The sequence below is a fragment of the Phyllostomus hastatus genome, unplaced genomic scaffold, assembly GCF_019186645.2.
Source record: "Phyllostomus hastatus isolate PE091 unplaced genomic scaffold, TTU_PhHast_1.1 phas_scaffold_78, whole genome shotgun sequence".
NCBI lineage: Eukaryota > Metazoa > Chordata > Mammalia > Chiroptera > Phyllostomidae > Phyllostomus > Phyllostomus hastatus.
In genome coordinates, this window is record NW_025334041.1 from 34,308,752 (window position 1) to 34,380,840 (window position 72,089).

The 72,089-nt window shown below is 39.9% G+C and overlaps 1 protein-coding gene and 1 pseudogene across 1 annotated transcript; both read left to right on the plus strand.

Annotated features, from left to right (window-relative positions):
* The first annotated feature begins 25,579 nt into the window (after window positions 1–25,579).
* On the plus strand, window positions 25,580–44,689 carry STEAP4 (STEAP4 metalloreductase). Its single transcript, XM_045827147.1, has 5 exons — window positions 25,580–25,729; window positions 39,569–40,026; window positions 40,694–41,221; window positions 42,465–42,629; window positions 44,158–44,689. Exons 2-5 carry the CDS (start codon window positions 39,571–39,573, stop codon window positions 44,419–44,421), a joined length of 1,413 nt encoding a protein of 470 aa, XP_045683103.1. The 5' UTR covers window positions 25,580–25,729; window positions 39,569–39,570; the 3' UTR covers window positions 44,422–44,689.
* A 17,220-nt stretch (window positions 44,690–61,909) lies between these two features.
* LOC123811206 lies at window positions 61,910–62,557 on the plus strand (annotated as a pseudogene).
* Window positions 62,558–72,089: the final 9,532 nt, after the last annotated feature.

Here is a 72,089-nt window from a genome sequence, read left to right on the forward strand (position 1 = left end):
AAACAAAGGGATCCAGAAACTGCTGGTCTCAGTAATGTGAAACTGCAAAACAAGGACCACACGTAGCTGCTGCAGAGGCCCCCAGGAGCATCCCTGCTTCCCAAGGCCTTGGTGGAAATCTCCCTTGGAGAGATACACCAACAACTTTCCAATCAGGTTTGCTACAGCAATCTGGGGTAGATTCTGTCACTGGAAATTAAAAAATAAAAATAAAAATAAATAACCTCACTACCCCAAGTCTTTTGTAAAGTTTTATACAAAGCCTCAGAAATTTTAACTATGCCTTTGGTAAGGAGAGAACATAAAAGCAAAAGAACATTGCGGGGGAGGTTCTGCTGTCTCAATGGCATAGGATAAGACTGTAAGAGCAAAAATTAGAAAAAATTTACAACAGCAACAAAAGGTTAACAGGTCACATGACTTCTTTCTCAAAAGCCTCAACTAGCTTCCTGCCACAGTTCAAATAAAATCTATTCTTTACATTGGCTAGACCCTACATTACCTACCATACCTGATCCCTGAGTGTCTCTGACCCTCAGTTCTTCTCTCCCCTTCACTTCTTCCCTCGGGCACACTGGCTTCCTTGTTCTTGTCAAGCACACTCCCAGTTTCACTCACAGCTTCCCCTCCCAGGACATCTGTACGTCCTACAGGAACCTACATGGGTTAGATTCTCTCCCGCAGGTCTCTGCTGAAAGGCTCTCTCCTCAGAAAGACCTTCTCCCTGACCTCCTATCTAGAAAAGTAGCCCTCCTCCCCCTCTTTCTCTCTTTGCCCTCATAGTCCACTTAATTTTTCTTCACTTGTCACTTGTCACTACCTAACATCATGTTAGGGAACTGCTGCATATTTAATTACATGTCACCCCTGCTAGATTGGAACCTCCATGACAGTCATTATTTTGAATATATTTTTTCCATGTGGAGTCCACACCATTTAGAATTGGCTGATACATAGAAATTTCTCCATTTATATTTATTAGCTGTATAATAAATAAATGATTAAAATCTAAGCACTGAGATATTTCCATTGGGCAGCAGAGTGTCAAGAGTGCACTGTTAGGGCCATGAATGACTTAGCTTCAGTCCTTTGTGTCCCTTGGGTTATACAAAGGCAGCAGACGTATCTCCCAGGAGGGGAGTGAAGGCGGAGGCCAGAGAGGGAGCAAGTTTTTCCTCTGATACCACTTCAGCACAAAGGGATATGAGTTGGTGAGGAGTGCCATGAGCCTCTAGGGAGGTGGAGAGCTTCTGTGGGGAGCCAGGTGGTGCAGCGGCTGCAGCCAGAGCAAGGCAGCAAAGAGTGCTGACGAGGGCAATCCACCGGGGCTGGGGTGCAGGAGGGAGACACAGACTCAGGAAGATGTCAGACGGGTTAATGCTTTGAAATGGAAAATTACGAAGCTCCTTCCACAGGTGTTTTCCTTCCTGTTAAATAGCCTTTCTAGTAACTTGGTATGCATTAACTAGGCACATTTTATTCGAGTTTTGAAATCTAACCAAAAATATATATTTTCACCTTTGTCTTATTCCATTGTCTCACTCCACCTACAAAATGGTTTCCCTTAGGTCCAAAGGGAAAACCAAGTTCTTATGTATTAAATTTTATGTCTTAAAAATTGAATTTTGTTTGAGAGTTTTCTAACCTTCTTTAAACCCCATTGGTTTTCAGTAGAATGGGCCAAAGCAGTAAAACAACGATCATTCAGATTTACACAGCAATGGCAAATCAGACTGAAATATGATTTCTACACAAATACGGCGAGTTACAGCATGCTCTGAGGCACTCCTGCAATGTCGTGGCAGGTGTTTTTTCTGCCCTGCTGATCAAACCAACTGGCCCTGGGCGGAGGACCAGGTTTCAAAGGCTTAGATGAGACAGTGTTCCCAAGAGATGGATTCGCATCACTGCTAAATATCAGTTCTTCTTTATAAAGTACAGTATGTGCAGATAAATACATGATATATGCGTCCTTACGGTACCTTCATTGATAGATATTCTTTTTTTACTTTGCAGTTACAGATCACACTAGTTGACAATTTAATATAAAATTTATGTTGCCAAGAGCAACAAAAATATTAAAATGTGCCCCAAGGGTGTAAAAACAGAGATGATCTCTTTAAGATTTTTCAAAAGCCTCAAAATTGTCTTACTCTTTGATCTAGTCATTTTATTTCTAGGTACTTAGACTAAGACAATAATAATAGATGTGCAGGAAATTTCAGTTGAAATGCTTTTGGCATGTGTGTGACTATAAACAAAAAACTGGAAGTCACATAAATGTCCAACAATAGGGACTGAGTAAAGCAAGCTATGAACCGAACATCCAGGCAGAGAGAGATGCTGAAGCCATCAACATCATGTTAAAATAAGGAACTACAATACAGTTTTAAGTTTAAAATGTATTCCATCTTTATATACTATAATACAAATTTCATTAAAAATAAATGTAAATCTTTACTTAAACAAAAATTGCTGGAAGGAAATACACCAAATATTATTAGTGACTGCTCCTAAGTATTTGAATTACACATAAATTTTATTTATTGCCTTTATATTTTCTCCAAAAATCACCTATAATGAATGTATATTGCCTTTTAATTAAAAAGCTATATATTTTCAACTATATGAGAAAGAAAATGCACTCTATGTGTGATAGAAGATCGGGTAAAGGTAGCTGTATTCATTGGGTGACAGAATAATTTGGGTGATACTTCTTAGAAATATAGTCCTATCTTGCCACCTTGAAGTGATAATAAATAACAACCACTCTTACAATGAAGCAGTGTCAGAGCGCTACAATGGGAAGCCAAAGTAATATTAATAGCCCCAAAGTCATATGTCAAGCAAATGCAAAAGTTCCCCAGAGAGAGGTGCTCATATAATAAACAATCAAGAATATAAGATTGGACTTCTGGTAAATAGTGCTCTCGGTAAGTTTGCACGAACAGAATTAAGTTTTAAAGGCATTTAAGACATCAATCACTATACTAATTTTTGATGTGTGATGATAAGTAACACAGGGTTATGTTCCTAGATTTGTATAACCATCATATAAAGAGTTTGTAAAAGGAAAAACACATAGTTATAAACACAATAACACAATAGTTATAAACATAACTATTCTTCAAATGTAACTTCCCTTCTTTAATTTCTCCCTATCCCAGCCTTGCATGCTCCCCAATACACACACACACACACACACCATTGCCATGATGACAAAAACAATTGGTATTTTTTTTGCAGCTTTACCTGATAAATTGTCTGTTTTTGGTTATCCATTTACAATAGAACCTAAGCTTTCTATTTATTTTTGCTGAATAGGGAAAATCCAAAGGAAATTGAGTTTCTTTGATTCATAAATCCACTAAGTTTTTTAACTTCTCTTATTTATTCAAATCACATTGATAGTAAATTGATCAAAGAAGAAAGGAGTCAAAGTTTCATAGAAAAAAAGTTTCATAGAAATAGTCACCTGCTTTATTGCAAAGAGGAGTGGGACCAAATCTACACTTTCATACCTGCCTAGGACAAATCTTCCTCCACCTAATGGTTTATGAGGGGTTCGTACTGTCAGGCTGGGGGAAGAACTGCGACCAGGCATCACACTCCAATTCGGAGAAATCAGGAAGTGTGTCGAGGCTAAGGACACTGTGGAAGAGTTCAAATGGGCACAGTCTGTTTGTGCTCTATTTCTCCGTCAGTGCCACTTAACAATTCACAGTCCCTGCTGAGAATTCCTCCCAAGGAAAAAGACTTCAGTGTGTGTAAAACTTTAATGGAGTGTTGTGGTTTGGGTTCCCCCAGAAGTAGATCCTGAGGCAAGGAGCTGAGTGAGGTCCAGGAAACTCTGAGTGCAAGCGGGAGAGAGTTAGGGGAAGGGAAGGCAGCTGACCGAAAGTTGTTAAGCGAGTGTGTTGGTTAGTTTGTGTCACATAAAAACCACTCCGACACCTACTGACTTTAAAAAATGAGCAGGTACAGTTTCTCACACCTCTGTGAGTCATCCAGATGATTCTTCTTGTCTGGGCCAGCTCAGCTGACCTCTACTTTGAGCTGGCAGCTTTTCTAGGGCTAGACGGGCTTCAAAGGTCAGACACAAATGGCTAATGGTTGGTCTCAGCTGGAACAGCTCATCTCAAAGTCACCTCTCATCTTCCAACAGACTAGCCTGAGGTTCCAAAATGGCACAAGAAAACAAGCTCCAACAGACGAGCACTTTTCAGTCTTCTGATTGGTTCATGCTTGCTAAACCCAATGGCCAGAACAAGTTTGCATGATCACTTAGATTCAAGATTGGGAAAAGAATCTCCACTTTATAAAAATTATTTTTTATCCTCACCTGAGGATATGCTTACTGATTTTAGAAAGGAAGGAAGGAAGAGAAAAGAGAGAGAGAGAGACATGAATGTGAGAGAAACATCAGTCAGTTGCCTCCTACACTCACCCCGACCTGGGATCCAACTGATAACCTAGGTGTGTGCCCTGACTGGGGAATCAAACCTGCACCTTTCAGTGTACCGGATGACGCACCAATGAAATCAGCCACCACACAGGGTTAGACTCCACTTTTAACAGGGGCTCTACAGTGTCATGTGACAGGGAGGGGGACAATTCGTGGTTATTTTACCACCACCAGGAACCATACTAGAAGATTGGAATTTAATACAACAGGGAATCTCTAAATTAGTCTACACTTCAGAATTACTTCATCACACACTAGGTGTAAGGAAACTAGGATCTTTACACACCAGTCTCCATGAGTCACTCGAGGGCCACTCCAGGGTGACTAATACCCTAGCAACTGCAGCTGGCTGCACCGGAGCAGGTGCTGTGGTTCAAGAGCAGACCTCAAGCACACTGCTCCAGACACAGGCTGGCGGGGGTCTTCTGGTCCACCCAGAAACAGTAAGCCCTTAGGGTAACAATAAGGCATTGTCTGTGAACAATACAAACAGTACATATTTAGTTGTTCAAAGTGATTCCAACCACCCACGCTGGACAGCTTCATGCAGTTTGTTTCTACTTCCAACTCTATTTTTTTATATAGATCCATGGAACAGTAAAATGACTGAAAAGTTGAGTTCCATGGCCCTTGCCTATTTTCTGGGTGCAATAATGGCATTGTCACTCTTTGGGCTCCATTAAGCAGCCACCTGCTGATCAGAAATGTCTAACTGAGAACTCAACACCAACTTCTGCAATAAAGACCACTGAGTGCCCACAGGTGCCATTCCTGTTCATGCAGGCAGGAATATACTGTCAACTTGCCTAGTTTTAGACAGTGTAACGCCACACCTCGTGCACCACCCCAATGAATAAGGGTCAAATATCACTGGCAAATATTTTCTGAAGTGGTTTATCAGAGAAGAGTAGTGATTACATTATTTCAATCACTTTGAACAGGTATTATCAGAAAATTAAATCCACAATGTCATGTTAGAAATATAGCGTCTTTGTTTACAAACTACTTCTGCTTAATACAGTGAGAGGCAGTATAGTATAGTGAGCAAGGTCATACACTCTGAAGTCAGATGCTTGGGTCAGAATCCTGACCACGTAAAAGCTATGTAGCTTGAACAATTCCCTAAAGTTCGCTACAGTACCTTCATTCCTTAATCTGTAAAGTAAGGATGGCAATGTTTCCCATCACAGAGAATTATAGCAAGAATCAATACATAGAATACTCTTAGAACAATCTTGGGCAACATGATGAATATTAGCTATTTTTAGTAGAAAATTGCCATTTTCACATATTGACTAGTGCTCAGAAAACAGAGCAATCTGGAAAAAATTTACAGATATGATTTAATTGCATCCAGATGTTAGTGCAATTTGAACAAATTAGACTCTGTAAAATTGGAAGTGAGCAATTGTGACTTCAGTATATTCAAACTTTTTTCTCAGTGACTTATTGGTAAGAAATAAATTTTTCATTGCACACAGGCACCCATCTACAATACCACATCCACACCTACACATGCATACACAAACAAATATATTCACATACACACACTGAAAAGAATGTTTCATGATGCAGCACTCATTATGATATTCTCTACTCTCTTTTATTTTAGTTTATTAAAATGTTGGTAGCAATCTACTATTGAGTTCACCATCATTAGAGGGTTATGGCTTAAGGTTTGAAAAATATACTACATAACCAAGACTTTCATTGAGATAATTACCATAAGTCCTTACTTAACATTGTTGATAGCAACTTGAACTGAAGCGATGTATAACAAAACCAATTTTACCATAGGCTATTGGTATAAACAAGAATTGAGTTCCAATGGCATCTCATTAACATTGTAATGAAATGGCTTTGAACAAAACAGCATTACTGGAGGACCTGGTACACATGAGAAAAATATGAACCCTTTCCATTTCTGGCCACCTTTCAGCCCATTCCTGCCCTGTAGTGTCAGCATTACAGGGCTACAGTGTCAGCCCTATAGTGTACTCCCTCAGTACAAAGAGAAACAGAGACTCCTGTATCTTCTCGAAGATTCCCAATTAAATCAGACTACCTTGATCTCTAGTCCTGGCATCAGCTACTCATTGTTTTCAGCAGTTCTCTGAACATGTAGGGTGTGGGGAATGAAAACTTCTTCATGGGGAAAAAAAAGACCTTTCTATGACCTAAAGTTTTTCCCTTTGTGGACATGGGAGACATGAGGTTGACATAAGAAGGAGTCATCAAACCTCCAGAGATCTGTGAAGAGCCTCTTTCCAACCCCAGAATAGAAATTATAACCCCTGCCCTTTCATCCAATTTATAGCCAAAACAGCCTACAGCACAGCATCTAAGTTAACCTTTGATAATCAAACACAGAACAAGGTTACAGGGATGGACACTATGTAGGGACCAGGCCAGATGGAGTATGTTTTAGATAAGTGGTGCTGTTCTCCTACCACAAAATGACTTGAAATACAGCCCACTTGCTTTTTCACCTTTTCCTAGTCATGCCAACTGTACATTGCTAAATTCTACCTTTAGCATGATCACATTTCTTATCAAGTAAATCTATGCCTTGACTTTCTCCCTTGTAGGTTAAATTAGAGACATGAAAATTCACCTCAAAAAAGAGACTGGAGAGTTCTAGAGATGAAGCATGGTGATTGTGATTGCACAACAATGTGAGTCGACTTAATGCCACTAATCTGTACACTTAAACATGGCTAAGGTGGTGGCCCTGGCTGGGTATCTCAGCTGATCGGAGCATTGTCCCAATACACCAAGGTTATGGGTTCCATCCCTGGCAGGGCACATCCACACATCAACCAAAGACTACCTATATAAGTGGAACAATGAAAATCTCTCTCTATTTCTCTCTCTCTCTCACACACATAAATTTTACGTTGTGTGCATTTTACCATAAATAAAAAATATTTTTAAAGATTATTAAATAGAAGTTCTTTCAAATTCATGTTGCACATTAGACCCTCCTCCCACCTTACCCCTTACCCCTTCATCACCAAAAAAGGAGAAAAAAAGAAAAACAAACATTACATGTTAGTTTGTTAGCAAAGCAAAATTTAGTTGTTTATCTTTGAATCTAAATTTATCCATCATCACTTGCTAATTTTTATGGTTGTGGGAATAACCAGAGGAAACAGAAATGCCCCCCTTAATCTCTTATTTACTCAAAAGTTTCCACGCATCCAACCTCCTCACTGAAAAAGTTCTCCATCACAAACACATATCCATAAATAGAGTGATATTTTTATTGATGGCAGAACTGACATATTAACTTAACCTTTGTGTCAGAAACCAACTGACACTCAAATGGAGCATTCCAGGGCAATGAAAATATATCCAAAAAATTATATAAATAGGCTATTTCAGAAAACATGAAAATGGAGGATGTATTCAAAGTTTCTGCTTGGCTACACCTTGAAAACTAAAACAGAACAAGGACATTTTATTTAGGTGACTTTATGAAATGAAGCCTTGAAGAAAACCAAGGGAGCAGTTCATTTAACACGTGCTTCTCATTGACCTTGTGAGGCATCCATCCAGCATCTTTAAAATAAAAGAATGCTGTGAACAAGTATACTCTCTGACTGCTGAATTTGGATGGCCTTATAAGTCACTCAAGCTGCACCTTTGTAGTTAATGTATCATCAGAACCTATTTCTAGTCATTTGTGAATAGCTTTGCTGTAGTTTCCAATTACCATAGTACATATGCTTCTCTCATGCTCATCCTGTTTCCCAAACACATTCTACTTACTAAGAACAAAATTACTTCGTGTAAGACTCATTTTAAAAGCCTTTTAACTTTTGGCTTTTTCCCCACAGTTCTTGAATACTGCTCGGGCATAATTCTAGACTCTTGAAACCCACCTCACTCAAACGTCACAGCTTCACACCACTCTCGTACCGAGCACCACCCCTCCAGATTCCCCATAACAATTGATTATATAGGAAAGGCAGTAGAAGTGAAGGGATAAGTAAACACATAAAATTTAAGGCTGACTACACAAGTACCTGTTTTATACTGAATAGGGCTGCTTAAGCTAAAAGCATTAAATAAAATATATTTTGTGGCACTGTTCTAATCTAGAACTAAAAGAAAGTCCTAGACAAAAGCAATCAATCAAAGTTCCCAATAAAGAACTCTGTATTTCCATTCTGTTCTGTAGCGCACAACCACTGTACTATAAGGAGCTGAAGGGAAGGTGTCAAATGTACCTAGAATTTCAAGGACAAACAGTACACACAGCCCTGACTAGATCATATTTCAAACAATCACTAAATCAAATCAACAGCAAGATATAAAGAAATAAACTTGCCAGAAGAGATTTTGAAATTAATGGAGGATCAGAAGATGAAAATTGATATGTACACACCTTGAAGTAGAAACCTCTTTAAAAATAAGGAAATCTCAGCTTCAGAGCTTAGAAGTCCTAAATCTGTAAATAAGGAAGTGTGGTTCACCCAAAATGGTAGTGGCACTTTATTTGCATTAGACAAAACTATTAAATGGCAAGAAAAAGTGAAAGGTAGCAAATGCATTTCAGACATTGCCAATTAACATTGCTTTCATCTTCAGGTACTCTTTCTGAAAACTTTAGGCTCTCATCCAGGAAACCTTTCCAAATGACCCATACATACGTATATCAAACTCTTATTATCAGCAGTCTACTCTGCTTAATCTAGTGACTTCCAAGAACTGTTGCTTTCTCAACTCCCAATCCTGACTCTGATCACTACTAACACCTACTATTCAATTTCAGAAGAAAGGTAACAGGACTAGAAAAGTAAAAAGAGGAAGAAAAAGAGGCAGAAAACATGTGGGGAATAAAGAAGAAAAAAACAAGTAAAATTATTATTTCAATAGGGCAAAATACCTCATTCCATTATTGTCCTTTTCCCTAATGGTAACTGTGAGTTAAAAACTTTTTTGGTCATAACAGTTCATATTCACTAAGAACCTGCCATGAGCTAGGCATTGCACTAAGCACCCTTACACATATTATCTCATTTAATACTAACAACACCTCAGTGAGGTAGGTACTACTAATATTGCATTTTACACACAAAGAAGCTAAGACACAGAGAACCTGAGCAACCTGACACAGGTCACACACTGGTTCTAGTAAGAACCAGACCTGGAATTCAACCCAAGCAATTAGTTCAGGAGGCCATATTTTTACCTAGAATGTTCTCTTGCTTTTCTGTGCAAAATGAGAGATTGTCTAATTGCATTCAGCTGTGGGTTCATTATAGTACTGTGCTCTGGGGGAGGTTAGATCCTAGCAGTCATTCCTTCAATAAACACTTATTACGGCCCTGGCCAGGTAGCTCAGTTGGTTAGAGCATCATCCTGATACACCAAGGTTGTGGGTTTGATCTCCAGTCAGGGCACATACAGAAAGTAAACAATGAATGCATAAATAAGTGGAACAACAAATGAATCTCTCTCTCTCTCTCTCTCAAATGAATCAATCAATAAAACATTTATTATGAACATACTCTAGCTTTAGCTACTTGAAATAAACACCAAGTGAATTAATCATAGTTCAAGCCTTAGATAAACTCAGTCTAGTGGAGGATATATCATTACAGCACAGTGAAAACAGTGCTTATAGGACTCTGTCCAAATTGCTGTTGGGGACATGAGAATGAAGTGACTACTTAGAGATTGTCAGGAAAATGTGACAAAAAAGGTGATAAATAATCTAAGCTTTTTAAAAAACAAGGAGAAGTTTTCAGAAAATAGGGAAGGTAGAAAAAGTAGGTATTCGTGTTTTGGACTACATAGTTCTTTACAACCTCCAGAGTATAATTTAAGATTATTGTTTCATTTCACTCCCCCAGTGGTCCTGTGACTTGCCCCAGGCCACATGGCTGGTGAGTAGACAAACCAACTTTTCTCCATCACCCCATTATTAAGTCCCACTTCTGACTGAACCTACTTTGCGAACTCCTCTCAATCCATGAGTTTTTAACCTCATTTCTTTCTCGGAAGTCACCCTGCCTGTGTCCCAGCAGGGGTACCCAGCCATGAGCAGCCATGCTGAACCACTGACATCGCCACTCAGGCCCTAGTTAATATACACTGAATCAGGCCAGAAAATCAGGTTTTCTAAAGACAGACTTTGGCATTTGACACTAAAATAGCGAGAACTTATTTCTCCATGTCCTGAGAAATAAAGTATGGAAATTTAAGATCTGTGAGGGGCCACCTTCCACTCTGAGAACAAATGTTACAGAAGAGTCTGCAGAGAGAGAGAGATGAGTAGAAGCACGGAGAGAACCAAGGCACAGACATAAAGGGAGTTGTAGCTTTGTCATCCTCATCCCAGTCCAGTGAGACCTAGCTATATTCCCGTTTTCTTTCTTGGTTCCCATTACTTAAAGCTAAGGTCTTAAATAGTGATATTGCAGAACCTGTGTAAGACCAGTTAATATCCCACTCACTAGGATACAATGGCCAAAGGAGAAGAAGGGGAAAGGAGAGAGAAAAGGGTGGCAGGAATGAAGGGAGGGGAGGAAGGAGGACAGGAGAGAGGGGCAATTATTTTCCATATGTGTTATCTATAGTCACAGCCTCTCAAACCCCTACTCTGCTCCACTGTAGGAAAAGTAGATGCATGGCCTGGGTCCCCACAAATATGCACATGCTCAGCACAGAAACCATGGATTTGCAGGGGGCAGAATTTTAGCACTAATCTTAACAGTGTTTTGAGAAAATGAACCAGGTGAATGGGTTTGAGAGTCGGGGATGGGGCTGGGGGATAGATAAGAGAGATCAGCTGGAAATTTGGAATGAGTCTTAACAAAGAAAAGATTGGTACAAGTAGAAAGAGAAAATCTGTACACAAAATGCTGAGAAACAAGACTGGATGACACTTAGCAACCGATTGGCTATGTGGGACAGGGGGGGCAAGGAGGAGTCAAAGATAACCGTCCCAGATCTGGGGCCTGGGTATGACAAGAGTGCTAAGACCAGTGCCTCCAATCTGCAATGGGGAGACACCCTGGTTTAAGGGGTCGGAACTCACATGTACAGGAGCTATCTGCCTGGCAAGGGAGGAAATATCTGCCAGTCAAGGTGGAAAGACAGGGGATTATTCAATGGGGCGACTTTGACACAACTCACTTAGGCAGGCCTTCCGAGAGAGAGAAAAGGTAGTATGAGAGGCTTGGGGCCAGTCCACGCTTAGGAGTGAAGAGATGGGGTGGGGTGGGGGAGAAGTATGAACAGCCTAAAAAGCAGGGGACGTCGGGATAGCACAATGGCAGTGACAGAAGAGGAAGAACGTTTTATTTATTTATAAGATTTTTTATTTATTTATTTTTTAGAGAGGGAAGGGAGGGAGAGAGAGAGAGAGAGAGAGAAACATCAATGTGCGGTTGCTGGGGGTTATGGCCTGCAACCCAGGCATGTACCCTGGCTGGGAATCAAACCTGGGACACTTTGGTTCCCAGCCCGCGCTCCATCCACTGAGCTACGCCAGCCAGGGCTAGGAAGAACGTTTTAAGGAGGGCACAGTCAACAGGTTTAAGCAACTTGGTCAGAAGAATTGAGGATTTGACAATAGCCAGCAAAATTAGCATTAAGAAAGTCACTGAGCGCTTTCAGTAGTGTGGAGAGAATACCAAATCGCAAAGGCCTTAGGAGTAAACGAGGACCCTTTCAAGTGTATTTGGGGATAAAGAGAAGCAGGGAAAAAAGGCCTGATCATCACGATCAACAGCCACTTCTTTCTTTTTCCTTTTCTTTTCTTTTGCTTTTGTTTGCTTAGTTGGTTGGTTTTGGAGTTTTGTTTTGTTTTGTTTTTTGAATGTTGAATACCTGATTATAGGTAGAAGGGAAAAGATGAGTGAACCCAGAGATTGAAAATGCACAAGGGTATGAAACTGGTACAAATAAGATCATGGAAGGGACACAAAGCACCAGGGTTCCTGGAGAGGGAAATCTGACTTGCAGAGGAAGACAGTGGAGGGGGCACGATGTCTCCTATCCTCTCGGATGAGGGTGCTAGCATAGGCTCGGTCTACAGCACAGGCTTAGCAGATAGCCATGACTTAAGAAGTGTTTGTTGAATGAATAAGCCAATCTGCTACTCAAATATACATGTGTGAATATATGCATAGGTATTTTTGTTGTTAAAACTTTTTCAAAGTTAGCTCCAAAAAGAGAGATCATTCTATAGCCATTAGGCCTACGAAAGCCAAAAAGTAACAATATGCTCCACTTGAACATCAGAGGAGAGGAATATAATTACACATCATTTCTAAGTTAATTCAACCACACCTATACACTCAGAAGCCATACCATCAGCAGAATACTGTGCCATAATAAAAGTCAAAGTAACATAAAAAAAGAGCATTTTCACTTCCATAGCAGGAACTGCATGACACACTTTCCAGATGACCTCCCTCCAATGTCACTATTTTCCCATAAAGTGACTGTGCCTTCCAGCAATAACATTCCGAGAGTTGCATGGTTTCCGTTTCCATTGACAAATCAAATAGGATAGGCCGGTGTATGAGCAAGGCAGAGGAAAAACTCTCACACATTTTGGACACAAAATTTAGAGCTGCAGAAGATTGATGATTATAACCTACTGCCCCCTTCAGCAGAAATCCTAATAAAACTTGCTCAGCATGGTAGCAAAAAAGGCTATGACACAAAATGTAAATAAAATGTAAAGTAATTAAAGGAAACAAGAGCTTGGATCATTTTGAAAAATTGCAATATTACTTATTGCCATTTGTTTATGTCCTTGTAAAAAATGTGCTAAATAACCCAGTTTTCAAACAAAGTGAATGATTTGGGGGCCTCAGACTCTAGCTGTCATTCTTTCTGAGAGCGAGTGCGAGGGTTCTGACAATTTGCTGTGCCATAGATCTCTCTGGAAGTCTGCTGAAGCCTGTGGTGCCCCTCCGAATAAAATTTACAGACGCATTAAATAAAACAGGTTTGCAACAGCAACTGAAATTGAATTACAGTGAAAATATGTGAAAAACACCTCTCAAACTACTAAAAGAAAATGTTGTGATATGACAATATGCAGGTTCTTTATTAATACATTATAACAACACTGGTAATAGAGCTAATTACTATAATTCCACACTGTAATTAGCAGGAATATCATTTTAAAATATGTAATGTGTAAGGCAATATAGAAACACCAGCGACTTGCCCTGTGGCGGAATCCTGGGGGCACACTGAGACAGTGCAGCACTCCTTGGCTCCGTGGCTTGGAGCCAACATCTGTAACTGAAAAAAAAATTCTAAGTATTAGTTTAAGCTTAATGAACATAAGAAATTTTTGCTGTGAACCTGAATTCACAGATTTCAGGTTAAGAACCTCTGGTTGTCCCTTTCAGAAATAGCACACCCACTGCAATTATTAATTAAATAATCACAAGCTTTTACCTTCTAGAACTATTAAGGCTGGTGAGTAATTGGAGAGCACAAAATACAGCTGTGACCACAGCTGGCAAGGGAAAGTCTGAAGTCCGTGGACGTGGAGACGGCCTGATGCACTCTGAGAAACAAGGCCCAAAAGATCCACTTTGCCCCCAAAGTAGCTCCCAGAAGGGCCCTGAGGGAGGGCGAGTGGTGTGGAGTTTCTCAGCTACCTGGCCCAACATGATTCGCTCTCTGTGTCCTGAAAACCATAATGTGCAAAGACGATCTTAAGTGTGTATGTCATGTTGCCAAGTATGTATCCCTCTGCAATACTTTGATTAAAATTCTACCAGAAGAAAGGAAGACTTTTGTTTCACCAAAATTCTAAGTTGGGCATCGTTCATTAAAATAGTAATAAAAATATGATAATTGGAATTTTATAATAATACAAGTGAAAGACTTTAAAAAAGCGAAACCACAGAAGTACAGATTTATTTCTGTTTAGTTGGTGGGGGAGGCTGTTGCTGGTTTGGGGTTGTCTTTATTGTAGAGGCAGCAATAGCGCTTAACCCAAGTATTGTAGCCAAAGTAGGCATTGATGATGTAGGAGACAGGACACAACCATAAAGAAAGCAATAATAAGTAACAGGATCTTCATGGTATTGCTCAAGCCCGAATATATTACTTGCCCACCTAAAACCAAGTGTATTAGTTTCCTAGAGCTACTGTAACAAATTACCACAAAACTGGTAGCTTAAAACAACAGACATTTATTCACTCACAGATCTGGAAGCCAAAGTTCCAAATCAAGATGGTGGCAGGGCTGGTCCCCCCCGCCCCCCCCCCCGCTGATGCTCTAAGGGTGACTCTGTTCCATGCTTCTCTCCTAGCGTCTGGTGGCTGACAGCATCCCTGGGCATCCCCTGGCGTGGCACTGTGTAACTGCAGTGTCTGCTTCTGTCCTCTGGGCTTCTCCTGGGCTTCTCCCTGCACCTCTGTGTCTCAACTCTCTTTTTTCTTCCCCTTGTAAGAACCCTTGGTTGGACTGAGAGCCCACCCTAAATCCAAGATGACTTCGTCTCAAGATTCTTTCTTTTGGGAGGGGGCATTTTATTTTTTTAATTTAATTTAATTTAAATTCTTTTATTGTTGTTCAATTACAGTTGTCTGTATTTTCTCCCCACCCCCTCCAAACCCACCTCCCTCCCTTGCTTCCACCCTCCCCCTTGGTTTTGTCCATATGTCCTTTATAGTAGTTCCTGAAAACCCTTCTCTCCACTGTCCCCTCCACACTGCCCTCTGGCTATTGTTAGATTGTTCTTAATTTCAATGACTCTGGTTATATTTTGTTTGCTTTTTTCTTTTGTTGATTATGTTCTAGTTAAAGGTGAGATCATGTGGTATTTGTCCCTCACTGCCTGGCTTATTTCATTTAGCATAATGTTCTCCAGTTCCATCCATGCTGTCACAAAGGGGAGGGGCTCCTTCTTTCTTTCTGCTGCATAGAATTCTATTGTGTAAATGCAACATAGTTTTTTGATCCATTCATTTGCTGATGAGCACTTAGGTTGCTTCCAGCACTTGGCTATTATAAATTGTGCTGCTATGAACATTGGGGTACATAGGTTCTTTTGGATTGGTGTTTCAGGGTTCTTAGGGTATAATCCCAGCAGCGGCCATTTATCTTTCAAAGACCCTATTTCCAAATACTTTCACATTCACAGATACTGCGGATGAAGATGGGATATATCTTCATGTGTATGTGAGAGCGGGGACACAATTCAACCTACTACACCCAAGAATCCTAAAATTCCACATACTCTAGGAGTATGGAGGCTTTGGTAAAAGATGATCGGAGGCAATGCAAAGCAGAAAGCATTTTTTTCTTACAGACATTATTAATAGATCCTTCTGTGTTTTTAAAAACTGCACACCATAAATTCCTAGCATTTGCAAATCTATGCAATAAACATAGGGAATACATGAAGCTATAGAATTGAAATAAAGTTGGCACAACATGTGTAGTTGACACAGAAAGTTAAGATATTTTAAAGACTTAACTCTGAGGAATTACAGGCACAAACCAGGAACTCCCAGCAATCTTCTCTGAAATAAGATGTGTCCAGGCCAGCCCTGGAGGGTGTGGGCCATCCTAGGATGTAAAACACAGTGAAAACACACGTCCCCTTAGTCACTGCCATCCAGGGGTATTGGTATTCCCAGTTCTGTAGTGAAACAGGCTTAGTATCATCCAACCCATGCTAAAGCGATGATTGAATTAAGAGATGCTGTCTCTATTTGTTTGTAAGTTACTTCTTTATGGGTTTTAAATCATGTTAGTTCAACTCATGGTATGTAGCCAACTCTTCTAAGTTAATGCTCTTATGTTCACACAAAATCCTGAAATACTGGGTTAAAAGTGCTCTGAATGTACTCAAAGACAAATGGTACCTGACCTGGGTTGACCAACGGATGCCTGTGGTCATTTTGATCAGAGAGGGGAGACCGCCTGATGCCCAAACATAGATATTCTTGTTTGGATCCGACACCCTTTACATATCCTAAGATTTTGAAAGCTAGGTCCCCAGGTATGGTAATGTGGTCTTATCCACATACCTAACTTGATTAAGATTTTCCATGTCTTCAAAATAGAAAGCATATTTCCATGTAAACATTAGAAGTGTGGATGTAAAGGTATAAATATTTTATCAGCCTATTTATCCATTTTATTTAATGACATTAGTTAGCTCTTTGCACATGTATAATCCTTCTTAGACTTACTAAACAGGTTAATCCTGCCTTATAGAAAGGACCCTGTCTTCTTCTTTGGTATACCTCACAGTACCTAGCACAGCTCCTGGTATATAATGAGTCCATGACCAGTGGCAGCTAAAAGACTTCCTAATATATTATACTAAATGGTTGTTCCTTCTTGTGGAAAGTATTACCAACACACATGATGATATGAAAGATTCACATTGAATAGACACTGCTCATATGTTTCCCACTGAAGCAACAGTGAAATCCAAGTTTAGAGAGCACCTAATTATACAGGTATACTCTGTGCAATTTGTAAAATGGGGGATACAACTGTACCGGCATCAGAGGGTTGATGTGAGCGTTAAATAAGTCAGTATTTGGAAAGTGTTCAGAAGAGTATCTGACACATAAAACATTCTAGGTAAGCATTTTTATTAGTGGCCCTGTTGGTATTGTTATTCTTAACTGGACTTCTGGAAATAGGTTTGAAGGAGTAAATAATACATCTCTTATTCTGCATTGCTGGTGAATGATGTCTCCCAAATGATGAAAGTCACTGCCTTTACATAGTTGACCAGTCAATGCATCAGTCACTATTTATTGAGCACCTACTGTGTGCCATATACTGTTCTCTAATAGCACAGTAACACCAAACTGAAGAAAAGACAGCCCCTGCCCTTGAGAAGCTTATACTCCAGTGGGAAAAGGAATGCATCAGCACATCAATTTTTTTAAAAGATACTTTCAGGTAATACATACCATAGAGAAAATAAATTACATAACATGACATACAGTGATTGCCTGAAAAGTGGGAGAGATCGTTTGAGCTAAGGTCCTTCCAGGCTAGAAGAAAAGTTAAGGTGAAACCAGAATAAGGAGACAGCCACTTGCAGATCTAAGTAAAGACTTTTCCAAGTAGAAGCAGAGCAACTACAATATGCAAACATCTTCCCATGGGAACAAATGTTCAAGGTTGGTGTGTTAAGTCATTACTTGAATGCTGCCAGATATCTCCTGGTGGAGAGGGATAACTAGTGACTGGAGAAAGAAAGGGGATAATTGCAGGGCTGAAGCCTCTCTGGGGTAGAATACGCTGGGATCCAGAGTATATCTGGAGGGAATGGCCTTAGATGGGGGCGAAGAGATGTGGCAGAACATGAGCATAAATATGGTGGTAGGAGATTAGATAGTAGTGAGATGATAACAAGTGAATGAGGAGAAAGGAAGAAGAGCAAGCTTTAAGGAGTTAGGACTGAACGTGCTTGGCAGGTACAGTAGGATGGCACTTAGTGTGGGGGCCTTTGGCACGTGTGGTCATGGCCTTGAAGTGATTCCAGCCAGAACAATCATTTGATCTTTCTCCAGCAACATTCAGCTGCTTGAATGGAGGTGCAAAGTGGGCAGTTAGCTGAGTGAAAAACAGGTTGAGATTTTGCCAAGCAAGGAGAATGGACAAAGGCATGGCCAAGCAAATCAAGAAGCATTTGCAAGAAAATGGCCATAGTATACAGGAAATCTCAGCTGGGTAGGAAGGGAAGTGAAAAGATGGAGAAAGGAAGAGCAAGTGATGAATATAAAAGATCGATGACAAGGGCAGGGACTGGAGGTTTCGATGAAGCTAGAAGCTAGCAAGAGGGAGATAAACAGGGTAAGTGAGCTGGGTGGCAAGAGTTAATGATATGAAGTGAAACGTCTGAAATGAAAGTGTAGCAGTTGTTAGTCATGAAGAGGTAGATGCGGTGACCATGTGAGTGGTATCTAAGGAAGAAGGAAGTCAGATCAGGATCAAAAACTGACTTTAAATTTTTTAATATAATCATTTTGTATAAAAATACCATTAAAATGGTTTTTATACCATTTCTTGTATTATTTAAGTAGACAAAACAAAATTTTTTCTAGTCATAACAGGGTTATCAATACAAAGATGAATTATTATGACACGGATGATACTTCCCTGAGCATTTTCTGATTGTTGTGCCCCTGCACCAGACCATCCCAGACACTTGTATTTGGAACCAGTGGGTCTGCTACATAGAGTTTTCCTGTCTCTTCCTATGTTCCTTTCAGGTATCATAGCCTGAAAATAGACTTCTTAGAATTAACTAAAGCATCCCTGAGTGAGGGCCTTAAAGGCCTGCCTACAATCTAAGTCCATGAACTTGACTGAATGAGTTTGGGTTTCTCAGGTGTCCTTTAAGAGGCTTCCCTCCCTCTGGTCAAATGAAGCTTCATTCTTTGAAGAGGGGTGGGAGGCACCAGGACCGATAGAACCCACCAAAATAAATAAATACATAAATAAATAAGCTTTTATTTCTAGTCATTGAATTTTGGTGAGATTTGACAAACTTCTCTATTTAAATTTCTAGTTCTCAATTAAAATGTTTCCCTTGTTTATGAATTATTTTCATGGGGAGTAGCCATTAATTTATGACTGGCCCTGGATATCAGTTCAAAGTTAAGCTATTCTGGTCTAGGGTTTTAAGTAATTCACATTTGAATGGCATCAAAAATTATTACCTACCTCTCCTCTGCCTCCAAATATTCTTTCATTGGGTCTTTCTCATCTATCAAACTTATCATGTAATCAATCACTATTTTACAAAAGGCAAAAACAAAAACACCCCACAAATTAAGAATATTCCCAAATAGCACTAGCCCAACCAAATAAGATATCTAAAAGGACCTGGTAGCGTAAGCCATTTATTTTGTTTTGCTTGTCTTCCTTTTTTTACGATAAAAATTTTTCCTTACACCAATTGAAAGCACATATTCACATCCCTCTTCCCTATAATTCTTATATAAAGACTCAGATGGCCACGGTCCGCTACGTGAAGAGCGAACGAAGTCTCTACTCCCTCTGACGTAACGGATGCTGGACATCCTTCCACGGACTGTTCACAGCGGCTGCTCTGGGACTTAGTAAGCATTTCTTAGCACAGAGACACTTGGGGAAAAACAAGGCCCAGGAACTCTATTACATTTTCACAAAATGCTATCGTAGACAGAGGAGATATGGAGCTGAAAAAGAAGTAATTAAATGAAAAGGTCATAGATGAAAAGAGCACCTGAAAAAAAGCAGCTCCCTGGGAAGAGCAAGAGATAAAGTAGCTGGACGCATTTGGCCTTTTCTGAACAATTTTATCACAAAAATGTTTGGCAATCAGCACAGGTGGTTCCTCGAGCACCCCACTTCAGCTGGTGGAGCGCAGGTGTAATCCCATCAATATATTTTTTACATGAATGGTTTCGAAGACTTAAATTTTTACGAACCTCTTTTATGGTTTCTCTCAGACCATCACATTCCCTTCAAACCACTCACTCATTCATTCAACAATATTTGTTGAAATATTTCAAACAATATGTGGGGAATAAAACAATATTTTATAACTGCTAACAATAATACTTTGAAGTTTTCTTGCTGGAATGAAATGTGTTTTAGGAAAGTTGCTGATTTAGGTGAAGGGGAAAGGGGAGCGACAAGCAAACAGTCACAGTATTTTCAAAAAGTTTAACAATTCAGTGAAGAATAGACATCATTTGAAGTTTTCTTAAGTTTCATCTGTTTTAAAATGATATTTCAATTGTAAGGGAAAAGGTTGAAAAACAGGAAATAAATACAAGCCAGTTCATTATGCCTTTTTGAGACACTATTATATGCCAGCCACCATTCTAGGTGTTACATATACAGCAGATCACAAATTATACAAAAATTCTTTGTCCTTGTGGCTTTTGCAATCCAGGGGGAAAGACAAACCACAAACATAAGGAATAATTCAATTACGGTGTGTTGGGCAGTCATGAGGACTGAGGAACTCAAGCAGAGAAAGAGGGAGCAAGTGAAGGGAGCTGGGTGTGCGCATGTGTGATTTTAAACAGTTCTGCCTTCACCGCTCTGTTCTGAATGCTCTCCCAGTTATATTGGTACATAACAAAAGCAAGATGCAGAAGGGTGGGACTAGTAGACTGCCACTTGTATTTGGGGGTGGGGGAAGGGAGGCTTAAGTTCTTTTTTATATTAAATTTATTGGGGTGACATGGCTTAATAAAATTATGTAGGTTTCAAGTGTACAGTTCTATGATACATCATCTGTATGCTGCACTGTGTTCATCACCTGAAGTCAAATCTATTTCCATCATCATACTCATACATTTGACACCCTGCACTACCTCCCACTTGTATTTGTGAAGAACAAGTACATTTGCTTTTACACACATAGCCTGTCTATGTAAGGAGCCCAGTAAATCATCAGCACGGTTGCCTCCAGTAAGGAGAATTCAGTGTCTGGGGAAAAATACTTCTTAATGGATCCCCTTCATATCTTGAATTTTCCACCTGTGCATCAATTTTTCAGATATTTTAATTCTTTAACATGAAGTTTTTACTTTAAAGAATTATTTCATTGTTCCTATCATTTTCTGTTCCTCTTAGGACCTACTTTATACTCACCTCATTCCTAATTCTGTTGAAAGGTGAACAGGTCAAAGAATGAAGCTACATTCACTCTAATTTTTTGGCCCCTCCTTTGTATGTGGAAATCCCACCAAATCTCCCATACTGGCACTCGGCACAGGTTGGCAGGATGCTGGAACTGTTTACCACTAATACTTCCAGTAGTAACAGTAACCACCACCCATGGGTGAATCAATTTAACTTAAATGTTTCTCCATCTCTTCAAACTATTTTGAACATCATGTTCTTTGATAACATCATAACACCTCCTTTGAGGTCACCGGGTGTCTCTTGGGTGATGTCCAGTTTTCTAGCAGTGATCAGTCAGTCCATAGCCTGCCGTTACCCCAGGAGCTTCCAAAATTAACAAAGACTTTGAGATTCAGAGAGTTAGAGATAAGATAAACAGGACAGGGATGTGTGTGTGTGTGTGTGTGTGTGTGTGTGTGTGTGCTCACTTCCAATTCCCAGAAGTAGCTTCCTTTCACTTCTAGTCAGTGACTTTTTAAAATATTTTTATTCATTCATCTTACACATATACTCAATTTTTCCACTTTAACCCTGTCTTGAATTTCTAGTGACAGAGTTAGGTTCTTTAAGGCATGTCTTATTTTTAGATTCTTTATTGTCATGCCTGACATCATCACCTAACCCAACCTCCAATACTGCCAGTGTCTGGCATATTTTCCCATCAGGACTTTTTTTAGGTACAGGTGGGTGGCAAAATGTTGTTTGAATTTGCTTCCTGTTCTGTGTTGGCAGGAATCCTAGGAACGGGGTAAAGCCAGGTTAATGGCCTGGGTTTCTTTACTATACCTTTTGCAATTTCACATTTCTGCAGGGGTGAGGGGATTCTCTTAGCTCATTTCCCATACAGTAGGAAAGTAGTAGGAAAAGAAGTTTTCTGGGACCAGAAATTAAATTTCCAAGTCTACTAGCAGGAAGCTGAGAAAATTCTGCCCTGGCCAGTGGGGCTCAGTTGATTGGAGCGTCATCCCATAAACCAAAGATTGAGGGTTTGATTCCCAGTCAGGTCAAGGCACAATGCTAGGTTTCAGGATCAATCCCTACTGGTTTGGGCACATAAAGGAGGCAACCAATCAATGCTTCTCTCTCACATCTATGTTTTTCTCTCTCCTTTCCTCTCTCCCTTCCTCTTTTTCTAAAAGCAATGGGGGCGGGGATATCATCAGGTGAGGATGAAGAAGGAAGAGGAGGAGAAGTTGTTGTTGAGAAACTTCAGCCAAAGAACATGTACGCATAAGCCATAGACGCAGACAGCAGTGTGATGTTGGCCAGAGGATGGAGGCTGGGTAGAGGCAGGCAGAGGGGGGCACAGAAATGAGGATATCTGTAATGCTGTCAACAACAAAAATAAAGGGGAATAAAAGGAAACTAATTGTTTACCCAAATCCCACACCTGCTACAAGAAAACCTAAAAAACACTTTTTTAACAACAAATTGCATTCTCATTCTGATTGCACACTGTGATGAAGCCACCTTAGTAGGTAGTATAATTGGAGAAGCAAGACTGAGCAGGTGCCATTCTCGTTCTGCCCAATCCCATTTTACTAGGTAGGACTGTACAAATAACAGACACCAAATTATTGACTCCTGTAACTATAGAGCCTTATTCAGGTACGGAGTTCCAACAATTTCAGAAATCTGTCCCTTCCCATCACTTTGCTCTCCTTTCCCTTGAAGTGGCTTCTTCCTCAGGCTGGCTCTCTCCTCGCAGCTAGCTGGTTTATATTCTAGAAGCTCAACAACCCTCCTTGAAGCGTGTATTTCTTTCTGGGTTGTTCCAGGAAAGATTCCTATTGGTCCAGCTTAGGTCATATGTCATCACTGAACCAATCACTGTGGACAAGGCTGTGTGCTTTGAATGGTCAGGCCTAAGTCATGGGTCTATTCCTGAAAGCCCAGCAATGTGTCCCTTCCACCTGGACTGCAAGAACTGAGATTGTGCAAGGGTATTTCTCAAAGAAAAATGAAAATATGATTAGCAAAAAAGGAAATGGATTCTGCAAGGCTAAAACACGAGGAGGTCAAGGAAGCCCCATGGGGGCAATATTCAAGAAGACATTCATTGTCTGGTTCATGTAGGATCAATTTTGAGAGTAAGGATGTAGCAAGAAAGACTCAGGGCACAGAAAATGTGGAAATTCCTAAACAGGAATTCTTTGTTGATGTGCAGCATCTGGGAAGGTTTATTCAGAGTTCTGGTAAGACTTCAGGGAGAAGGATGAATCCTGCCAAGGCAAGTTCTTGGGTATTTGGGTTGCTGGCATCTTTGAAAGCTAATTTCCCCTACAGCACAGGTTTAAGGACACACTAGGAGAGTTATGAACTACGTGTCCCTCCTAGGACTAAGGGAATAATCATCTTTACACCACAAGATAAACAAGTCAAATACCTCTTGTTTGGTACTAATAAAGAAATTTTTTCTCCTTCATATACCAGTAACTTAATCTTCTCTTTCTGGGACTCTAGTTGCATTTGCCAAAAAAAGACCTTACATAATTGAAATATACTTGCCTCTCATAATAATGAGGTTTTAAAATATTTGTCCACCTAATATTGATACCTATATAAAGCAATGATTTTATTATTAGTTGGAGGCCACATTTGGAAATATGATTCTCCATTAAGTCAACTTATAATGGGTACAAACATAACCCAGAAACCAGAGTGACCTTGGCCCACAGACTCCAACTGTTTGCTTCTGGTGCTGCATGTATCTCCATGATGTGATAGATGTGCAACCTTGGAATTTGCAACTCACTCCCCTGTTTAGGGAGCAGCTGTCTGCACAAAATGGCTTCCACAGAATGTGCCTACAAGGAGAGGATGTAATGGCTACAATGTCTCATGCTGTGATTTAACAGTAACTATTTGCTTATATTTCTTTGACAACTAACAAATCAGCATCCTGGTTTTTGTATGGGGTTCAATACACTGAGTCAAGCTTCTGTGCCCACAGGGCTTAGAGCCAGACACTAGACCAGGGGTAGTCACAAGACTGTGCTGACAAAAGCTGAGGCCTCTTAGGGATGCCCCAGGGGCCTTATGTTTCCTAGTTTCATGCCCTTGTCTCACTTTGTCAGTCTTCAATCTGGGGAAACTGCTGCTATAAAATCAATAAATACCTTTTAAGTTCTTCCTTGCCCCAGGAATACTATCAGATGACCTTTTTTGCAAGCAATAATATGCTAATTGGAAGTAGACTTGTCAGTGACTGAAATACATATTGAGCATTGTGCTAGGTGTGGTGGAAAATTCCAGGCTGAAAAGGATAGGGTGTCAAACGCCAGAGCCTGTAGTCCAGGACAGGAGATAACTCACACAATAACTCTTTTAAGAGGCGATTTGTCCTATTGCTGTATTAGAAGCACAAACTATGCTACATGGAAAAAGAAAAGATTAATTGCAACTAGTGGCTCAGAGAAAACTTCTTGGAAGACATGGACTCTGAGCTGACTCCATGAGATACTCTGGGGAGAGGTGTGATCCAGGCAAAGGGAAAGCTGACTCAAAAGTGCTGGAACAGGCCTCCTGTGTGGCTGGACATCTGGACCTTGGCAAGTGCGCCATGGAACTTAAGACCAGATGGGTGGGTGAGAGGCAGATCAGGAGGACTCTGGGCTCTAGACCAGAGTTTGGGAGTACAGGGGTGCTTTGCCTCTTAGATTATCATCATTAGTTAAATCTTAAACCACAATAGCTGTGGCTTTTGAGCTCCCTCAATATAGAGAGATTTCAGTCCAATTATGCAATATACAGGGTCTGGTACAAATAGCACCCCTTTTTTATTACAAAATCATAAGCATGTAATTCTGTAATATAACAATATCACATTCAAGCACACCATATGACATTGTAGAAGAAATGTTCAAATTAAAATTGTAAATTATTACACCTGTATCATTACCCTACCAACCACATTCAAGGCGTTACCTCTGCCAGACCCTGTATATTACTGCATATTATTATGCAGTATTATATAGTTATATATCAACAATAAGGTATCCTCATCATCATCCTTCTCCTTCATTTAATTTGTTTCTTTTGACCAATTTAATTCTGCCTAAATTAAAACATCAAGATCATCCAAGCTGAGCCCCATAGGAGCCCAGGGCTTCCAGGTAGAGGGAGAAAGCTCTCGCCTTTTACAGTAAATTGAGACAAGAAGGCAAGAAGAGAAATACCTAGAAGCCTAGACCAGGTGGTGTTTCCCCAGCTACTCAAAGCCCTCGGTAAAGGTGTCCTCCTCAGCGTCTCCAAGCCCCGCCCCGCCTGGGATGCACAGATCCCAAGGGCTCTGGGGAAAACCCCTAGAAACTTCACTAGCCAGAGATTAGCGGCAACCGAGTAGCAAAAACTGCATTGGCAGAACAGGAAGTTCTGGTCCTTCCTGCTGCCCGGGATTCCCAATTTGAAGTCTTCCTGGAAACGCTTTCTCCACCGCTTCTCTTGCGAAATCCAGCGCGCCCTCCCTCCCCTCTCTGCCTTCTTATACGGGTGAGAAGCACGAGCCTCAACCCTGAGCTGCACCGCTGCGAAGCGTCACCCACCCAGCCCAGCCAGCTGCGCGCCAAGCTGCAACTCTCCTAGACCGTAGCAGCTTGGAAGCACCCCTGCCGCAGGTGGGTCACGTTGCTGGCTATTTGCCTTGTACTTTCCGCCACAGGGCCCGCCTCCCTTATCTGCTTCAGCCAACCTTGAGGACCTCCTTTCAGGACCCCACTCCCAAGCTCGCTGGCTCTGGAAGAAGGAGCTGGCAAATTTCCCAGTGCGCCCCCACACCCTGCTCCTGGAAAGGCCAGGCAAGGGTGCCACTCAATCTGTTAAGCAATTCAGCAAGCTTCTAGCTTCCTGGCTTTTTATCACTTATCTCCACACCAAGGTGCAGAGAAGTTCCAAGGGAAAAAGTTAGGGATTTGGATTCCTCTCTGTATTTTACTCCTGGAGAAGCGCAATCTCGTGGTGCCCGTGAAAAGGGAACCTAGAAGAATGCGGTTTGGGCAATCTCTGCAGTCTCAGATCTGAGGTCACTTCTTGCCCAAGAGCTGAAATTTGTCCTGATATATGCAATCGATTCCATCTTGATCTTGATTTAAATTTCCTTCTATAGTTTGGCGATTACTTTGCCAGAGAAATGTTATTTGAAATACACATTTATTATGAAGAGTAAATTAAGCCTTGGTTCCATGTGTCCAGAGGCGGCAAGAATGTGGTTTTTTTCTCTGGATGGAGAACTGGAGAGGGGGTTGGAGAATTCTATTCCTAGTTCTAACTAGAAGCTCCACACCTCAGCCCCAGTTTCCACGTATGTAAAATAAAAGGGTATTGGCCTAAGGACCCACAAAGTCCAACTCTAACAAGGTGAAAATTCATAACTAAAGATGCTTGCAGGTATGAATATTTTGACAACCTTATTAATGTTATAGGTATGACCAAGTAATTACTGTCTTCATAATAATGCAGGTTTCATTTTTATAGGAAAACTACCCAGTAATGGAGAGTCTCTTCCCATATGAGTATCTTAGACTTCTATCATATTTATCATTCAGAGAACACTCTCAGCTTCCACAACCACCTCCCTTGCTATGTCAGAATGTCCTATTCCCCATAAATGGCAGTCTCATAAATGTCACTCACACTAAAGGACATTTTTTCTGATACAGTAGGTGTAATTTTATAAAATGGCACATTTATTTGTAGTAACTTCTTTGAGATCTGGCCTTTTGCAAAGCCCCTAGTTTTTCAGAATGCTGGGACTGAGCATGGTATGAAATTCTACCTGCATGGCAAACACTGCCAACCCATAAAATAGGACGAAGCCCTCTGTTTGTCAGGCCTTGGGGTTTTATGGTAACAAGTACATGTGTACGGAGAGATTGGGTAATAGCACTTTCTCCATTTGACAACATTACATTTCTGCTGAATGAAGTTCACATAGCAACTTGAGGTTCAGAAACCAGCATGTACAAGGCCTATCCCCTAATTCGAGAACAATTTCCAGACTTCTGCCTTGCTTAAGCTTGCTAACTATTGTTAGAAGTAACCAAACAAATTTTTATAAGCCTGTTAGTAAGTTGCATACACTGGGCCTTGAGTCTTGTTGTAAACAATTTTAAAGAAAAAGGGATTCATTTGTCATAGAATTTCAAAATTAAAGAACCCCTGAGCAGTCACTCTGCATTTCCCTGCCTCCTGAAGAACCACCCCTGTGTCACTCTACCATTATTAAAAGGACACAGATTGTTCTTTTAAAGTCTCCTTAGTAGCTAGTACTGCAGTCACCCTCAGATACATGGTTCAGTGTTACACGATGATCACCATCTAGTTCTCTTTGTAAGTCCCTTGAATCTCTTGCAAAGTGCTATTTAAAAATCATTTTTGTTTAAAATCTTAGTAAGTCTAATGAGCTGCTGGCAAAAAAAAAATACAATCACCCTTCAAATTTGAAGACTTGCTAAGGCACCTGAGAGCTGGCTTCCTCTCAGTCGTCCTCTGAGGAAGAGTTCACTCGATAAGGGTCTGCGTCCACATCTACCTTTAATTCCTGGTAGAAAAATCTAGGAATAAGGTTTTTCTGGGTGGGACTTTTTCTTGGAGTTATCGTTAGGCCAGAGATAGTAAAAATAAGGTTTACAAAGACAAGACCTCTGAGGTCACCTGTTTGACTGTTCTTTGTACATCCAACGAGAATGAACAAGGTCATTGGTTCATTACGAAGACTTTTGAGAAGTTCCACACGATGTGCTAAACAGACTCAAAGTATTTTCAATGACTTTTAGGTAATTTCCAAAATGACTTGAATTAATACTTTTTTTTTTAAGAAATCAGTCCTGGAAGGAATAAAGCTACGTAAATAACTGAAGGATAATTAATGCTTAAAATAATACATGATAAGAAAACATACTTGACCTATACATAGAAACAATGTATTCTTCCAAAATCATTAAGGAAAAAAAAGAACAAAAAGTGTTTGCACTATTTGAAAATCATCTCTTAGGAGTCTATCACTGCAGAAAGAATGCAGTAGTCTACTAAAAGGAGATCTCTACTCTAATGAACTAAGCAGGGGATTGACATCTATTCTAAATGCTTCTCCAGAGAGTTCTAGGAGAGTTTATTCAACTGCATGTGGAGTGGTCTTACCACATTGTACTTGGACGGTCACGTATTTCTGAAAAGCTTGACTGGAAATACATTTATTTTAAATGTAGATTACATGCTCAGTCCTAATGTTAGGAGGAAAGAAAGTTCACAATTTTGAAAAGTTAGGAACTATCATTCTGAGTGTAAAGAAAACTAAGAGATACTTTAATACAACTAAATACCACACCTCTTTGGACATTAGAGGGCCATTAGAAGACAAACCAGACAGTCTCTTTGGCCTCCACTGCAAATGCTGACTACACATCCATCGCATCCTCTGTAGCGATGGCACCAACCCTGAGGAGCATGACCATAGGAGGGGGTGATTAGCCACCAACAAAGCGTATGCATCTTTCATTCTGCTTGCTCTTTTGACCAGGTGTGGAGACAGCTTTGAGCCAAGTTTATCAGTGGCTGAAGTCATTCTGCACAGATTTTGGTAAACTTTCTTGTCCTATTTCCCAGGTAGATTAGTGCCCCTTTTCTGGCCTGGGGCCCGTGCTGCACTTGCCACTGCTCAGGTCCTCACAGGCTGCGTTGTGCCCATTTGATGTTTCTCTTCCTCCCACGATGGACACACCCTGAAGACCAGGAGAGTCTCATTTATCACTTCACCCCTATTGCATATAGCACAGTGCTTGGCACGAAGAGGCTGTGCAATAATTCTGTCAAAAACATGAACTCCTACCAAGATACTGTTGGTGACCCGGATTTTTATTTGTGAAGATGCTGATCATTATGGGCATAGCAGGTTATGAGCGTGGAGGTCCCCTGTACTGTACTGGTTAATACGGTCAAGGGTTCAGGTTTCAACTACCTGCCTTTTGGGGAGAAGCATGAGGTTGCTACATATTGTATAATACATCTAAAGTAAAGAGTGGAAATTATTGTAACTATTTTTTAAACAGAGAAAGAAATTGCAGGAACCTTGGTGTTTCTTCTCCAAGGGAACCTTACAAATAAGGCGTTAACCTTATTTTTAGTAACCCTATTATGTTGCCAGAGTGGGTAAGTTTCATAGTAAATTTGTAACACTTTGGAGTCTAATTCAGTTTAAACAGTGATTCATTTTGAAGACTGACATAATACAACTAAGGCATTTAACTGAGGTCATAAAAATGGAATATTGAATTTCTAAAGCTTTTAATTAGCTTAACTTAAGTAAAACACTTTAGCTTTTCTGTAATACCTCAAGGCATGTCGTAAGATATAAAGCCCATTGAAGAGTTCAAAAGAACTAAGTTATATCAAATTGTTCTTATAAAAAAATTATTATGCTTCTAGTTATTTCTTCTCAGTACTAAAGTATCTCAGTATGCAAGTGCTAAAGTGATTTCCTCATCCCATTCAATCGCTCTGGCATGCGTGGCATGGGAAGTGGAAGGAGGTTGAGCAGAAAGCAGTTAGCGGATTGGTAAACGGTTCGCTGCAGTTCTAATGAAAGTGTGCCACTAGCTGCTTATCCTAGACTGAGATCCCAAACTGTGAGGGACTTCTCTCTCTTTTTCCTTTCCCTTTTCTCTCTCTCTCTCTTTCTTTCTTTCTCTCATCATTTCTTTGAAGGCATGTGTGGGAAATTGGAAGATTTGGAAGATATGTGTTTGGGGATGCAGGTACACAAAAAGGACCCTGTGTGTATCTCCCTGAGGAAACCAAGAGTCTAACAGTGGTACCAAATGTACAACCCAAATCGTCTGAACTCCATGCGTAGGGTAGAGAGAATCTGGGACCCTTCTGGGGTAGAAGGAGCCACATGAATACTGTTTTAATTAAGAATCTAGGAGTCTTCCAAAAAGAGAGATCCCTAAGGAAAGAGATTTTGGCCTAATGTCCAGAGTCAGGATTGAAAAAATGAATCATTCTGACAGCCCAATTATTTTCCATTTCTATGATCACACACCAGAGTCTCAGGGAGAAAGGGATGAGTAACAAATCCCCAGTGGAGTGCTGAAAAGCAGCTTTCTGAGGGGAAAAAAGTCCTAATTTGTAGCATTTGCTAATTTCCATGGTGTGAAAATTCCCCTCACAGATGATTCCAAGCTCTCAGCTGGCAAGCTGGCTCTGGCCACACCCCTATGATTGCGCCTATAAGTGGAATCTAAGCAACAAAACAAACAAACAAGCAAATAGAGGCAGAGACAGGGCTATTCTAAAGAACAAACTGACAGTACCAGAGGGGCTGGGGGTGGGTGATGGGAAGGAAAGAAGCGGGAGGGTCCAGTCAAGGAACGTGAATAGAGGACCCAAGGGCGCCGACAGCGGAATGGTGGTGGACTGTGGGGGTCAGGGTAGAGCAACGGGGGAAAATGTGGGACAACTGAAATTGAACAACAATAAAAACAAATAAATAAAGCCTAGGAATTAAAAGTCTTGTTTAAAAAATATTTATCAGCCAGCACTGCACTCAGGCTTGTTTATCAGAGCATAGTGGCGGAAGGGGCAGGGAGTTTCCAGAGCACCCTCTGTCCTGAGGTGAGAAGCGGGGCAGCGGCCAGGCCAGACCAGACCTGGCCCCACAGCTCGAGCTGACCTTGGCAAACGTCAGAGGCTCTGTGGACGCTGGGAGTCCTTGCCTCTGGGCGCCAGGTTGAAAATGGAAGAAAACGGTATCCAGAAGAAGGTGAAGGGAACTGTGTTCATAAGAACGTGTGAACCACCCCCAGCAGATTTCTAAAAATGGTGAGGAGATACTCTGAAGCAGAATGGAATTCTCCCATCCGCGGGGTGCAAGGGGCGGGGTCAGATCCGCAGCAAAACTGCTCTAGCCCTCAGACTGTCCTGGCAGTTATCAAACAGGTAATTCCTAGTGACCTCAGTGTAAAGATCAATGACTATTCACGGGAAATTAATTTTAACAAAGTTAATTAAAAGTCGAAACGATTAAATCACTCCCTAAATATCTCTGACTACTGTAGTCCTAGAAAAGCGAAACCTACTAGTTTACACTAAATGTTAAGTGAGCTGTTGTGATCACCAAATCACCCAATCAGCAGTGACCACGTCATGTGTACAAGCCAAATGCCACTCCATCACTGGGCGTTATTTCTCCCATAGTGACGAACCAGGTCCTGGCCCTCTGGCTGAATCTTTGGTGAATCATAGATTTGTAAGAGGTGGTTCAGGAATTAGAATGTAAATGGAGGTCAAGGTAAAGGAAACCTGACAGGACTGAATTCCTGGCCTTGCTGTCATGAGTTCCCGGCTTTCATCAAATGACTAACAGGCATAGACTGGATAATGAACTTGCCTAATGAAATTCTTGGCCAGGGAATCAGAATACAATCTTCCTTTATCTTGACAGGTGCCACTGAGATCTAAACGTGAAAACATATATCAATAAGACTTTTCATTGAATTAGAATTTCACCAAATAATTTAAATTAGAAGTATTTTTTCCTAAAGTACAATTAAAATAGATAATATAGGTCTGTATTACCTTGTTCTCCTGGTAATTCATCTGGTGGTAAGGAAATGTTACCAACAGAATCATTTAAGTTGCAGCACAAGCCCTCGCTGATTCTGATTACTAGCAATTCACATGGAAGGGCATATCCCCACAGACCATTAATGTAAAGGTTATATTTAGTTATGCTCTTGCGACTTGATGAAACTGTACAAAATACGATTATTTCCTTTTGTGCCATTCTAGTGGATAGCATAAAAACTAATCATCAGAAAATTAAGTTGCCATGAGGCACATAACATTTTCTCACAAAACAATTGAAATAATTAGTTTTTAAGCAACCTACCTACAGTGATTTCTTTATTTAGATTAAGAGCTTTCAATGATATATTTCTGTTAGTTTATGACTATTACTAACAGACCTACATCTAACTACAAGACTAAAATAATAATTATACTGTTATATTGTCAAATAACATATAGACTGAAAATTGAACCATCCACAAAAAAAATTGGTAGAGAAACACACTGATTTTTGTGGGGGCACAGTAATTTTTTTCATAAACTGTAACCATGACATATATATATATGTCATGTAGGGCTTTGAGGTTGAAATTCAAAAGGAATAATAAAACAGAAGGAAGGACTAAAAAATAAAAACAAAAAATCCTGTTTGCAGGTACTAAATTAAAATGAAAAATTCTGTCACATCTTACAGAGTTTAGAAGCATTATTTCCACTCTAACTCCCTGGAAGCTGCCAAGCCAGAAACTGCTTTGTGTGCTACCACACCAAAGGGTGGGCTGTCCTCGGACAGTATGCCCAAAGGACATACTGTCCGAGGAATTCAATATCTTGTATGAACAATCATTTCAGAATTCAAAGCTGAATTCTCAGAAAGGGAGAGAATGTCTTTAATGAAAGTTCTATCCAAATAGTAAACAAGGTACTGTATGCACTATCTGGGAGTGGCTACCAAGGAGACGGACGTAGATTTATGAATGGATTTATTTTTTTAAGCCTCACCCAATGACATGTTTATTGATTTTCGAGAGAGAGGAAGGGAGATAGGAACATTCATGTGAGTGAAACATTGATTTGCCTCCCATACCAAGGATCAAACCCCCAAACTAGGTAGGCGCCCTGACCTGGATCAAACCTGCACCCTTTTGCTGTAGGGGATGACACTCCAATGAACTGAGCCCCCCGCCAGGGAAAGTGATGGATTTAATCAGACTATAACTTTGCAGCTCATGGAAGACAACTCTTCAGGGTTTCCTTGCAAGAGGTCCAGAGCAAAGCTTACCTGCAGCCTGACACCAAGTCGTGAGTCTGGCTCCCCTGACTCACTTCTTTGTGGGGCCTGCACACCCTTCTTGCCTCTGGTTTTCATAACATGAAGATTCCAGATGCTCAGACCCAGTCAACAATTACTTAGGGGGAAAACTGTAAAGCAGGTAAAATGTTTCTGCATCTCCTTACCGGCTCACTGGCTTACTGTTCTCCCTCTGCCTTTCTCCTCCCATCATCCCTCTTCAAAGAAGATAGTGTCATCCTTTACATTCCTGGTGGTTCTTGGCCCTGGGTGCTCCTTAAAATGGATTGCTTCGTTTGTTGTTGTTGTTTTTCTCTTTTTGTTCTTTTTTTCTTTTTTAAAGTCTGAGCTCTCCCTTAGATCAGTTCATTCAGAATCTCAACAGTTGATGCCCTAGCATTTACTAGTTGCCCAGCTGATATTAATGGTGACCAGGGAAAAGAACCACTGAAAGTTAGCAAGCAATGGTTTGCAGTCTTGGCTGTACAGTAGAATCATCTGGGGAAGCTTTAAATTTAAAAAAATAAAATTAAAAATAAAAAAACAATCCCTGACCCTACTCTAGACCAATTGATTCAGACTCCAAGAGTCTGGTCATCAGTATTTTGTAAAAGCTGTCCCGTGATTCCAGTGTGCACCAGGGCTGAGAAACACTGGTTTCTCTAGTAATCCTTGGCAGAGATATTTGCATTTCTAAGCCTTACTGATTCTAAGAAGTTGCTTTGATGATTGAATGAAAGATTGAAAGGAATGCCAGGACTTCTGCCTGTACCACCATCTCCCTTCTCCTTCCATTCCTTTCCAAACCCAACTGTGTGGTGGAGGTGGGGAGGGTGTCTTTCTTTGCCTATGATTTTGTTATGGATCTCAGCACACTATTTCTATTACTCCACAGTGTGCATTCTGTAATGTTGAGAGTTTTGTCATTACAGTTGTTTTTATGATTACCTCCAAACCTTTTTTATGTGAAACATTTTTTTGCATTTTAAGTATGTATATATATGTAAAACTGGGTGAGCTTAAAAACAAATAAGACTTCTAATAATGTAAATAAGGTTGAATGTTTACATAACATAATTCACCTTAATTTGTATTTTCTGTGGATTTCTCAGAATGAAAGATATAGGAGGAATCCATGAAGGCTAATTTCTTTTAGGCCTATCAGCACCACAGAGAGGAAGATTTTTCTTCCTTTTCTCTTCTACAACTGGTCTTATGTACATAAGTATTTATATATTTTCTTCTTTATTCTAGGAAAACACTAGGGGAAACAAACAGTTTGTGTTCCAAGAGCAAGGCAAGAACGTGCCACCTTTTAGAGGGCATGGTTGGGTCGCCGAACCCTATTCTTCTTTCTAAGAGGAATGGGGAATGAGTCTATTCCAGGGCTGGGGAGGGGGAAAGGACCATTTGTCCCTAGCTGCTGTTACACCAGGACTTTAAAATTTTATTTTGGTATATTCTGTAAATGAGGTCTGTGAATATACAGAAATAGACTGCTAGGATGAAAATAAGTCCATTATACAACTTTAACTTTGTAGCCATTTATCAGATATCTATACATGGATATTATGCTTTAGTATGAATTAATATTTAAAACATCATGAGATTACCTCCTAAACAAAACAAATAGGTTGCATTATATTTTTGGATTACATTAAAAATCATTGATTTGTTAAGTATAAGCATTATATATATACATATATATATACACACACATATATACCAGATTATCCTAAAACTTACATTGAACGGCAAAGTAACTAGAATATCTAAAACAGTTCTGAAAATAAAAAATAAACTGGGAAGAATTAGTCTGTGCACTTCTAAGCCTCACTGTATAGCTACAGTCAAAGGCAAAGGGGAGACACGTGGGCCGGTGGAACAGGATAGAGCACCCACCCAAACACAGACCCACACAGGAGCAGACAACTGATTTTTTTCAGAGGTGAAAAGCAATTCAGTGAAAGATGATCTTTTTAAACAAATGATAGGAAGAAAATGAGTCTTGGATTAAATCTCACACTTTATTCAACTATTAACTCAAAATGAATAATGGATTTAAATGTAAAGTATAAAACTATAAAACCTTTAGGAGAAAATATTGAGGGCCTAGGGCTTAGTAAAAAAAATCTTAGACATGACATCAAAGGCACAATCCAAAAACAATTTGAATTTTGTCAAAGTTAAAAACCTTTGCTCTGTGAGCAACTCTTTAAAGATGAGGAAAAAACAAGCTGCAGACTGGGGTAAAATAGCTGAAAACCATGTAACTTCCAATGACTCACATCTAGCATACATAAAAAATTAAAAGCACTCAACAGTTAAAAAACAAACAATCCAACTAGAAAATGGAATCAGATGTACACAGACTTTTTACCAAACAGAACATACAGGTAGCAAAAGAGCAAATGAAGAGGTCAGGCTATTGACAGATGCCAACTTGGATGGATCTCAAGGGCATTATGCTAAGTAACCAAAAAAAAAAAAAGCCAGTAAGAAAATTTACATGTTGTGGGGTTTTATTTATACAACATTCTCAAAATGACAAAGTTGTAGAGTTAGAGAACAAACAAACTGATGGTGTCCGGGGACCAGGGGAGGCAGAGGAGCAGAGCAGGGCATCACTTGGAAGGGTGCTGCTGGGAAGGTTCTGGCCCCGGATGGCGGCAGTGGATAGAGGCAACCACACGTGGGATAAAATGACACAGAACCAGACACATGCTTTGTAGCCATGTCGTTTCCCAGTTTTGATAGTGTACCATAGGTATATAAGAATGTAACCATTGCAGGTGTTAACCAATAAAGATCTGAGTATGTAAAAGAATTTAAAAGCTTATTTGGAGCTTTAAAAGATTCAAACCCCTGAGACACAGACTCAGGTAGCAACCACCCAAGCTGCCCTCCAGAGAGAACAAAGGCAGAGTTTGTGAAGGCAAACACCATCAAGTGTAATTCTTCCATGTAAATGAAGGACTGCTGGCTAGGTTAGCAGAGATGGTTAGATATGCAAATGAGGGGGTAAAGCTACAAGGAGGAGTTCAAGTCCTTATGTGTCCACAGAGCAGTTGTTCCAGGATGTTTGTGAGTCATCCTTGACCTGAGTTTAGCAACAGGCTTAGCAGCTTGGCAGCTTTGAGAACTGATTCATAACATCTGCACAGGCGCCACCTCCTCAGGAGCCTCCTGACTCTGTTTTTGTATCAAGTGACTGTCTTAGCAATGCCTACTCCATTTTATGTTTTTCCATTATCAGAGGAAGTGGAGAAAGAAGGCTGCCCAGGGGCCTCATACTATCTTGACAACTTTCTATGAGTCTATAATTATTTCAGATGAAAAGCTTTTTTTGTTAATATCACTGATTTGTTAAGCATAAGCATTTAACAGATGCAATTTTTGTAATCCTATTTGGACAGTCCCATGGTTTTATTATGCTAAAATCTTCTGAAGCTGGAAGTGGCCTGGGCCTCTGGGAGGTGAGAAAAGCTAACACACATACACACCAGACTGACTCCAGCATCCACATGGGACACCAAGTTAGGAACTCCCAAGAAGAATGCTGCCTCGGCTTCCCAAAACCTGGGGTAGGATCTGCAGACAGAGGGAGATGATAAGCAAGACTCTACTTGCCCAGCACCTGGCCCCTCATGTCACACACCTATGCATCCACGCACATACACGCATCTCAGCGGTGCCTGCTACCGTGGCTTTGGCAGTCATCTTGGCCCTCTTTGCATCTGCGTCACTGGTAGCCAGTCTCTAATCTCTACAAACACCTAGTGGGATCCCATTACCTATCTGGCTCTCCTCACAAGGAGACCATCTGAAAGGTGCTTCCATAGGAGGCAAACCCAGTCCTGGAGATTTTCCAAACCAGGAGATATTCTTGCTGCATTTCCTGTTACGTAACTGAGGCTTAGGAAGAGGTGAAGGAGACAGAGGAGACCACTATGTTGTAACTACTTTAACCCGTCTTTCCCTTAATAACTCTGGTTCCTGTTCGCCACCTCTCTCATTTCCTTTATTCCTTCCATCCTACATCTAAGAGGAAATCAGGACCAGGAAACTCTTTTTAAAGTTTTTAAACAAGAAACCTTACTACCTCCATAATTCCATGTTTACACACGAGGTATTTTCAGTTACAAACAGTCGGAAATGGGTGTGACTTCCTCCTTTACGTAGTACTTACTGTAAAATGACCTCTCGTGGTTTAGAGTGTGTGCACATACCTCTCATTTTTACATACTCCTATTATTAGGATATTTCCCCAAGAGTTAGAAATTAGATTCTTCCCAATAATGACTAACTTTTTGTGTTTTACATGTTATTTCATCATTTCAGTTATGGTAATCTTAGGTCTGATCGTTTTTCTTTTTTCATAAAAAATAGTCAAAATGTTGTATTTTCCTGGATTGATTAGCAAGCAGAGCTGCAACAGAGGCTTGTGTGCGGATAGTTTATTAGGGAAGTGATTTCAGGGAGCAGGAGTGAGGGACCAGGAGCACAAACCAGGGGAGGTGGGGAAGACAGGGAGAGGGTGTCACTCTGGCCACTGCTGCAGACGAGTAGTGCTCTGACCCAGTAAGACTTTCAGAGCAGCCTTGTCATATTTGTCAGAACCATGTGCCAGAAGATGAAAGGGAACCACTGATCAGTGGAGTCCTGATCCCCACTGGTCTATGGGTGCCCCATGGGTTGTACACCTCTGAGTGCTACAGTGCAGGTACGGGGGCCAGAAGAGCCCCAGGACAAGAATCAAGAGATAGAAGGTGGAGGGCCCCAGAGTGAGCCTCTGTTAGGCACTGGAAGTTGGGCAGCGCTTGGTGACTGCCCAGGACTGCAAAAAGAACCGGGGGACTTAAGGTGGAGCTCAAGATGTGGTCAACACAACTGTCAACCTAAGAAATTCTGTAACTTAGTAAGGAGTAACTCACTGCCCAGTGGAATAACTATATTTCATTCCATTGTCAGCCAGTGATATTTAACATCTCCTTCCTGGTTTTGTATCTTTAATTTTCCCAGTGATGTCTCTGAAGGGTGAGGAGTGAAAATAAATTCTAATGGTGGGGATAACAGCCCAAGTATGTTACATTGGATTGTCAAGCCACATTTTAAGAGAGAAATATTAAAACAAACTGTACAATGATTAAAATTAAAAACAGGGAAAAAAGGGTGGGTGGGCTGGAATGGGAGTAAAGGGGAGAAAACTGTACTTGAACAATGATTAAAAAAATAGAAAAAAAAACAAAACAAACAAACAAAAAAACTGTGAAAGAATTATGAGAGAAATTCACACTTGAGCTGTTTTTATACTTACATTTTGATATATGCTCTAAAGCCATGTCATATAGGATTTTATTTACAAGAAATAAGTGAGTATGGCAGAAGCTTCTTAAGAATTATTGAATACTGTTTCAGACAAATTTTATATATTTCCAATAAAAACAGTTATAGAAGAATAATTAAACCTTAATTTATAGAATTTACATATAGGTTATACTAAATTATAATTAATAGATTGATATTAAGTAACTAATAGATCATTAAGTAATCTATTAATGACCAATTTGCTGTGTATCAAAAACTGTTTTAAGATACACTAATTCATCCGACCCTTCTGATGTCTCCAAAGTAGGTAGTATCAATTTCTCATTTGTAAGAAGATAATACTGAGCCCTGGCTGTGTGGCTCAGTTGGCTGGAGCACTGTCCCATACTTACACCAAAAGGTCACAGGTTTGGTTCCAGTCAGGGTGTGAACAGGAGGCAACCATTCAATGTTTCTCCCTCACATCGATGTGTCCCTGTCTGCCTGACTGCCTGTCTGTCTCTCTCTCCTCTCCCTCTCCATCTCTGTCTCCCTCTCCCTCCCTCCCTCTCTCTCTCTCAAATCAATGAAAACATATCCTTGAGGATTTAAAAAAAAGATGAAGACACTGAGACACAAAGAGTTTGAGTAACTTACTCAAGGGCACACTGCTAGTCATAGGTAAAACAAAAAATAGTATGGTGTAGTCAATATATTTGTTTTAAAAAGTTTATGGCAGGTTAGAATAAATGAATGTGGTAGCTAAATACTCAGTGCAGAGTCCAGAATCACTCTCTTTGCAGTGATCAAGATGATCCAAGTGAGAACATGTCAATATTCACAGCACCCGTCTCACTACAGAGCACCAGCAACTTGATCAAATCTGTATTTTGCAAATGTTCATCCCAGCATAAGAGAGAGAAAAATAATATATTAGGATAAGCGAACAGAAAAGTGAGGAGACAGCCAGGCAGACTGAGAAATCTTGGAACTATAAGTATTCGATAAATGTAATATCATTGCAAAACATGTGCATAGTTTAAAATGCCCACCAGTGTTTTGGTTTTCTTGATGCATCTCTTTATCCAACAGAAGTTTTTATCAATGATTTTGTTAAATAAGACACAGGAGAATCTATATGACAATTTTTACTCTTTCCTAATTTTGTGGGGAATTCACTAGAAGTTTAGAATAACATCAGCCAACCACTGTTTCCTGGAGATAATTCTTCTTAATTTTTCCATGCCCAGAGCATTCATATTTTGCTGGTATTTGTTTTATAATTATCTTTCAGGCATGGAGAAAACTTCTACAGATACACTTCCTCTTACCATGATTTCTTCAGAAGAGCGGGAGACGATATGTATTTTTGGAACAGGAGATTTGGGAAGATCGCTGGGACTTAGAATGCTCCAGTGCGGTTATTCTATTGTTTTCGGAAGTCGAACCCCCAGGATGTCCAGTCTGTTGCCCAAAGGCGCAGACGTCTTGAGCTATTCAGAAGCGGCTCAGAAATCTGACACCATAATCATAGCTATCCACAGGGAACATTATGATTTTCTCACAGCACTGACTGAGGTTCTCCAGGGGAAAATATTGGTCGATGTCAGCAACAACCTCAAAGTCAATCAATACCCAGAATCCAATGCAGAGTACCTTGCTCAGCTGGTGCCGGGAGCCCATGTAGTGAAGGCATTTAACACCCTCTCCGCCTGGGCTCTCCAGTCAGGGGCACTGGATGCAAGTCGGCAGGTAAGATTAAACGGTGAATCTACTTCACACTCAATCTTTAATAAGTGAATTTTTTAATCTGGCCTCACCTCAAAGATTCCAAAATATAACTCCAAAAGAAAATACCCACTAAATATTCCATTCTGCTAAAATGTGCCATGACTAGTTTTCTTGGGTTTAACCATGTGGGGTGGTCAAGTGTGATTTATTTCCCACTGTCTGCAAAGCTCTTGGCTTGGTGGACCCCTGTGGTGTGAGTCTCCAAGGGGGCCTCTTGCTAGTACTGGAGAATAACACACCTAAAATTGTTGCTAGGTATCCTTTCCACACCCCACCCCCCATCATCTTGTGTGAAACTGGTTCCATTTCCTCACTGAGGCTGGGAGCAATCCTAGTGCTGGGGCACTGGGAACACAGGAGAAACACCAAGCTGCTCCCACGTGGAAGGCAGAGTCCTGCCCTGTCAGTGTGACAAGCCTGAAACCACACTCAGCTTGAACCCCGGCACTGAGCTACCAAGCACCCATGTGCAAGTTCAAAGCGTCATCTCACTAAACACGTGCATGCAACAGCCTTGTTTGAAAAGCAGTTCAGCACTACATGTCCTCATTCTAAGCAGTACTTGTATAGACTTTTCAAAATAATTATTGATGGAAAAATAAATACAAAATAATTCTTTTTAACCCAGGTGTTTGTTTGTGGAAATGACAGCAAAGCCAAGCAGAAAGTGATGGACATAGCTCATACTCTTGGGCTGACTCCGCTGGATCAAGGAGCCCTCAGGGCAGCCAAGGAAATTGAGAACTACCCCCTGCAACTGTTTCCAATGTGGAAGGTCCCCTTCTACTTGTCTGCTTGTCTGTGTGTCTTCTTTTTTGTTTACTGTGTTATCAGAGAAGTAATCTACTCTTATGTTAATGACAATAAGGACATCACATTTCGCATGGCTATTTCCATTCCAAATCGCGTCTGTCCAGTAGTGGCGCTGATACTGCTTGCGGTGGTTTACCTCCCTGGTGTGATCGCTGCCATCCTGCAACTGTACCGAGGAACCAAGTACCGCCGCTTCCCAGACTGGCTGGACCGCTGGATGCTCTGCAGGAAGCAGCTTGGCTTGCTAGGACTGGGATTTGCCTTCCTTCATGTCCTCTACACACTTGTGATTCCGATCCGTTACTATGTACGATGGAGGTTGGGAAACGCAACTGCTACCCAGGTCAGTCTCTACTCATTTGTACCCTCCTATTCCTTAAGTCAAAGGGAAAACTTGCTGTCTGATACTCTCTTTTACAATTATAGAAAACCAGTCTTCTAAGTATCTTTATTGTTTCAAGTAACTAGAATTAGACCCCATGTCTGCTTTCGGTTTTGGTTTTTGAGTGAATCCACTTGAGAAGGAAAGTTAGATTCCCAGGTTCCCTTGGGTCCAGGTCTGTGCTGCCACACATCTGGGACCCTGACAGACTGACAGAGCTGCAGGCTCAGGGAGCCTAGTGACACCCGGCGAAATTCCTTTGTGCACATTTAATAAATGTAAACCAGCACATTTTCCAGCTTTGGTTTTTACGCGTGCCACTTCCTCTCGGAAGTCAACACCTAACCACCCTGTAAGTAAGTAAGGGGGCTATTCCAACACGTGTCACAAGAATGTAAACAAAGTCACAAAACAGTGCTTACAATCCCATTAATGTTTTGGCTCATGGGATTGTCCTCCATTGTTCAGTTTTCTAAGCAAATGGCAAATACTATTTTCTGCATAACCAAAACTTCAGAAAGAACTAACTCAGGGAGTCTAAGAGCAGTCCCAGTGGAAGTGCAACACATCAGCTCTCCTCAGGAAATGAGTGGTTTTAACCAACCTTACTTCAGTCTCAAAGTTTATACCTCACTCAATAACTCAGTGATGGTGCTTCAGTGGGTTTCCTTACGTTACTTCCCTAACAAATGCACAGGAGATTTTGGGGTGAGAATCACATTAAAGAGGCCTGATTTCTCTCCACCTGTGGTGTGACAAACTCGATGCTGATTTACACATAACAGACAAGAAAGAACCCCAACTTTTTGTGTGACTAATCAGCATATAAAGCAGAAAAACAGAATCTTGATGTAATCATCTGAGAACATCAAGTTTTGCTTGGAGGACAAGAAACCATGTGGTAAAGATGGTTTAAGTAAATGTTTACCTTTTTTAGGATTTATAGGGTTAATTAAAACTCTGTATACAACCCCTGGCATCAACTATCATAATGAACTTCCATCAGATCCATTGCTTTTTATACCAAAAAAAAATAATGTCTAAGTGTTTTTTTCTTTACAATTATTTTCAAATGATTATTAACAAATGTCATATAATTTACCTTGAGCAAATGAACCATGCAGAGGTATTTTCAATCCCCTTGAAAGTTTGGGCAGTTTACTTAATAATGAAATTTTTTAAAATTGCTTATAATTTTTCATAGGCAATAACCAAGAAAGAAAATCCATTTAGCACCTCTATGGCCTGGCTTAATGATTCATATATATCTTTGGGAATCCTTGGATTTTTCTTTTTTGTCCTCTTGGGGATCACTTCCTTGCCATCAGTTAGCAACACGGTCAACTGGAGAGAGTTCCGATTTGTCCAGGTAAGGACCTCAAGATTTAATCTACTGTAATTGCAAAATGAGTGTTTCTTTTCAAATATCCTCATTTTTCTCTCATACCAGGCATAAATTTTCATTTTGCTCCATCACTTCCCTAGCAATCTCATAAAAGCAGCAACTGAAACAAATTTAAATTAGAAAATGTTAAATGTTGGTAACAAAAGGCAGATTCCGTAATGGTTGGATTCCTAGCAGGGCATTTGAGATTTCTGTCACCCAGGGCCACAGCTACAAGTGTAGAACGAAAAGCACCAACAACTATTATATATTGTGGAGATGTACTCAGTGCAAGGTGAAAAGAAACCCAAAGATAAAGTTTCTACTTCCAAAAGTCAACCACAGGACAGGGACACATTGATTTATAATGCAGTGCACTGAAGGAGTTCAAAGCCTCACAAACACGATGTGCTGGACTGTCAGCACACAAGACTCAATGCTGGTCTGTGACAGGGAAAAGTTGTTTTTTTTTTTACACATCAACCAGGCACCTCATTAAAGGGAATTTTTAGCTATTCTTTAAAAAAAATTTTAATTTATTAATTTTGGAGAACATCAATTTGCTGTACTTATATAAGCATTCACTCATTGATTCTTGTATGTGCCCTGACTGGGGATCGAACCCACAACCTTAATGTGGATGACACTGTAACCAACTGAGCTACCTGGCCAGGCCTGAACTATTCTTATAAACCAGTGGTCCTCAAAATGTGGGACCTGGACCAGTGGCATTAGCACCACCTGTGGTCTTGTTAGATACCAAATGCCAAGGCCCTCCCAGACCTCATGAATCAGAAACTCCACACATGACCTAGCAATTTGTTCTGCCAGATTATCCTGATGCATGTTCACTGTGCATCGGTGTAATGGAATAGACCATCAGTAATTGATATTTGGTTTGGGTTTTATAGAACAATTCGAATTTCTCAAGTCTTAACCGTTTCTTCCAGGGACAAATGCAGTCAACAGTGTCTCATGTCAACACTTTTCTTCAAGGTATTAAGACAGAAATAAACACTGAACTTTAGTATTTAGGCCAAAACAGACAAAAGTAAAGTTAGCTAACTTCTCTTTATTGTGATAGAAATTAGCTTAGTATCTGGTTTTAGTCAGTAACATTTATTAATGTGGTACTCCTTGGGGACATATGGTGTCTTATTAACCTCTGACCTCCAGAAAAGGTAATCAAGAAAAGAGTTTTACCACTGAAGAAGGAAGCAAGGCACCTTATTTGTTCAAACTCAAAAGAGTTGACTCCTGGGAAACTTTCCCATCCAGCCAGGTTAAGGTGAAACCACCCTGCCATTTGTGAGCACAATCCATTTTGTTTTAAATAAAATATTATCATCCTGAAGGAGGGGTGATGCTTTTTTCAGTACTTAGTAAACTGTTCTAAATAAGATAGTTTCCAAAGATTTATTGTTGTTGACAAATATTCTTCATTGGCTTACAGTGTTTTGCTTTAAAATGTAAATAGTGTTAATGTGCATATTTTTGTTTCTTGCTTATATAGTCCAAACTAGGTTACCTGACCCTGATCTTGTGCACGGCTCACACCCTGATATACGGTGGAAAGAGATTCCTCAGTCCTTCGAGTCTCAGGTGGTATCTTCCTTCAATTCACATAATAGCACTCATCATTCCTTGCACCGTGCTGGTGATCAAGTTCATCCTCATCCTGCCTTGCATAGACAAGGTCCTCACACGGATCCGACAAGGATGGGAAAGGAGCTCGAAATCCTCGGAATCAGCAGTGAATGGAAAAACAGATATTTAAATCAATGTTCAATTCACCCAGAGTCTTTAGAGATGAACAATGGGTTTAGCCAAGAAAGCATTTTTCTCCCATGTTGGGAACCACCCTGCCTGGTTTCAGAAGCTGTGACCCCCTCATGGCGAAGGCCAAGCGAGCGACCTTCAAACCATAAGCCACTAAGGAGACAAAGCTTATCTCCCTGGCTGGGGTGCCGCCTCTGCTCCTTTTACTTCACCCTGCCTGGCCACCAGTGCTTGATTGGTTAGCCAATGATGGGTAAAATTTCCCAGGGGGGGAATGACCTAAGACATGCACAATCACAGGGAGGCCCCAGGGAAGGACTTGGGAGGTTATAGCAAAAGGGGGTGATAGACCCTCACCCCTCAGCTTTGACATAGCCTGAGTCCTCATTCTGTCTGCAAGAAGTCTCCTAATCTCTTGGCTGCCTTACTTCCCCTGCCTGACTTAAGCCTGAAACAATGACCAAGGGCAGTGCAGCCCTGTGCTGGAAAGGGCAGGTTCCCTGGGTGATTGGGCCTAAGAAAGAATGCATAAAATCCTGTGAAACCTGCTTTGCTAAGAATGCTCTCAATTAAATGGTAAGGGTCTGAGAAGGAAATGAGTTTGTTTCCCAAAGTTTTATAGCCCTTTAGCTAACAGACCCTGACTCAGAATAGGCCCTCAGAGTTCTTTGTATGTTATCTATTGTTTGATCCTTACTGCCTGACAGTGACTGATGAGCTTTGCCTGTATTCCTGTGCAAAATGAACCTAATAAAAGCCATTGAGGAAAAGGCTCTTGGCCCTTCTCCTTTGAGAGATCAGCCACCTTTCCTCCCCAAGCAGATCATGACTTGGTAGACTTATTCTCATCCGTGGTGGCCAGGGGGGCCCTTCGGGTGGAGCCCCCCCACATTCCCACCTCAGCCTGAAGTTTGTAAACAACAAAGGAAATGCTGCCTGACTTTGAGAACTTGAGAGATTGGAAGAGAACAGCATTTTACCTTGGGTTAGTGGTGAATGAAGGCAGGCCCCACCCCGAGCTCCAGATTAGCTTTGTGGCTTCACACTCAGAAGCTTCTCATTGTGGGTGCCATACTAATGTAATGTCTTGCAAATTCCAGCGGAAGTATATGCAACTTCCTTCTCTGGCTCACAGGCTGAGTGGAGTGAAAGAGAAAACAGTAAAATGGCAGCCACTGGTAAAGGTTTTAGTAGGTAGGGCTGAAGAGGAGGGGCAAATGAAGTAAAAGGAAGAAGGTTTTTTGTGTGTTTTTTGGACATGAAAGTGGTTATAAATATTGCAACAGCGAATTCTGTAGTTAAATGTCCTCTTTGATTTTGCTTTTACCAGTATCAATGTGTATAGTGGGGAACTATTGTATACTGTAACAAAAATATACTACAGTTGATTGGGGGTATGGGTCAGATATATGCAAATCTGTACAGTTGTCCAAAGATCCCTCCTCTACAAGAAAGGCTGAGTTAAACATCGAAGGATACCCACTTGGGTTTTCTCAGTGTACAAAGAGCAAGGAAAGGTTGATAAAAGCCCATGCACAAAAGTTCAAATAAACCAGAATTGTAGATAGCAAGCTAAATAAATGTTGTAAAGTTACACTATATTAGGTTTGGTTTTATTTAGGTATTGTGATATGCTTTGTAAATAATGTATTCCAAATATTATTCATTATTAATGCCCTATGAAATGAATTTCTAGCATAAAAAAGTAGCTTCTATAAGTTGTCTTTGTTCATTATCATTTTAAGCAGTGAAATTAAATGAATAATGAATGTGTAAGCGTGACAGACATGCAGGTTAGGGAGAATTGTGGGCAGCCTCAGGGCAGAGAGGTGTGCATCGTAATTGTTCCATGAAACCCAGCTCTTTCTCACATCCTCACCACAGCTCAGGACGACTCTCTGCTTTTCTGTGAGGATGGTTCCATTTCCAAGATGACCTTCACCAGGATTAGCCTTCCTGGCTCCCACATGGAGCTAAAAGGAGCCTTATGCACAATCTTCTCACATCCTGAAAGAACAAAAAGGCTCTTGGCCCTTTGACATTTCTCTCCTGCTTTATCAAGACCATTTGCTTTTCTCTCTTTTTTTATTACTTTTATCATATATTCTATATAACAGTATACAAAATAATTAAAATGCATTAAAATATCACTCGTAATCCAGGATATTTATTTATAAAAGTTTTTGAAAATATTTCTATCTATACTGTATACTCAACTTTATATCCTTTTTCACTTAATATATCAGCATTGTTCTCTTAGTTACACAGTATATATATTTAACTTATAGCTGCATAATATTATATTAAATGGACATTTATTACCCACTGCCTAATTAAACATGAAGGTTATATGCTGTTTTTTACTAAAACAAATAATATTTCAGAGAGTAACTTAGCACTTACAACTTTTTTCATTACTTCAAATTATTTCCTCAGAACATTTAGGATTATAAAATTAAAAAACTTTTAATAGGATTTGATATATATTGCCAAATTATATCTAAAATGACCTTGTCAACGTCATTAGTATTGGTTATAAGGGTATTGGTTTCATCCTACCCTTACAGATTTTGCTTTTTGTTTCGATTTGTGTTCACGGAGAAGATAGACAGAACACGCAATCCATCCCTGTATCCTTGACCCGCCCAGCAAGGATACAGAACGCTGGAAGACTTTGAGCAGAGCCGCGGCGTGTGGTGCAGGCCCAAAGCATGAGTGGGAAGGACAGGGAAAATGTCAGTACTCATCCGCTCTGTTTTATTCCAGACAGCCAAGTGTTCAAGCATTGGAGCCTGCCCTTTAGCTAGCAGATTGGTTAAGGACTATCTAGGCTGATATTTAAAAAAGCCATTTGGGTTAACTATGCTCCTTTTTAGTAACAGAGCAATATGTTTTTACTGGGTCACAATTTTTTACTAAAAATAGAAAATACTACACCTAGGTAACCAAGCTTTCCTGGAGTAAAATGACTCTACTTTTCTAACCTAGCAAAAATGCTCTACCTGGATCGTTAATAACAGCTTTCCATGAAGCTAGAAGTTAGAGCGCGGCCCCCTGGTGGTTTTGACATAACACTGCATGGCCAGGCCTAAACCTCAGCCTCAACCTCAAAGGCTGCAAACCCCACATGCCCAGCAGAAAGGCCAGTTTCCTTTTCTTCCCTCCCCAACTTTCTTCCCCGCAAACCATCAACCCAGTTTGGCCATCCTAACACAGCCATCCCTCTGGTTTACTTAAGGGGGAAAGAATGAGTCAGGAAGAGATGGAAATGGTGAGCTGTATTCCTTTTAACACATCCAAACTGTTCCACAGTTAAAAAATAATACATTTTTTTCACAACTGGCATGTTTCTTGTATTCTGGGAAATTTTTTATTAAGCTCATAGACCTTTTATTTTTATATGTTTTCTCCACTTTAAAAGATGCCTGCTTTTGTAAATGTGTACTCATTAAATATTATTTTTAAAAATATGTCTTAGCTTTGTTTAATTCTGGTTTTAACTCATCAGCATTTCAAAGAAAGTGATAAAAAGATTTTGAATCACAGTAGTTCCATCAATTGGAACTAAAAATACTTCTCTTCAGAAATAAAGAAGAGGAGAGGCCCTTACATGGGTTTTAAAGCACATTAACAGATCTGCAGCCTCATTCAATGTTGGCTTGAGCTCCGTGCAGAGATGCATTCCAATAGCCTGCATGTTCAGCTGGCCAAACCAATGGATGTGAATATACTACCCTTCACTGGACTTTCCTTCTTCCAGGTGGCTGCTATCCAGATCAGATAGGGCCAATATCTTAATGAGTAGATGGACTTCAGGTTGAATTTCAGTCTGTGGGACCAGACATTAAACTCTGTACACAACTGGACAGCTGCAGCCATAGTGGGTGTTATCATTCTTTCAAAAGCAAAATAAAAACCGATAAAGAGACATTTGTCAACCTAGAGTAAGCTAGAAGCGAGTAGAAAAACCCCTATTCAAAAGCTACTACAGTTAGGAACAGCAAGTGCTTGTTGTTTGGGATCACAGAAGAGCCAGGATACTGAGGATGGACCCCTCCCCAGACCAGGGCAGATGAGTAGACAGGGCTCAGGATTCTCGTTCTGCATCACCGCAACCGGCACCTGTCCCAGCACCTGTCCAATATGCGCGCTCCAAAGATATCCTGATACAAGCCTGCTCTGACTTTGTACAATGAGTTAGGATGGCCACACAGAAAAGTCCTCTGCTCTTCTAAAGATTTGCTCAGTAGAATTTAGGAAAGAGAACAAGTCATTCTTGTACACATTACCATTCTTGAGGTTCACAGAGAAGACCTGAGCTCTCAGGTGAGAGGAAGTAAGAAAAAGACCCAAATGAGGGAGGAGAAGGCTCAAGGGCATAGGAGAAAGGAACAGGGGGTGGAGGGAAAGGAAGTGTGGATGAGCGGGGCAGTGCACCCCAGCCCAGCCCAACCAGGACAAAGGCACCCTGTGCTGCATGTTTCCTGCTACAAGGAAGTTTTGGAAAGCTTTTAAAGATGTTTATTGTATGTAAGACTACGAGTAAAGACTGAGCTAAAAACTTGATAAATGTTATCGTATTTAATCCTCATAAGCAATTTTCTAAAGAACTGTTAACTAAGAAACTTTTTAAGGTCAAAAGGTTTTCCAAAAGAAAGGGTTTATTGAGCTATAAGACTATGCGGGCTGGAAAAAGGACCTGGCCCTGGGAACATGTAGCCTGAACCACCAGAGGCAAGGCCGGGTGGGAGAGACAAACATGCCACAGGCCTGGAGTTGGTGGACCTTTCGCACATCACTTTTGGAAAAGAAAGATGTAAACTGTTTTGCAAGAATTTATGATGGCTGCAGACAAAGCCAGTGAGAGGAGGAAAAGTGAGGCTCGTTCTGGGAAAGGTTCAGAGTCCATAAGGAAGAAGTGTTTCCCCTTTAAATTGGTTGTGGAAATAGTCTAGAAAGTTCATGCATAAGCAAGATACAGGGGCCCCTGGTAGCTGGCTGCTTGGCTATCCTCTTTAAATAATCAGGGAAACAGCCACTTGCAAATTGCTTCAAAGTTTCATCGTATATTCAGGAACATAAACAGTCTTTTGTTGGGTTTGACCTGCATTTGTTAACAGATTAACCTCTCTTGTCTCTTCCTCCCTCCATCCAACCTGCTGAAACTACATTAAGACATCTCATAATTTTTTCTTATCAGTATATCCTCTTATTATCCCCATTTTTTCAGAAGAAGCTGAGCCTTGAACACACTGAGTGCCTTTGCTTATGAGAAGCAGAAGTGAGATCTGAACCGTGGCCATTCCCTTCCAATAACACAAGAGAGTGAAGGACACTCATGCCACCCTCCTCAGTGTCTCCAAATCCATATACTACAGTGGAACCTTTTTACAAGCATTTTTTAAGGAAGTTTATTAGCACTTTAAATATTCCTGATTATGCTAGCCTGTCACTGATGTTAATGCACCCTAAATATTATAGTGACAGGAGACTAGTTTCAGCCCTGCTTCAACTCTGCTGTAGCTGCCTTTTTAATCTTCCCACTTCAGTCTGGCCACAAGCTTTCCTAGGCATCAAAGAGAACTTTGTTCCTTCAGGGGGAGGAGGGAAAAGCCCCTAACCCGAGGACTCAAAGTATCAGCCAAGGAGAGCACAGATTCTCCAGGCGCTGCAAGGCAAATGCTTTCCTGCTCTGCCTTCAGCTTAGGGCTTTGTGTACTATGTCAACATATTTGTTCTCAAGATTCAGTGAGCACCCAGGAAATCTCATAACGCCTTTCATTTTGTATTTTAATGCTAGTTGAGAAAACTTCGTGTTAAAAAAGATGATTTATTCCCATTACCTAGAGTTGCCAGTTTCTGAGTTTTGTAAATATGCAGGGCTGTTGAAATAGAATATCACAGTATATCAAAAACTATCAGAACAGGACCAACTAGAATTAAACTTGCCCCTATGATTTTAGAGAGCTGACTGGTTTTTAAGGAGCACAACCAGTGAATTACATTTGACTTAAACTGTGTTGGTCCACTTACATGCAAAGTTTCAATAAATACCGTAAATGTATTTTTGTTTCTTATGATTTTTGAATAACATTTTCTTTTTTCTGGCTTACTTTATTTTAAGAATACAGTATAACTAAATGTGTGTTATTTGACTGCGAATGTCATTGGTAAGGTTTCTAGTCAACAGAACACTATTAGTTAAGTTTTTCAGGGGGGGGTCAAAAGTTAAACAGAATTTTCAAATACTTGGGGGATGGCACCCCTAACTCCCATGTTGTTCAAAGGGCAACTGTAGTTTCATTTTTACTAATCCTTTCTTTCACAGAAAGAGAAGGAAAAGAAACAATTAGAGAAGGCAAATAAATTAGAATACTTGGAGAAAAGGAAAGACTACTCTAAAAGTTTGGTTTTTTTAAGAGAGAGAGAAAAGAATGACAGAGTTACTATCACCATGGCAGTAGGACCCCACTGGTAAAACCTTGTATACCTGCCTTTCCATCCCAGTTACAGGAAAAACTCAACAGAAGTCTAGAATTTAAAAACAAAAAAACAAAAACACACAGCCAGAGCCAACCATGCCAACCACGAACCTCATAACACCCTGATTATAATACATTAGCTGACGGACTGACTGGCACACCCACTGGCGCCATGACAGGCCTGTCTGGGAGCATGTCAGGGAAGGAAAAAGGTAGTGCCCTGATTCTAAAAAGAGAATTGGGCCCACTCCCTGGAAACCGGTGTATATGCCTCCCCTCGTTATGTTGCCCCCATAGTAATCTCCCCAAGACTTCTCTCGGGTCAGTTGATTTGTGAGTGCAACTCCCGCTTCTCCATTGTCTGGTCTCTGCGCATTGGATGAAGCATGTACTGCTCACTGCTCAGCTTCCGTTTGGTGTTTTGACTCCGCGACAACGAACTGAGAGAGAACCTCTGGAAGGACAGACAGAGGGTCCTTCCTGGGACCAGGTCCCCTCCATGGGGGTCCGGACAGCTAAGTTGGTAAGTAACATCACTGTTCACGTTTCAATAAGGCAGAGTAGGAAAACTTGTGAAGACGGCAGAGATCTGCCACCAAATGACTCTTCATAGTCTCAGCAGCTAGCTAACCAGCCAAGCAGGCTCGCCCCTTCTCATGGTAAGCGTGCACTGCCTGCCACCAACAGGAAATCTCTCCCATTTTTAGGCACTCTGGGTGGTTAGAAAATTCCCCCCATACCTCACCAAAATTTTTCTGGTTGTATTTCCGCCCATCATTCTTGGTGCCATCATTTAAAGGAGCGCTTCTGCAAATATCCGAGATAAAGGCCAATTTTTTGCTTGTTCTTTTCCCAGTTGATCACAGACTACAGTGTATGTGTGTGTAAATTACAAAACCACACACTTAAATATTATGGCAGCATCAAATTACTCTAAGACTTTCCACACTGTGAAGCTCAGTTTCCGGATTTATGAGACGGATAACGAGCAGGGCACACACTGCGCCATCGGCACACCGCACTCCGAGGAGCATGCAGGGTGGGCCTCCCAACCTGGCTTGGCTCGGGCCCCTCCAGAAGCCGCCCCTGAGGCAAGGATTCTAAAGCAAAGTTTACTATGGAGATGATGATTAAGTATGGGGGATAGGAACGGGAAAATAAACAGAGCAGGAAAGGAATAAAATGGGGGTTCTCAAGCCAGTGACCACTGTGGGCCCTACTCCACGGGGAAATGCTGAAAAGCAGGGTCGAGTATACCTCAGAGCTCTCTCCTTCAAGCAGAAGAGAGATGGGGGTTCAATGCATGAAATCCATATTTTTTTTATTGGATAATAAAAGCTTCCAGGGCATTAGCTTTCCGGGCCTTCTGACTTACCCTGTACTCTGGCAGTATATGCCACCGTAGCCAGGAAAAGCAGCCTGTGGGCACAGTGTTATAGGTGTTCACACAGGCAGCTTTCTGCTCCTGGAGGTGAATGAATGTCAACAGGGTGAGAGTACAGTGACAACTACCAACCAGCAACTAACTGCTACACAGTCCAACAGGAACCTGTGCTGAGAGTATGAACAGAGAGTTCACAGCAGGGAAAGGCTCTTCGACACAAAAAAGATAGTCTGCTTCGTTTAGGAAGAGATGCGCAAAAACTGGAACTGCACTGAGAGGCCATTTCTCACCTACCAGAAGGGCAAAAATCCAAGAGCCTGCGCACACAGCCTGGGAGAGGCCATGGAAACGTGCATTCTTGCATGTTGCTCCTGGGCGCGCAAAGGGAGCAACATCTATGGACAGCAATTAGGTGACATCTTTCAAAATTAAAAATGAGTATGTGTAGTTAAGTCTTGACTCAGGGTTCCTATTCCTGAGAATGTATCCTGTAGATATTCCTGCAAGCATTTTTGAGATGAAAAATAGACATTACTATTCATTTTTGTTGTTGTTGTTTTTCCTTGTAAAAGACAACATCATAAAAAACAATAGGGGCAAGAACTCAAGCGTTCATCACTGGGACTGCTTAAGTAACCTCTGGTGCTTTCACAGAATAGAATTCTATGCTGCTATTTAGAACAAATGAGGTGCCTTCTCAATTCATATATGAAAAGATCTCCAAAATACATTACAAATTTTTTTTAAAAATCAATGTGCAAAATAACACATACAGTTTGATTTTTTTGTATTTGTAGGATTGCTTATAATTGTCTGAAAAAACACTATAAGGATTTGAGAGAAACTAATAAAAAATCATACCTAAACAGGATGAAGAATACAGGAGCAGAAACAGGAGCGGAAGCACTGTGTATCTTCATGTTGTTTTGATTTTTTAATTATATAAATATTGCACCTAATTTTTAAAATAAATTTAATTTTAAAAGTAATTGGTTGCATATCCCTGCTAAGTCTTCTCTTCTTCAGGCTAAACCACTCTAACTCATTCACTCTTTCCTCATATAATAATTTCCAAATCTTTCATCACCCTGCTCCCTCCTCCTTGTATCTCCTATAAACATTTCAATGTTCTTTTTAAAACATAGTGCCCTGAACCAAACACAGAACTCCAGATGAGCTACAGCTGGGTTAGAGTAAAATGTGATTGTTGCTTCCCTTATTTTATCTAGATAGTGCATCTCTATTAATGTAGTTACGCTATTATTAGGGTTTGTTTTTTTTTAACATAATATCAGGGTCACATCCCATGATATGCCTGAGTTGTTTTCACATAAAATGTTAAGTCCAGTCTCTCCACAATCTTCCCCATCAATAACAACCCTGCCCACTTCCACCATTGATACCATACACCTAACATTGATTGTCATGCACATATTTAGACTTAAGTATGAAATAAAAACAAATAATCACCATACTATCTTCAACTGTTAAGTAGCAGCTAGGAATGAGTGGCCAGAGGGAAAATAAAGTAGGGCCCTCACCATTACAATCCAACCAAGAACTTAATGCAGGAGACTAAGAACAAAAGGGAGACCTGTCTCACCAACTAACTCAGTAGATCTAAACCCAATTTGATAAGATTGCCAGGTGTCTTGAGCATTACAAGCAAAATAACACAGGAGAAGGGGAGAGTCCTTGAGGCTGTGCTCAGAAAAGGGGCTTCTGTAACAGTCTTACTAAGATTGCTGGGCGTTCTGAACATCACTAGAGGGAACTGCACAGGAGGAAGAGGGGGCCTATGCTGGGAAAGAGGCCCCTGTAAAAATTTCACTAAGACAAAGAGTCTTTACTAATTGAGAAAGAAAGCCTTTTGCAAAAATTTAGAAGGGAAGAAAGGAGGAACCTTGAAGCTGACTGAGGTATATAACCCCTGAACCCCAATAGTCAGCATACTTAGATTAGCTGGGTGCCCACTTGTAGCCTCGGCGCAAACATATAGAACAAACTTACTAACACCTTTCCTCTAATGTGGGGCATTCAGAACAGCTCGGTGCCTGCTTGCAGCTCTGCGCTCCTGTGTGTTTCAAAAGTAAACTTGCTAGCTTATTTCCACTATATGTGTTTGTCGCTTGCTTGACTCAACTCTCTTGCAAGCAAAACAAGAACTGAGGCAAGGGAGGGAGCCTCTTGACTCAGGTTTCTCTCTCCTCCCTGTAACACAACAACAATTCTGTAAATCTAAAACTGTTCTAAAATAAGAATTACTTAAAAAAATAACATCATATCTTTTATTAAAGTTTATCTAACAGGAAATAACCTCTCTTTCCAGCCTGGAAAAAATTTTTTAAATTAATTGCATTTTCTAATGTACGTGCTGCCCACTCATTTCCTAAATATAGCTTCTATGTCTTTATTTTAGTTTTTTATAACAAATATGAAAACATTTTATCCATAACCTTTAACTTGGATGAAGCCTGGAGATTATCTAAACTAATAAACTCATTTCACAGATGTAGAAACTGAAGCCCAAGGGGGTAAATAACTTCTGCAAGCTCATATAACCACATTGCAATGAAGCAGAATTAGAACACAAATGACCTGATTCCCAGGCAGGAGTTTTCCGGTCCTTGGAGACCGGGAAAACTCAGAATGAACAGAATGATCAGAACAGCATATTCAGTAAGCGATTTTGGACTTTCCTGTCAATGATAAAGTGGTTAAGTACTTTACCGTAAAAAAAGACAAATAAGACTAAATGAACAGAATTATCTAATAGTGTATTTAGATTGCCTATGAGTACTATAATACTAAATAATGATAAATAGTTTCCTTCTTTCACATCTCTAATTAAAATAGTATTTAAATTCTTAGTAGACATTTTTAGAAATATCCAACAACAAAAAGTTGTCCATTATTTAATTCCTATTGGAATATTTCCCCATATAAAGACAGACTGACAGATCTCAGAGGGAAGGGGGTGCGGGGAGGGGGGCCCTGGAAGAGATTAAGCAAAGAACATACATGCATAGCCCATGGACACAGACAATAGTGTGGTGAAGGCTGGGGGGTGGAAGGGAGGAGCTGGGTGGAACTGAGCAAAGGTGGGGAAAATGAGAGAAATGTGTAATAGTGTTAATAATAAAAAAATAATAAATAGAACTTCCAGTCAAGATGGAGGTGTAGGTAATCACGGCCCACCTCCTTGCACAACCACATCAAAATTACAACTAAACTACAAACCAAAGGTCATTTAGAACCATCAGAAATCAAGTTCAATGGAAATCTATCAACCATGGAACTAAAGAAACCACATCAATCCAAAAGGGTAGGACATGCAGAATGAGCACATCCCACACCCATGTGTGGTAGATAAAAATTCAGGAAGGATATCTTGGGAGCCAGGGGTCCCAGACCCACACCAGGCCCTCAGCCTAGGGTACCAGTGCCAGGAAGAGAAGCCCCCATAACTTCTGGCTGTAAAAACCAACAGGATTGGAGTCAGTGAGAAAAAAAACTACTGGACTCCTTGGCGGTTCCTCTTAAAGGGCCCCTGCCCAGCTTACTCAGATGCAGTCCCTCTGAGCTCCAGCATCACTAGGATAGCAGCTTGAAAGGCACCAGTAGCATACAGGGGGGAACTGAAGTGTCTGGCATCAGGGCGAGAGCCAAGGGACAGCTCTCTCCCAGACAGAAATGTGGACAGAGGCCATTGTGCCTTTTCTGAGCCATCTCCTCACTGAGTCACAGAACTGGCAGGCAGGAACCATATCTGAGACTTCCTCAGTTTAGCTTACATTATTTGCCCCACCCTGGCCTTTACCTGAAACTCTACCCCACCCAACTTATGAGCCAATCCCCAGTCCCATACCTCTGGCTAAGCACCCCAGGCCTAGCATTAGCAGCAGCCAGTTTTGGATCACAGTTTGGCTCCACCTGGTAAACTCCAAGCCCAGCACAAGTAGCAGCCATCCTCAGATTGCTTTGTAGCTCATGCTGGGTGGCCCTGGGTAGAACACAAGTAGTGGCTGACCCTGACCTGAACTACCTGGGAAACCTCAGAGCCTGCACACCCAGTGGACAGCTACAGACCACATCAGAGGACCAACACCCTGCTCTGGCACAGCTAATCCTCCACAGAGGGTGGAGTCTGATGGTCAGTGATCACAGCCAGGCCTTACAGCTGACTGGCCTGAGTAAATCCCTCCCATAGACCTACCAACAGCCATCAAGGCACAACTACAAGAAGAGGGTGTACTCAGCTAATACAGGGGTATACCTTGAGCACTCAGTTTGGGTGATAGGGGAAGCTGTGCCACTGAAGCCTGCAGGCCACACTACCAAGACAGGGAGGTATAGCAGCTCTACCTAATATACAGAAACAAACACAGGGAGGCTACCAAAATGAGGAGACAAAGAAACATGGCCTAAATGAAAGAAGAGATCAAAACTCCAGAAAATGAACTAAACAAAACAGAGATGAGTCATCTATCAGATGCAGAATTCAAAGCACTGGTTATAAGGATCCTCAAGGAAATCAGTGAGTACTTCAACAGCATTTTTAAAAGTCAGACAGAAATGAAGGATATACTAACGGAAATGACCAATTTACAGGGAATCAACAGTAAAGTAGATGAAGCCAAGAATCAAATCAATGATGTGGAACATACAAAAAGAAAAACAACCAAGCGGAGCCACAAGAAGAAAAAAGAATCTAAAAAAAAAAACAAAGATAGTGTAAGAAGCCTCTGGGACAACTTCAAGAAGTCCAACATTCTCATATGGGGGCCAGAAGGAGATGAGAAAGAGCAAGAAATTGAAAATCTGTTTGAAAAAATAATGATAGAAAACTTCCCTGACTTGGTGAATGAAATAGATATATAAGTCCTGTAGGCACAGAGAGTCCCAAACAAGATGGATGTAAACAAGTCCACACCAAGACACATTGTAATTAAAATGCCAAAGTCTATAGATAAAAAGAGAATCTTAAAAGCAGCAAGAGAAAAGCAATTAGTTACCTACAGGGGAGTTCCAGTAAGCTGTCAATCAATTTCACAAAAGAAACTTTGAAGGCTAGAAAGGATTGGCAAAAAATATTCAAAGTCATGAAAAGCAGAGACCTACCGCCAAGATTGTTCTATTCAGCAAAGATATCATTTAGCATCAAAGGGCTGATAAAGAGCTTCCCAAACAAGAAAAAACTAAAGGAGTTCATCATCACCAGGCCATTATTATATGAAATGTTAAATGGACTTATTTAAGAAAAAAAAGATTAAAACTATGAATAATAAAATGGCAATAAATACATACCTATCAACAATTGAATCTAGAAAAACAAACTGAACAAACAAGAATAGAGACAGAATCATGGATATGGAGAACATTTTGATGGTTACCAGATGGGAGGGGTTTGAGAGGAATTCATGAAGAGGTCAGGGGATTAAGAAGTATAAATTGGTGGTCACAGAATAGCCATGAGGACATAAAGTACAACATAGGAAATGGAGTGAGTAGCCAAAGAAGTCATACACATGAGCCACGGACATGAACAAAGGTAAGGGGATTGTCTGAGGAAGTGGGGGTTGCTGTGCTGGGGAGGGGAGAAGGGGGGAAATTGGGACAACTGTAGCACAATCAGTTAAATATTAAAAATAAATAAATATTAAAGACATTATTTTAATATAAGAGAAATTAATTCCTGGGATGCAAGGTTGGTATAACCACAAATCAATTAATGTGATACTCCACATGATCAAAATAAGGATAAAAATCAGATGATCAAATCAAAAGATACAGAAAAAGCATTTGACAAAACCCAGCACCCATTTATGATAAAAGCTCTCAGCAAAGTTAGAATAGAGGGAACATACCTCAACATAATAAAGGCCATATGTGACAAAGCCACAGCTAATATTATGCTCAACAGGGAAAACTATAAGGATTTCCCTTAAGATCAGGAATAGGACAGAGATGGCTGCTTCTACCACTGTTATTCAGCATAGAACTGGAAATTTTAGACAAGGCAATCAAACAAGAAGAAATAAAAGGCAACTAGGAAATGGAACAAATAAAATCTTTAAAACTGTGATTCAAAAAAGTTTCCTGAATTTAAAAACTCTTGGATCTACATACCAATGAGAAATGACACAAACTGGTCAGCACTGGACATATCTTAAGAAAATCATTGAACTTTAAAGATAAGGGAAAATATTGCTTAAGCATTCAGGAACAGCAACATTTTATAGAAGAAACCACAGGAACAATATTTTTAAGATACTCAATGAAAGGAAATATGAGCTAAGAATTTATATCTGCTGAAATTGCTCTCCAAATATAAAGGCCACAGACAAAGAGTTGTAAACATCCTGGAGTTCAGGAAATGTTGTTCCCATAAGATATTTCTGAAGAAGGTACTAGAGAGCCATCCAGCACAAGAGGATTACTGAAGATTTATTGTAGGGTAGAGAGGTAAGCAATGAATATATTCAACTGCAGAACAAACACTAAAGGATGGATAAAGGTGATGACATCTATGGGTAGTATACAAATTCTGGATATTAGGTATTAGCTTCCTAGCTGTATATTTTAAGCTATCCAATGAAAGAAATGTAAGCTAAGTATATCACTTGAAACTGATAAACCGAATAACAGTAGTTTAATTGTACTTAAAAGAATATACAGATTAAATTTTGTCCTTTTAAAATTAAAGATTAAAATTAAAACAAAAATTAAATTGAATGGTTGGGGATAGGAAAAGGAAAGGAAGCAATAATTAGCCATTTAAAGTATTGATTCTCTTGGGGTGTAGAGCAGGACACGGCATGAGAGGCAGGTGGAATGCATGAGTCACTGTGCTCCCTCGAGTTAGGAGTGGGACTTTGTCTCCTGCCTGGGGTCCACATCTCATCTCCAGCTTCAGCAACTCACTCACGAATACTGGTCCCCCCTGGAGGCTGGATCAGGTGGCTTTCCATCTAGGTACTTTGGTTGAATATTATCAATTACATTAATGTAGTCAATCAAGTCAGAGAAGCCTATATTCCAGGTGAAAACTCCCTAAGTCTGAGGCACCTGTTTGTGCAAAAGATTATCAGGAGGCTCCAAGATGATGGAAGAGTAAGTGGAAGCTATACTAACCTCCTCCCAGGTTATACTAACCAATCTGGAATTACAAGTAAATTGCAGAGAAATCATCCTGAATAAGCAACTGAACACTAGCTGGAGAGAATCCTTAAAAGCACAGATAGACAGAAGAAACCACTTCACCACAACATGACTGGTATGGAGTGAGGAGTAGATGAGAGAAGGCTGGCTGAGCTCCCACGGGCAGTGACTGAAGTGCCAAAGGGAAATTTCAGCAGCTAGAGGGTTACTCCTAAGAAGTGTGGGATCTAAACCTCAAGCTGTGCTTCCTAGTCTACTGCACCACAGCTGGAAAGGAACCCAGATAACATCCAGCTGTGAAAAGCAGCAGGGTTTCTGTCTGCCAGGGAGAAACAGCTAGAGACAAAGAGAGCCTCTTCAAGGGCCAACACATATAATTTCATTTGCAGCCACTTACCCTGGGTTCTGGCACAGTTAACTAGAGATGCTTGAGGAAAGTCTTGGGATGGTGGCTTTGGGGACAGGCTGAGGGAGCAGCTGTAGGATCCCTGTGCTGAGTCATTCCTCAGACTACAAAAGCTATCTTGCTCAAGCAAAGCTGTCCCCTCCAAGCAGCATCCGCCTGAGGGAAAACAATAGCCCCACTGACAATAATTACTCTGCCCCACCCTGTAATGCTTAAGCCTCACTGATGATTACAGATTGACTATATTAACAACTGAATGAGACAGTGTATAGACTGTAATCACTGGTAGTCTCAAACAGGCTGCCTAGGGCCAGACTGGGACACCATCTGACATCACGAGGGGTGGGCCCAGAATGAAGACTGTGCACCTATACAACAGCATGCATACATACATGGTGGGTAGAGTGACTCTCAGTCAGCCAGCTGGAGGAAAGGACTCACCAAAAAAACAACGCAACAACAGTCAAAACCAATTACAACCAGAGAGTCCACATAAACAGCGTAAAGGGCATCCTAAGAGCATCAAGTTCAAGAGATCAAGGAGAGTGCACCACTGAATCCCACAGGTCTCCCGCCACACAGAAAGTCACACCATGAAGACAGGGAATCAAAGTAGATCAATCTAAGGAGCAGAAACAAACAAGAAGACTCATCTAAAATGGGGAGACAAAGAAATACCCCCCAATCGAAAGGAAAGGAGGAATCCCCAGAAAGTGTCCTAAATGAAATAGAGGCAAGCAAACTATCAGACACTGAGTTCAAAATAATGATTATAAGGAAGCTCAATGAGCTCAGTGAGCACTGCAAAGAATTCCAGGGAAGCTACAAGGAACTTACTGCAAAATACACCAGCATGAACAAGAACATAGACATTATCAAGAAGAGCCAGGAGGAAATGAAAAATACAATATCTGGAATTAAGAAAACAGCAGGACTTAAAAAAGTAGGCTAGATGAAGCAGAGGATTGAATCAGTGAGCTGGATGACAAGAGAGGAAAAAATTCCCAGACAGAACAACAAAATGAAAAAGTCTCAAAAAGAATGAAGGGGTTTAAGGGAGCTGCATGACAAAACGGGACATAATAATATTCATATCATAGGGATACCAGAAGGAGAAGAAGAGGAGCAATGAGCAAGAAGACAGAAAACCTGTTTGAGAAAGTAATGATGGAAAACTTCCCTATCTTGATAAGAGAAAAAGTCGCACACGTACAGGAAGCACAGAGGGTCCCAATCAAAATGAACCCAAAGAGGCCCAATCTATGATACATCAAAATTAAAATGGCAAAATTCCAAAACAAAGAAAGAATCTTAAAGGCAGCAAGGGAGAACAGAAGTAACACACAAGGGAGCTCTGATAAGGCTAGTAGCTGACTTCTCAACAGAAACAGTACAAGCCAGAAGGGAATGGCAAGAAATATTCCAAGTAATAAAAAGCAAAGGCCTAAAACCAACACTACTCTACCCAGCAAGGCTCTCATTTAAAATGGCAGGAGTTTACCAGACCAAAAAAAAAAAATGCTAAGTGAATACATCTCAACCAAACCAGCATTGTAAGACATGCTAAATGAACTACTTTAAGAATGTGAGGAAAAAGAGAGAGAGAAACACAGGTACAAAGGGGAAAAATGTCAAAGAATAAATACCTCTTAATAATAAACTTAAATGTAAATGGATTACATGCTCATATCAAAAGACATAGAGTAGCTGACTGGGTTAGAAAACATAACCCACATGCCTACAAGAGACCCACCTCAGAACAAAAGATTACTCAGATTGAAAGCAAAGGGATGGAAAAAAATATTACAAGCAAATGGACATTAAAAAAAAGCTGGGGTAGCAATACTTACTACATTAGACAAAATAGACTACTAAACAAAGGCTATAAAAAGAGACAAAGAAGGACACTACATAATGCTTAAGGGAATAATCCATCAAGAATACATAAACCTGGGGAAAGAGTGAGTTACAGAGGTAAATAACACCTGATTTCTGCCAGATCCTCTTCTGTATATTGAGAACCTGTTGTAAGAGCCAGTAAATCCAGTGGAAAATGGCCTTCAGCAATCTTACTTCAAGGACAGTGAATCTTTATGGTAACTGGCTCAAGCATGCTGATCCAAGTGTTGCAGACTGGTTCCTCATGTTCTCACCTCTGTCACAAACCATCATCGTGGGACTCTATGTCTATTTTGTCACTTCCCTGGGACCAGAGCTCATGGAAAATCAAAAGCCCTTTGAACTCAAGAAAGCAATGATAACGTACAATTTTTTCATAGTACTCTTTTCTGTGTATATGTGTTATGAGTTTGTAATGTCTGGCTGGGGTACTGGTTATTCATTTTGATGTGAAATTTTTGACTATTCACAGTCGCCTACAGCATTAAGGATGGTATGCACCTGCTGGCTTTATTACTCCTCCAAATTTATCGAGCTACTAGATACTATCTCTTTTGTTCTGCATAAGAAAAATAGCCAAGTGACTTTTCTGCATTTCTTCCATTATACCATCATGCCATGGACCTGGTGGTTTGGAGTCAAGTTTGCTGCAGGTGGTTTGGGAACATTCCATGCCTCTGTAAACACAGCTGTGCATGTAGTCATGTATTCCTACTGTGGACTATGTGCATTGAGACCAGCCTACAAGAAGTATTTGTGGTGAAAAAAATATTTGACATCACTGCAGCTTGTGAGTAGTTAATTTTCTTTAAGACAACATATGAAACTAGAATTACTTATCTTCCCTGTGAATTAGGATATTAACTACATAAAGAACAAAGTTTACAAAATGACAGGGATATGAAGTGTCTAGCCTCTGTATGGCATCACGTCATTATCATTTCTTTCTTATTTAAACTTTTGTCAGGAACTTTATTGACAGCAAAGCATATTTGTTAGTGAAGAGGTGCGGACAATTAAATCCAAATGTGTATCTTTATACCATCTTTGTACAATTTTATGCATTTATATAAAATAAACATTTATGACCAAAATAAAAAAACATATAATGCTTATAAATATATATATGCACCCGACATAGGAATACCCAAATATATAAGTAAAATCTTGGAGGACTTCAAGAAAGATACTGATAGCAACACACTCATAGTAGGGGATTTCAACACCCCATTGTCAACAATGGATAGGTCTTCCAAGCAAAAAGCAACAAGGATATTGTGACATTGTACAACACTCTAGATTAAATGGACTTAATTGATATATACAGAAACTTTTACCCCAAAAAAGCAAAATATATTCTTTTCAAACACACATGGAAAATTTTAAAAGATAGACCATGTAGTAACAAGCTTTAACAAATTCAAGAAAATTAAAATCATATCAAACATCTCAGTTCACAAGAGCTTGAAACTAGAAACCAATCTCAAGGAAAAAAACTCAAAAATATTCTAATTCATTGAGACTGAATAACATGCTATTAAATGATGAATGGGTTAACAATGAGATCAAGGGAGAAATAAAAAAATTTATAGAAACAAATGAAAATGAACACACAAGAGCTAAATACCCCTGGGACACAGTAAACTCAGTCTTGAGAGGGAAGTTCATAGCAATACAGACCTACTTAAAAAAGATAGAAAAACCTCAAATAAGCAACCAAACCTTACATCTACAAAAACTAGAGGAATAACAATAAACAAAGCCCAGAGCAACTAGAAGGAAGGAAATAACCAAGATCAGAGCAGAACTGAACAATATAGAGACTAAAAGAATAATTCATAGGATCAATAATTCCAGGACTTAGTTCTTTGAAAAGATAAACAAAATTGAAAAGCCTTTAACCAGACTCATCAAGAAAAAAAAAAAGAGGACCCAAATCAATAAAATCAGAAACAAAAAAGGAGAAATTACAACCAATACCACAGAAATACTAAGGACTGTAAGAAATTACTACAAAGAACAATATGCCAATAAATTTGAAAAACTGGGTGAAATGGACAAATTTCTAGAAAATTTAATCTTACAAAACTAGATTAAAACTAGAAGAAGAAGTAGAAAGCCTAAACAGATCAATAACAACTAGTGAAATAGAAGCAGTAATCAAAAAACTCCTGGCACCCAAAAGCCCTGGACCGGACAGCTTCACAGGCAAATTTTACCAAATATTTAGTGAAGAATTTAGTGAAGGATTAACTCCTATCCTTCTCAAACTATTCCAAAAAATTCAAGAATTTCCATCATCTGAGATTCATCCCCAAATTCTTTTTATGAGGCCAGTATTATCCTAATTCCAAAACCAGGTAAAGACACAACAAAGAAAGAAAACTATAGGCCAATACTATTGATGAACACAGATGCTAAAAATCCTCAGCAAAATACTGGCAAACCAGAATCAGCAATACTTTAAAAAGATCATACAGCATGATCAACTGGGATTCATCCCAGAGATGCAAAGATATTCACAAATCAATAAACATAATATACCACATAAATAAGATGAAAAAGAAAAATTACATGATCATATCAATAGATGCTGAAAAAGCATTTGATGAAGTAAAATACCTATTTATGATAAAAATGCTCAGCAAAGTGTGAATAGAGGGAGCATACCCCAATATCATAAAGGCCATATATGAGAAACCTATACTCAACATCATATTCAACAGGCAAAAACTAAGTTTTCCCACTAAGATTAAGAAAAAGACAAGGGTGTTCACTTTCGTCATTTTTATTCATCATATTATTAGAACTTCTGACCACAGCAACCAGACAAGAAAAAAGAAATAAAAGGCACCCAAAGTGGAAAAGAGGAAGTAAAACTGTCATTATTTGCAGATGACATGATAGTGTACATAGAAAACCCTATAGACTCAACCGAAAATCTATTCAACCTAGCAAAATAGCAGGATACAAAGTCAATGTTCAAAAATTGAAGGCATTTTTGTACACCAACAATGAAATATGAGAAACAGAAACTAGGAAAAAATCCCAATAACTATAGCAACAAGAAAAATAAAGTACCTAAGAATAAATTTAACCGAGGAGGTAAAAGATGTGTACTCAGAAAATCACAGAACACTGAAGAAAGAACTTAAGGAAGATGCAAATAAATGGAAGGATATACCATGTTTATGGATTGAAAAATAAACATCATTAAAATGCCCATACTATGCAAAGCAATTTATAGATTCAATGCAATCCCTATTAAAATACCAATGACATATTACACAGATTAAGAACAAATATTTCAAAAATTTATATGGAACCTAAAGCAACCCCAAATAGCTTCAGCAATCCTGAGAAGAAAGAACAAAGTAGGAGGGATCACCATACCTGACATCAAACTATATTACAAAGCCATGATAATCAAAACAATCTGATACTGGCAGGAGCATAGGCACATAGATCAATGAAACAGAGCAGAGGGCCCAGAAGTAAACCTATGTCTCTATGGTCTATTAATATTTGACAAAGGGGGCATGAGTATATGAGTATTTTTACTCCGTGAGTATATCATAGAGTAAAAATAGCTTCTTCAACAAATGGTGTTCGGAGAACTGGAATGGTACATGCAAAAAAATGAAAATAGGCTAACTTATGCAATACACCAGAATAAACTCAAAATGTATAAAAGACTTAAGCATTAGCCATGACACCATAAAAGTCTTTGAGAAAAACATATGAAGTAAGACTTCAGATACCCATGCAGCAATATTTTCAGCAATATATCCTCTAGGGCAATGTAAATAAATGAAAGAATAAACCAATGGGACTACATCTAATTAAAAAGCTTCTGCATGGCTAAATAAAACATCATCAAAATGAAAATGGAAACAGCTACCTGGGAAAACATATCTTCCAATGATACCTCAGACAAGGGTTTGATCTCCAAAATGTAAAAAGAATCCTATGACTCAATGCCAAGAAGATAAGAAATCCCATTAAAAATGGGCAAAAGACCTGAACAGACACATCTCCAAGGAGACATACAGAGGGCCCACAGGCATATGAAAGGATGCTCAGCATCACTAGACATCAGAGAGATTAAAATGAAAACTACAATGAGATAAGACCTCACACTAATCAGAATAGCCATCATAAACAAATCAACAAACAACAAATGCTGGAGAGGATGTGGAGAAAAGGGAACCCTAATGGCAGTGTTGGTGGGAATGCAGACTGGTACAGCCACTGTGGAAAACAGTATGGAATTTCCTCTGAAAACTAAAAATAGAACTGTCTATAGGTCTGAGGAAAACATATGGAGTAAGACTTCAGATACCCATGCAGCAATATTTTCAAGGAAAACCTCAGACCTATTGGTTGAAACAGGATTCCAGGGACTCCTGTATAAGGGCTGGTTCAGATGGCAAGAGCACGGTCCAGTCAGGTAGCTCAGTGCAGGCTTCTCCCTGAAGTGCACTTTGTGTGAGAGGCAAAAATGGCCCTGTGCAAAAATGGCTGCTAGGCTCTGTTTTTTGTTTCAATTTTTTTTGTTCTGTTTTGTTTTAATTTGAGCCTAGTTAACCACTGGGAGCCTTTATTAGTAGGTATCTTCTTTCTCAGGGTCCACAGTACACATACGAAGACATGCATTTATGCATGCATGTCAATATGGTTGAGAACTAATGTTGGTGTAAGAGAAAAGAGGCTAAAGAAGTTAAGTGAAAATTCAATGTTAAATTTTACTTAAATATTGAGATTGAATACCAATATTACTTCATGATTTTGCTTTTCTTAAAAAAAAATATATATATATATATCTTAGCTCTATAATTGCAACGATCTAGAGGAGAGTGACCACCAGGAAACAAGAGTGCCTTTAGTGCCCACATTTTGGTGTCTGCATAGCATTTCCTGTTAAAAGAAAGCAGAACTCTATGGCAGAATTCTGATTCCAGATTTGGAAAAGAAAATGCAGTACATGGGTTTGTAACAAGTTATGCCAGAAAGCAAAGAGACAATCAAAGACTAATGGGACATGTCAGAAGCAACAAGGAAGAATCCATTGGCAAAATGTGAGAAAAATAGGGAAAAACTGACAGCAATTATTTCATGAGAGCTCATGAGATCATTCCATCACTAAAGAAAGAAAAAGGAAAAAGTCAAACACACACGCACACACACATGAAAATCTAGATGGTCATCATTGTACTTAGAACATTTCCTTACTTTGAAAATTAGCTGTAGAAAGAAAAGAATTAAGAAGTTATCCTGCCTTCTCTGTACTACAGAGTAACTAAGTAGTCCAGTAGATGATGGAAAGTTCTTCTAAACAGAAAAGGTCTAGTTAATGAGTAAAAATGAAAAAATTAGAAATTTGCCATTTTGCCTACTAAAATGATTCAGGCAGCTTTCATCAGTAGATAAAATTGCTAGGTGAAGTTGATGGGTAACTGAATCATTTTAGCATCACAGAAGTGCAATAACCCAACACTAACACTAAATGTTTTCTATGAACCACCCAGCACCACAAATGTTTGCAAGTTGAGTTGAACCCAAATCTCATCAAGCCCAGAGCACTTAGTTAACAGGAAATACAAGGGTTAGGGTGACAGGTTGAATGTCACCAACAGGAAGCATGTGAGAAAATCCTGAATATGGAACATTCTACAGAATAAGTAATCCAATTTTTCAATAAATGAAAAACAAGTAGAACGTGGAACTACTTAGTTAAGGGATTAAACAAAGTGTGGCTGTTGTGTAAGTCTCTTAACTGAGCAAATAAAATATAAAAAGATATTTTTGAAACACTTGGAGAATTATAAATATTGAATGTATTAGACTATACTAAGGAATTGTTAATTTTCTTATGAGGGATATGGTTTCATGATTTCTAAAGTCAATTTTTAGCATAGCACACTAATACAGAATTGATCAGAAGTAGATTTACAATTGTTCATATGGAAAATAATACGATAATTAATAAATAATAATACAAGAATAAACTCTGTGTTTCAAATACTCACAACTGTAAAACTACTTTTGCCCCAATTCATACATGTCAGTGTAAAATAACACAGTGTTTGAAATTTGTTTTAAACTATTTCAGCAAAAAATAAAAAAGAATTGGATGGTGCTGGTGGGGTGACTTGGTTGGAGCTGCTACACCAAAAGGTCTCGGTTTGGAGTGTCAGTCAGGGCACATACCTAGGTTTCAGGTTCAGGGTGCAAACGGGAGGCAACCAATCAATGTTCTCTCTCACATTGATGTGTATCTCTCTTTCTCTCCCTTCTTCTCTCTCTAAAATCAATAAACATACCTTTGGGTGAGGATTTAAAATAAAAAGGGAATGGATGAAAGGAGTGAGGTGAAATGTTGACAGTTATTGAATTGGAGCCTTTGGGCATTCACTACACTATCCTTCCTATTTTTATGTATATTGAAATTTCAAAATATACCTTAAAAAGTAGAGTTGGCTCTACTTTTAAGAGCTTTGTATTGTTTAAAATAAATGGAAGGATTTAGATTACTGGATATTTCTGCTTTCTAATCATTTAATAATGTAATCTAAAACCCACTGTAATAGAAAATTCTAGAATGCATGTCCAGAGGAAACCTTTTGAATCTGGACAAGTCATTTAATCTTTTCAGATCTCATGTTCTGTAAAGTTAGAAAATTAGACCAGAGGTCTTTAAGTCTTATCCTGACCTCCAATCACTAGAAAGTAATATGATTGTACTTTTTCAGATGAGCAGAGAGCACAGGATTGGGTAACAAAAAACGAAAAAGCAGGTTAACCTGAATTACTATATGTGAAATAATCAGATTACATTAGACTGTCTCTAAGATGTGTCCTTGTTCTAAAATTCTGTAGGTGTAAAAGCTGTAATCATAGTCCCGACACATAATTCTTTTATATCAAGTTCTAGTGGACAACATCAGCACCTGGTTTCAGTAAGGCTGCTGTTTCCATGCTCCAAACAGAGAGTTTAGAGTAAGATAGAAAACATAAGCCCTAGCTGGTGTAGCTCAGTGGATTGAGCACGGGCTGGGAACCAAAGTGTCCCAGGTTCAATTCCCAGCCAGGGTACATTCCTGGGTTGCAGGCCATAACCCCCAGCAACTGCAAATTGATGTGTTTCTCTCTCTCTCTATCTCCCTCCCTTCCCTCTCTAAAAATAAATATAAATAAATAAAATCTTTAAAAAAAAGAAAGAAAACATAGACAGGCCTGCTCTTTTCCCACTTTCTTATTCCTGGATCATAATCTATGGCCCATATTAAAGAAAGAGTCTATTCATGATGAAGAAGGAGCAAGTTAAATGTTTTTTAAGACTTTATTTATTTACTTTTAGAGCGAGGGGAAGGGAAGAAGAAAGAGAGTGAGGGAAATATCAACATGAGAGAGAAACATCAATCGGTTGCCTCTCATAGATGCAACCATTCCCCATCTGGGACTGAACAGGCAACACAGGCCCGATCCCCAAACCAGAATCAAACTGGTGACTCTTCACTTTGAAGGACAATGCCCAACCCAACTGGGCCACACCAGTCAGGGCACAAGTTAAATGTTTTAGTACTGTATTGCAATATCTCAGAGAAATCTACAGCTTTAACCCCAGATGAATGTCCTTTATCACAGGCTCGTGGGGGGTAGGGAATAGTTATGATTAAGACAATTGATATTGAGCTGAAGAGTGTCAGCACTCTAAAGGAAGGTCAAAATGTAAAACAACCTTAATAAACAATAGATACCTTAAAACATTACAGTTGAGTTGTCATAGTGGGTAGAAGGGGTGAGGGGAAGCTGTTGCTCATAACTAGGACCAATGAGTGTGAAGATGTAGGGAGATGTTTTTTATGAATGCTGAGAATGCGGGTGTTCTTCATAAGGGCTGCTGCCACCTGGAGATGGAATGAATCCTCTCGAGAGAGTGAGCGCATTGTCACTGGTGGTTGTTTCATCAGAGGTTGGTGTGCATCATACAAAGGGATTCCAAGCATCAGTCATGGTATAATTGATAAAATTGTAAGTTATGAAATGGTGGGGGTGGAGCTCACAGAAGCTACTCCAGCAAGTTTTTATATATGTTATGATACTGCAGAAATACAATGAAAGAATGAATCCACATTACTAGTAAATACTGTTTCTAATTCATTTAACAAAATTCCAACACCTAATTAATGAGATTTATCATTGGAAATTCAGAAGTGTCTATTCCACATATGAAATTTTTTAATGGCTGTAAATATTTGTTAAATGAATAAATACTTTGTGAACTTTAAGAGGGAAGATACAATTTAATCATTCATTCAACAATTTTTGAAATCCAACTATGTGCCCAAAACTGATAAATTCCCTGTTTTCATGGAACTTTTACTCTAACAAGAGGAGTTAGTTAATAAACAATTTTTAAAAATATGTCACATAATCATTAGCAGTGCTCCTGCTACTAATATAATGTTATATGTTTGTTTGACATATTTGTTATATGTCAATTGCAACTCAATTTAAAAAAAATGTCAGGTGGTAAATTCTATAAAGAAAAGTAAACCTGATCAAGTGAACAGTGTGGGGAGGCTGCTATTTTAGATAAGGTTTCCAGGAAAGTGTCTCTTAAGGTAACACCTGAGCAGAGGCTCATGAAAAAATTGAGGGAGTGAACCACGTGGATATCCAAGAGAAGGCCCAAGAAGATGGAAGAGCCAGCACAGATTCCCTGGGGATAGCGCTTGGTGCTCAAGGAAGAACAAGGAGGCAGGTATGGCAGGAGCAGAACGAACCAGAAGGACGAGAGACAGGTCAGATGGGCAGCGGCACTGTTCTGTGAGCCCAGGGAGCCACAGCAAGGACATGGGCTTTTTAGTCTCCCTGAGAGGGAAGATGCTTTGAGCTTATAATTGAACAGTGACACGTTTCATTCACTTTGCTGAGTGTAGACTAGATTGTGAAAGGGTGAGGGAAGAAAGGAGGAGGGAATTAGAGGACAACAGTGCAGGAATGAGTTATGGTGCTTCAGACTGGAGGGGCAGCAGTGACCGTGGTAAGGCATGGTCAGGTTTGGGACGCGCAGGCGTAAAGGGGGGAAATTTCACTTTGGATATGTCAAATGTGAAACACCTATTAGACACGCAGGTGCAAATGTCAGATATGCAGGTGGATATACTGGAGAGGTAAACTTAGAAGCTTCAGCATACACAGGATTGAATGCATCATCTGAGACATGAGTGTAGATGGAGAAGTCAGGTCTAATGACAGGGACACGATGCATTCTAACCTTGGAGGGTGGAAGGGTAAGGGACATTCAGCACAGGAGACTAAGGCAGGAGGAGAACCTGGGGAATCTAAAGACCTGGAGGCTGCATGAAGCACGTATGTCAAGCAGGAAAGAGTGATCACTATGTTAAGGGCTTCTGATATTCTCAACAGGATACAGGCTGAAAACTGATGGTAGGGTTCAGCAACATGGAAATCACTGGTGACCCTGATAACCTTAATAACTGAACCTCAGAGAACATTTCACACATAGCTTGTGCTTAATAAATTACTTGTTAAATAAGTAAACAAATGTAAATATGGACCATAATTCTGAACTTTCTATAGAATTCAGAGTTGAGCTACTTAAAAATACAGAATGAACTATTTCTCTGATTTAGCAAGTAAAAGGTACAAAGAAAATAAAATCTGTACTAACAGGTGGCCCAAATGCTACAGGTGCACAAGTGAATGTTTTCACACACAATTTAAAATAATTTTTTTCACTTTCTCCTTTTTTTATTGTCGTCCAATTACAGTTGTCCCCATTCCCCCCCACCATTACTCTCCCCTGCCCTTAAGTAAATATTTTTTTGAATATAAATAAAAGCAAAATTCACTCAACAGCCTACAGCTTTCAGAGAGATAAAATGGGGAAAGAATAGCTACAGAAAGGAGTGCCCTACCTGCAAGCTACCCAATGAACCAAAGAGCTCAGGGCAGACTTTCCAATACCTGCTTAGAAACTGGCTTATTTTTCCAGATCTGTTCCTGTGGTTCTCATTAAGCTAAAGATCACATTGCTGTTCACACTTCATAGAAGTTGTTACATTTCCAACTGCTGCCTAGATTTCTAAATGACATGTGCATCAAGGGTAGAAGACAGTAAAATGTATGACTTTCTTTACATCTTTTCATTCAGTGAAGATATTTAACCAATAATAGATAATAGGGAAATGGGAGAAGTGGGGAAATGAGTACAAAATACTAGATCTGAAAAATTGCGATGACATATCTAAAATATCTTCATAATGACCAAATACATACATTAAGTACTTTGAAAAGACCAATTT

Bases quoted from the DNA above. Each gene is read 5' to 3' on its own strand.
- STEAP4 (XM_045827147.1), top strand. From the start codon at position 39,571: ATGGAGAAAACTTCTACAGATACACTTCCTCTTACCATGATTTCTTCA. The intron at 40,027-40,693 runs GTAAGATTAAAC...TTTTTAACCCAG, and splicing joins CACTGGATGCAAGTCGGCAG to GTGTTTGTTTGTGGAAATGA. The intron at 42,630-44,157 runs GTAAGGACCTCA...TTGCTTATATAG, and splicing joins GAGAGTTCCGATTTGTCCAG to TCCAAACTAGGTTACCTGAC.